This window comes from Peromyscus leucopus, chromosome 18 (genome assembly GCF_004664715.2).
Source record: "Peromyscus leucopus breed LL Stock chromosome 18, UCI_PerLeu_2.1, whole genome shotgun sequence".
Classification (NCBI taxonomy): Eukaryota; Metazoa; Chordata; class Mammalia; order Rodentia; family Cricetidae; genus Peromyscus; species Peromyscus leucopus.
In genome coordinates, this window is record NC_051078.1 from 14736025 (window position 1) to 14808113 (window position 72089).

Here is a 72089-nt window from a genome sequence, read left to right on the forward strand (position 1 = left end):
GTGATAGTATTATGGGTTTTATGCCACCATGTCCAATTTCAAAATAGTTGTTAAACAACACACTTCTAAATAACACATAGATCAGAGAAAAAAATCTTGATGGAATTTTAAAATGATAAAATAAAATAAAAACAAATATAAATAAAAAAGCACAACTAGTCGAATTGTGAGAAATACAGGAAAAGCAGCACTTATAAAATAATTTTGTCACTACATTTATATACTAAAAAAGAGGTGGTATCTGAAATGAATCATCAAAGTTTCTATCTTAGGGAACACGTTTTTATCTCAACAGCCAAATCCCAAAGACCTTTTGGCCAAAGCAACACTCTCTGATTCATCACTTGACGTTCATTATCTTCGTTCTCAGTGTCCATCACTTGTTTATCATTCTCCACCGCGATGAAACCAACACCAAGGCTAACAGCCACAGAACAAGGCATTGAGGCCTTTGTGTTAGGCCTATATCAGTGCTGACCAGATCTGTATTTCCAAATTTGGTAAAATAACTAATTGGAAAGCATTTACAAGTGGATAAGCTTAAGAGAAAAATCACACCAACCTGTTACCATTTACCAAAACCTGTCAGTACACCAGGAAGTAAGACAAGGTATAGAAAAGACCAATACCCAATACCGATTTCTCTTGGCCAAAAGACTTACCAAAAAACAATATCCACTCATCTCCATTTTATGCAATGAAAGTTCATTCTTTGTTTCTAGAGGACTATTTTAAAAAGTCAAACTAATGGGACAACTATCAAACATGGTAGTTAATAATATAGTATTTGGAACCAGAACTCTACATGTGTGATTGTATCAAAACATAGACTCCTCCCCAAATTGATTTCCAATTCCACTGTATTGCTGCGAACATTCTATGAGTAATATATTAAATACTGGACAGAGAGTTGTTTTTTTTTTTTATCTTAAAAGCCAAAATCTGGACAACCTTTCAGTGAACAAACAACAATTGTCTAGATCAATGGCTCTCAACCTTCCTGCTGCTGCGACCCTTTCATACCATTTCTCATGTTTTGGGGGTCCTCAACCATAAAAATATTTTTGTTGCTACTCCATAACTACAATTTTGCTACTGTTAGGAATCGTAACGTAAACATCTGCGTTTTTCGATGGTCTTGGTTGTGATCTACAGGCTGAGAACTGCTGAGCAAGTGCCTAGTAAGCTCTTCACATCAGCTACTCTTAGTATCCCTCATTTCACAGATGAAATTGATGATTACATCTCATTTTTGGGGTCATTCCACATCTAAAGTGCAGGGTCCACTCACTGCCACTCCAGTCTGTGGTAGAACTGTATGCCAGAGCCACTGGTGAGCACCCTGCATACTGCAGCTTAGAGGCAGACAGATATCTGCTTCCGTGTGTTCATCAGAGGGCTGGTTTCAACCAGAGCCAGACAGGAGATGAGCGAATTCTCCTCCAAGATGAAGTCTTCTGTTTTTAAAGAATCAAATTTCTAATACGTTACTCATGGAAGAAATAATTGTTATCTCTGCAGAGTCACCGTTAAGCTTTGTGCCTTTCGGTCCCAGTGGGTGACCGGCTTGTCTTTCTGTACACGTTTAAAGGACGGAGCTGTAAAACTAAAACGAAATAACAGTAAGAGTAAAATAAAGAAAAAGGGGGAAACTCCTGCCAGAGAGCGGAAAGAGCAGGAAAGTCATCAATTTAACATGTCAAAACTGGGAAATCAAAGGAAAAGCAGTACTGCTGAATATAATCCAGGCCCGAACGAGCATTGCAGGAAGGAGGAAAAGATAAACCCACAGGCAGGCTCAGAGCATGTGTTAGCCCTTACCTCGGGCTGATGTGTTTACAAGAAACGCACGAGTCTGCGTTAGTTCCTAATTAGGTTAGGATGGCTGCCAAAGCAAGTAGTCGTTTTTAAAATGCAAGGTTATGGTTACAAATGGATATCAAAGCCTTGACACTTAAGTGGCCACAGCAAAAGCTGCCAAACGAAGCTACGTAATTGGTCCCCTAAGATCGGAGCAGTGACTCGAGTTTCAGCTCTCTGGGGTTTCTTCCTTCACCTCACCGCGGCATGCAGAAAGTGGTACAGTGTCAACGCAAGAAATTGGTTGACACTGTTCATGTGGATTGGAATGAAGGCGAACCGTAATGTCTTAAAAGAATTATGGATATTACTGTGCTGTTTACTTCTAGCGCTTGCCTACTAAGAATGCCCTCTGAAATGAGTTCCTTTGCAAATCTCTGTTGTCTACCAAGGAGGAAAAGCAATTAACTATAATTGTACAGCGTGTAGACCATTTTTCCCCCACGCAAGCTACTCTGAGAAATGAAATTGTCGATTCAGTTCTCCATATCAAATTGTTCTTTCCGTGTTGTTTGTCCTGATCAACTGGGTGAGTAAATAATTATGGAACATTTGGTATTGTCATCAGTGACACTGTCCCCAGTGAATGGTACAGATGGAATTCTTACAGGTCACAAATCTAAAATCAATGTGTTTTGTAATCCAACAACTTGTCATCAAAAGGCTCAAAGAGTCCATTTTTACACCACGCTGCCAAGGGGAAAACAAAAAAGATTCAACTCGTCTGGAAAATAGAAAAATTCACTTGAAACTTTCTGACCAATTAGCACATTAATTTTATGCGAGTATCATCTTTCTAACATTTCATTTTCCTAGCACCGTGCATTTTATTTAATGATCTCCAAGAATATTTGTTGAAAACGCCATTTATTCTTCATGAAAATTCCTTCTCAGCTGCAGAATTCTGGATTAAACATAGCAAGTGGATTAGCACACAAACGCAGATCCCTGAATTCTCTCATGGAACCACCTCACTTCACCTGTTTCCGACAGGTACCTTGTCGACTGTGTAAAAACATTAACCTTGTGTCTAAGGAACACATCTGTTTAAATTATATCAAGATCCAGCCAGAACCAAGGGCATTTCTCTGAATTCCATTTCACAGTTCCCAGGAAAAGATAAAGGGAACTATGTAGTGTTGGGACTGAAGAAAATGACTTACAGTCGTTTTTCTTCTAGAATGCTGCTGAACAGTGCACAGCCCGGCCCACCATCACCTCAAAGGAAGGCGCAACAACAAAAATAAAAATAATCTGGTCCAATGCGTGAGTAACAGACACAGACACGGTGAGAAACATCGTCAAACTGAAGCTGCGGAAGAGGAGAACCCAGTGGTTTTCCATTTCATACATATCTCTACTGCCATCCAAATCTCTGAAGCCTTAGCCTCGCTCTCACAATGAAGTAGTTCACATGTGCCAAGAAGGTCTTTATACGGCCTCTTACCCCGAGCATTTCCTATACACCTCTTCGTCACCCAGAACTCCAACCAGGAAGAAACTGCGTCATCCCTTCAGAGTTTGGAACACTGACACACAGGAAGGTCGGGACACAGACACACAGAAAGTGGGGTGCAAACCTGATTCATCAAACGTTAGAATTAAACCCATAATACACCTCGTCTCCCAATTTGTGACACTGAGTAAAGCTGAGGAGAAAATCCAGATGCCTGAAGAGGAGGACATGATTTTTCAATGCTCTAGAAGAAAGGAGTATTTTCCCTCAGTGTTTCCTAGTTGAATTGGCCTCTGTGGGGTCATAGCTAGTCTGGGTCCTCAGGAACAGACTGGCCTCTTTTGTCCTTGAGCACATATTATAACTAGGACCAACCCAAGGAGCCCAACGTCTAGCTCTAAATAGCTCTCTACATTTCTCTAGCCTCATTTTACAGTTCAAAAAAATCTACTTTTAAATTAATTCAGAACTCACTTGTGTCTATAAACATAACTCATATTTTCCATACAATCCAGAAACGAGGGCTTTTGGGGTCCGATTGATGCTGAGTGGGTGGGGCAGACAGAAACGAACCTGTTTCTCCGATCACATGGCTTTGTGTGAGGGACCAGATCAGAAGGATTCTAAACAAGCTTGGGCAGTGTGACCCGGCATAGGCTGGACGGGACATCAGGGTGGGGTGACCGCACTAGCATTTAAGAAACACACACAAACATGACTGTGATTTGAAATGAACACAGAGCTAATTGTTGCCATCTGGGACTGAAGTACCTTTAGACATGGTTCTGAGGCAGAATTGAGGGAGTGGGAAACTGCGGATAATATATGGAGAGAGAAAAGAGTCAGGGCCAGAGAAATGGCTCAGCCGTTAAAAACACATACTGTTCTTGCAGAGGTCCTGAGTTCCGTTCCCAGAGCCCACACCAGGCCACTTAAAACCACCTGTAACTCCAGCTCCAGAGGACCTGACCTCCTCTACGGGCATGCGTGCACGCGAGCATGTGCACACACACACACACACACACACACACACACACACACACATACATACACACACACACCCATACACATACACATACACACACACACACACACACACACACACACACACACACACAAATAATTAAAAATGACATGGGCTCTTTTTAAAGGGGTAAAAAATATTTTTCATGGAGAAGCAGTACAGCGAGCTCCTGAGCAAGCTGGTAAAAGCATCCATAAGAGATAAAGGATAAACAGTCCTATACCATAGCATGGCCTGCTTTTTAATGTGTTTTTTTTTTAATAAAAAAAAGACACAATGGTGGTAAATTTTGGTGTTACGTAAGAGTGATGTACAAAAGACTTCTAAGATTGGAAATACGTGAGAGAAGTGTTTCTAAAGTATGAAGGTCTGCCTGTGTCCAAACTGATTCACAGCCTTCCGTGGTTATTTCACGAAGTCATGGCCCCTCCATGGTCCCTCATGCATTCTTCTAGGACAGCCTACATCACACAGCAGTACTTTTGTCTCTTCATTGGTTAGCCTTCTTCATTAGCGTCTGAATCCCTTGAGAGCATGCTAGACCATGCTCACATTTTTATCCCCGGGTCATAATGTGGCATTTGATACATAACAGGTGCCCCAGAGAATAAAAAAACAAAACAAAAAAAAGTGGCCTGATGTCCTGTTGAAAGGATGTTCAAGGAAATACACACCTATTACTTCTGTTACTTCAAAATTGTTTAGCAATGTCTTAAATGGCGGTATATAAGGCTTGGTAGTATTTTTTTAATGGCACAAAGATAAAAATGCTAACCCAATATATTGCATAACAACTAAAAATTTAAAAATACTGTCTCTGTTGGGCCAAAACTGACAAGAGTCAATTCATCAGAAAGAAATATAAAATGCTTCACTTAGGTCCAAACACTCAGTTGCCCAAAATGCGCCAAATTTATCTTAGGTTGGTAGTATTTCATGTGATAAAACTTGAGAGATTTTACTGACAGAAAATTTCATAGGAGCCGAGGTTATGGTTTGGCTGCTAGAAAAGCTAACGCAGTCTTAAGCTACCTTAGCCGGAGTTTCTGATGATATACTACCTACCTAATTAGAAAATGATTTGAGCTGGTGATCAAATACTTGAGGTGACAGTGGGGGACCTGACGCAGTCCACAGCACTATGCCACATCTGTACCTGGTGCTCATCTCTGGATACTGTGTTTTAAGATAGATATTAAGAAACTGGAGTGTCTGAGCAAGATGTCTGCCCTCTGGAAAAGGCTCCAGAAACCAAATACTGTGTTCCTATGCTGACCAGATGAAAACCCTAGGGATAGAGACAGAAGAAGAAGAAAAGACCCCCCTTTGAATATTTTGATAACTGAATGAGAAAAATGTTCACATCTTGCCTCAAAATCTCCATGCCTAGGACCACTTGGCCACTATTTTTATTTAATCACCAAATAGTTCCAATATCTACTCTTTGGAGCCATGATTCCTGTCCCCCAACTAAGAGAAAGGACCCTGATTTAGTAACTCAGTTGTATTGGTGACCTCACACTGGCGTTGGGTACAGACATTCCTGTGACTACCCACTCCCGATTTCATCATGTCTTTGTTCCCGGTGCTCTGTTCCTCTCCTTTATGATGTTATCATCTACCTGGCCTCTGACCTAGATGCCTGTGTGTGTGAGTCCTTTACAGGTTCCTTGTCATCATCCCAGGACAAACATCACTTTGAGGACCTCCTCCATGGGTCACTGTGCATCATCCAGACTGTGTTTCAGCTTGCCCTGGTTTCTAAGCTCTCATCCTCCCTCAGTCCGTTTCTTATTGTCTTCCTACACTGGGGATTGTGTGAGTCAGAGAGCTTGAGAGACAGCGCAGTCAGCAAAATGCTTGTCACGTAAGCATGAGGCCTTGACTTCGATCCACAGCACTCATGTCAAAACTCCAGGCATAGAGGTGGATATATGCCTGCAATCCCAAAACTTGGGGCGGGGAGGGGGGGGTGTCAAGACAGGCTGACCCCTGATGCTAGCCAGATTGGTAACCTTCATATCTCAGTTTAGAAAGAGAGATAGAGAAAGAGACAGAGACAGAGACAAAGAGACAGAGACAGAGAAGAGGAGGAGGAAGAGGAGGAAGAGGAGGAGGAGGGACAAAGAATCTTGAAAATTAAAGTAAAGAAGCAGTATAGGAAAACATCACATCAGCCCCAGGGTTACACACACACACACACACACACACACACACACACACACACACACACACAGGCATGCATCCACAAACATACCACACACACACACACACACACACACACAGGCACGCATCCACAAACACCACACACACACACACACACACACACACACACACACATAATTAGATAAAGATCATTTTGTCACTCGGCTACAGGGAATATGTTTCTAATCATCTAAATTTTAGAAAGTAAAAAGGCAATAAACTGCCTTATGATAAGAGACATTCACCATCACCAGTAACTCACACAGAGCCTGGAAAAAAACTGTTCTGAAATGATGTGGGGGGAGGGGGGAACAACCCTGTTCCTAGTGCTCCAGCCTGAGAGGATTCTGAGGTAGTTTTGAGAGACGAGAGGTTGACCAGGGACCATGACAAGGTAATAAGATGGCCGGCTGCTTCTTCACCCTCCTGACCTGGAATGAGCCTGGCAGCTGAAAACAAAGACCTTTTTTCTCCTGCCAACAGGCAGGCGCCCTGCTTCTGGACCGGCTCAACAAGTTCAAGGCTGGATCAGGACAGGTTACACAACAGTTGTGGGCCATCTTCTCTGTCTTCAAACTGACCGACCCTAAATTAAGGGATAAAAACTCTTCAGAGATTTAAAAAAAAAAAAAAAAACAAACAAACACAAAACACTCTTGAGAAGAGCCTGGATTTTCAGCTTCCCGAGTATCCTGCTCCGCCTTGCAGAGGGTCTTTTTCCCTCTATGTCTGCCGAGGGTGCCTCCTCACCCCTAATAAACACTGTTCTTCAACGGCTGAGTCCATCTGCTGTTGTGAGCCGTGTTCAAAAATCTCTCCACAGCTACCTGGTATGTTTGAGAGATGTTCCCCCTACCTTTTAATTCTTTCATTGGCAGAGAAAACAAAGCCGGTCAAGATCCCTAGACTGTATCGTTTTTTTTTTTTTAGTGTACCAACATTCAGCCAGGATGTGTGGGGAGCTAACTAAGGCTGGCAAAGGTCCACACTCAGAAAGTGGAAGGGTCAAACGTGAACACAGGTTCCTTCCTTCCTCTGTCACTGAACTAAGGCTCTTGCCATTCATTACTTCACAGTTATCTGCCCTGTGGCTAAAACCTAGAATGACTCACTGACCACATGGAAAATTTTTACTTATTCAAGTAAACACACATGATTTAGAAACAAAGGTAAAACAAGAAAGGAATGCAAGATGGAATCGCTCCTGTACGAAGTCTCTGCCACCCACAAAGACGGAGAGAGCCTAGCTCTTACTAAACATGTGTTTGTTGTCCCACAGCCACAGACTAAGAGACTTACCTCGAAACGGACATCTCAAGAAAGACGAAAACGAAACAACAACAATAAAACAAAACAAAAACAACTGTAAAAGCAACAGCGTGTTGAGGAAATGGCTTAAACATAAGGCACAATTTACTAAATCACCATAGAAGGCTTTGGAAACAGGCAGCCTTGTGTTTAAGACCTGTCCTCACTACTTCATGTCACTCCCCTTGACATCTCTGAAGTTCCTTTTTCTTTTTTCATCTATAAAACAGGGAGGCAGTATCTACCATAGAATGTGAAGATCAACATAACGCCACTTGAGCCCTAGCCCGTGATCTTCACCTGAAAAGACTTTCGGGGATAGCAGCTGAACTTCCAAAAGTGGCCGGCAGGGGCACACCATGTTCCTTTCAAGTGAGCAGGGGAATTTGTAAAGCCAGGTGCATTGGGGAAGGAAGTTCAGGATGCTGGTGCAGAGTAAAGAGAAAAGGTGACAACGGTGACATGCAGTTCACAAACTGTATAACAGCACTCTTCTTAGGATGGAATTTGCGTAGCTTATTATGGCTCTCTGTCAAATAAGATTCCTTTGTAAAAGTCCTTAGGATTTTGCTGTCTTAACGTTGTTCAATCTTTTCATGTAATAGCCTATATATAGAACAAAGAGCTTGTACACATCTCTGTCCCTCATACTGGATCAGTGTCCTCACTTAAGAACGGCTTTATTGAATATATCACTAGACAGATGAATAAATGAATCAATTAATGTCAGGAAGCACATTGTGGAAAATAATACATATGCAATTCTTCATTGAAAATAGACTAAAAGACTTCTCCAGTCCAGGGGTCAGAGAAAGCTTTCTGTAAAGGGATAGTAAATATTTTAGATTTGGAGAGGTAGTAGTTCTTGTATCTTAAACAGTCTTCCCACAAAATGGAAACAGCATATTTCCTGATAAATATTTATTTGCTGTGACATAGCCACAACCTAAGAGACTTACCTAAAAATTGACATCTCAGGAATAAATAAAACATGGCACTGTACGGAGGAATTTGGCTTTAAAGCCAGGACAAGACTATACATGCATAATATTACATCATATGCACATACATGTGTATGATGCATGCATGTGAACTCAACTTGGTCACTCTTGCAAAGGATCAGCCATGAATAGCAAGCACACACATGCATACACACGAGACTAGTGGATCACTGTGATCTGTGAATGGGGAGATTCAAAGTCCCTATCATTTTGATGTGTCCTAAGTATCCTTTTTGTATTTCTTTTAACCACTTAAAAAACATGAAAACCACTCTTAGCTCCTAATGCGTACATAACAGATAGGCTACAGATTACAAACAACTAAACTCCAGGCCACGCCGGTAGCCTTAGTAAGTGTTCCCATACAAAGCCACTTCCAATTACATCTGACTGTAGTGAATCGGAAGTCGAGCCCCTAGATTTCCGCAATCTCCTTTTATACAGGGCTAATTTCAATATATGGGGTAAAGAGCAACTTATTTTCGACCTCCCGTAGTGGTCCTGATAGGCCTGCAACATGATACTAGCACAAAAGACATTTTGCCAGCACGACAAGGAAAATGCACTCTGCATATGTATCTACTTCCTTACACATCGCATTTATTCCTCTAAGTGGTCTTTTACTTGAAAAAATCAATGTTTATTCCATAAATAGGAGTCATTATGCACCTACTTAGTACTTTCTTAAGAAAGACTGAACTGTAGAATACATTATTGTCCTTGTGACATTCGTGAACAGAACCAACATGAATTAACTTTACAGTTTTCAGAGCTCAGATAAGCCTATGAGTTGTTATCTATATTTACATCCTCTTAGCTTCGGCTCTGCTCCTATATAACTTCGGGGCAGGAATAAACAGCATAAGATTTTTGTGAGATGTAAATCTCTCTAATCTAGTCAGTTTATCCAAACTGAAAACAAAACTATAAGAATGAGAAAAATATTTAAGTATTTTTTTTTTAAAGCAAAGAAACAAACTCTTATCCCATGTTCATTTTAATTTTGAACACAGCATTGTTTCTGGCTTGCTGCGGGGAAAGGCACACTCACAAGGGCTAACCTTAGGAAAGCACACTCTCACAGGGGCTAACCTGGGGAAGGCATGCTCACAGGGGCTATGCTCAGTGCCTAAGATAAAGAAGAAGCAGACAGAGAGTCCCAGAAACAGGCTGTCTGCGGTCCATCTCTGCACCACCACTGACTCATCTGAACTTTGGCAAGTCAGAACTTCCTGGGCCAGCTTCCTCCATGCTAATGGCCCGTGAAAACTCCTCTTGGTCATGTGCCGGTGACTCGGGAAAGACTTCATTGCCGCATCTTTACGAGGACAGCATGCTGGATGAAAGCCAAGAAGAAAAACAAAAATCATCTCAGTGACCGGAAATGGTGTTGTTGACCTGGTTCGGTGCTTAAAATTGAGCAAAGATCAACCAAGCACCATAAAGACTGGCTTATGGGGGCAGATGCAATGCTGACGATCTGGTTATGTGTGAGATATCTGTTTTTTCAGACACTGCATTTCTAACGAAAGTACTAGGAAAAAGCAGAAACAAAGAAGAAAAAGAAAAATTATAATAAAGGACTTTTATCGGAAGTGTCAGAGCCTAGGGAACTGGCTGGGTAACGACCCAACTTTGAGTCCTAGGACCCATGTTCACACCTAGATGAACATTCGTATTCTTGGACTCCTATGGGGAGATGGAAAGTGGAGACCCAAGAACAGCCTGGAAGCTCGAGGACCAACTGAGCTGGGATGAGTACTATGTGACAGAAACATAAGACCCTGTTTCAAACCAAAGGAGAGAAGAACTGAGTTATCCTCAGACCGCTACAGTGCGCTATGGTGGTGTTCAAGCACACATGAACAGACACACCTTTTTTTAAATTTTTATTTTTTATTGAAAATAAAATTATTTTCATACAGTATATTCTGATTACAGCTTCTTCTCCTCCTTCATCTCCTTCCGGGTCCTCTCCCTCTCCCCACCCTTCCAACTCCATGCTTCCTTGGTGTCTCTCTTTCAAGATATAAACAGGCAAATAAAAAGGACTAACAAAGATATAACAAAATTTTAAAAACTAACAAAAAAAGATAAAGTAAGAAAGAGTACAAGAAAGGCATACATACAAAGATACACACAAACGAGATCCATAAACACTCCAAATCAGAAACCATGATACACAAGAAAAAGACCAGTGAAATTTAAAAAAAAAAAAAAAAAAAAAAAAAAAGCCAAAGCAAAGCAAATATGAGACCCAAACTCTCCAAAAATACCTTTGAGTTCATCGTGTTTTGTCCCTCTCCTCTTCGGCATGGGGCCTGCTCTGAAGTATGGTTTGTACACTCAGTGAGGCTTCCTTGGATAAAGTAGTAATTTTCATTTGTGGGTAGGTGTTAATTGGAGATAGCGTCTTGGTTGAGGGTGGGAGCACTTGTCTACTTTCTCCTCTGAGCTCTGGGATTCTTTCTCATCTTTGCAGGCCTTATGCATGCGGCCAGTCTCTGCCAGTTCCTGTGAACATCAGTCATGTTGCAGGACACACAATGTTTTTAAAAAGTTTTTAGCAGCATGTTTCATAGTAGACAACAACATACTGAAGTTATTCACACAAAAAGTAAAACGAAGAGCAAAATGTTCAGCTATTTCATCAATGAACAATATTTTGAAGTTTCTTTTAAAAATAATAAAATAAAAATAATATAAATATTAAAAGAGATAAATATCTTGATATACATGTAATACGACTCATTCAACTAAAAGTATTAGAGTTTAGGAAAGTAATATCTATCAGTATAAAAAATTAATTGCTATTCTTTTCATTAGCAATCAGATTGGAAGGAATGTGTTTAAGAAAAAGTTTCAGAATATTTAAAGATGAAGTTATGGGGGCTACTGAGTATTCCAAATAAATTGAGGCCTACTCTGTTCCAAAGCTGATAATATTACATAAGGAGAGCATCAGTCATCCAAACATAATTATATAATTAGTATACAATTATATACTATTTTTATATATAGTTATTTATATAGTTTTATATATAATTATATATATATACTATGTATAATATTCTATCAGAATTTTCATCTTTATTACAATTGTGTGTGTGTAGAAATTCACATTCCTATTAGGTGGTGTATTCATTTGTTCACACATTTTCATTGCTTTTAAACGGAAGTAACTTCATTATAAGGACAATCCAGGCCAGAAATTGCCATCCCACCATGCAGACCAGCCATGGACTTAACTACATTTTCCAGGATGAATCAGCTTGCAGCATTTTTTGAGAATCCGTCAACCCACTCTCCTACCCTGCTGCTTACTCTTTGACTTAGGCAGTCCCTGAAGATGCTTCGTTTCTCCATCTCTTGAATGGAGATAGTAATTTCTCTCCTGAGTGCAATTATTAAAATCAAGTAGGATCAAAGAGAACAAAGCATGCAAAACTGTGTAAACCGTTGAAAGGTATTTTAAACACATTCTTTTCCAGCATATGTACATCAAGATTTCACAATATGCTTAAAACTAAAAAATATCAACAAAACGAACAGTAGGTTTTCTCTGAGGCAGCCTAGAAAATAAAATGCACAGCCACTCCATGGTAAAGGTGAAACAGAATTAGCAGCATGGCTTCAAGAACTGTAAGACAATCTGCATTGGGTCCATTTGTTCCTCTAGATAGGCAGGAAATATAAAATATGTCCTTGTATTTCTGACTTCATAGTGTTTTTAACTCATTTTATAAAAAATTCCTCCAACCAGGATTTTGGGTGCTGTTGTTTTCAATTTTTTTTGGGGGGGGGTATTTTGTTTTGTTTTGTTTTTCATGGGTTTTTTTTGTTTTGTTTTACTTCATTTCATTCTATTCAAACTTAGTATCATCAAATACACCATTATCTAACAGGCTCTGCAAAATTCCGTGGCGCTTCTCTCGGCTTCCCTACATGTTTTTGTGGTTAGGTTTGTGTCTACATCAGCACTTCTTTATACATTTGTACTTTAGGAGTTTCAAGCTCATCCATAAAAATTAACTAAGGCTGAAACTTGGCAGGCAGCTCACAAGCACATTTTGTTTTTACCAACCTTCAAGAAATTCCATATGGCTATTTCTAAATCCCTGTATACCAAGCCTAACTAAGAAAAATCCTGGCCAACATGAGACACTTATTTAAGCTAATTCCATTCAAACACAGGGACTTTGTTTAAGTTTGACAGCATTATTCCATGACCGGCCCTCATCTCTCCTCCAAGTCTCTCAGCCGCCTTTGGGTGGACGCCTGGTCACTCTGATGGCTGGCCTGGCTGACACCAGCAGCCTGATGCTTCTGACTGTGAGGCGCACACCTAATGTTTCATGCCGTCACTGGACTGTGGGTGCTCTAGGAGCTGTCCACGGAATCTTCACCCTGGAGGCCTCCAAGGCTCGGCCACACTCTTTCTCTGCCCAACCTGACAACACGACCTTTTTAGTTTAGCGGTCACGTCCCCAAGGACCAGAAGGTGAAGCCTGGAAAAAACAATCACTTCTCACCTGTGTAAGCAGAGCTGTCTCCATTCCAAAGTCTCAGGCTACTGCTTCGAACTGTTGGAAATGAATGTTCCATGGGCGGTTCATGTTCCTGCACATCCTACACTAAAATAATAATTGCTCCTTTTCCAAACTTCCTCTTGTATAGTTAACAGCCTTAGAAGACGAGGATGGCGGCGGAGCCTGATGGGAGCAGGTGCCCCCATCAGGCATAATCTCCCTTCTAAACAAAGAATGGAGTGCTTACTGCCTGTGTTAAAGACAAGTTCCTAACCGCAAAGTTTCCATCCCATATACAAATTCATCATCTGGCCCCTTCACACTCACACAGCGGGAATTTGTCTGTGCAGTGGCCGTTCTTGCGAATAAACTACCCTTCATCTATAACGCAGGGAGGGCTCTTGACTCTCACAGGGGCATTCATAATGCCATGGCAGGCTCTGCAAGCAGGTGAAATGCCAACCTCCACAGCTCCTGTCGTGAATGCAGGGAGAATGTCAACTCTTTGAAAGCAGATACTCTCTACTTCCTCATTTTTCTGCCTTATTCAACACTTGCTCCCATTCCCCCCCCTCCAGAACAGACCACTGTCCACTAAAGGATGCCCAATCAACATTCTTAAAGAAGTATGGGGCACAAACATAAATTCAGGGCAGGAAAAAGCAGTTTCAGAGGGCTCCCCGAGGATACGGATAAAGGAAGGAAGTGAGATGTAAGCTGAACTCGTATCATAGTCCCCTGTAACCAGTCCGCCTTCCACTTTGCTGTGGGAATCTGAAAATATCATTCACAGACAAAGCCTCTCCAAAGATTGGCGGTGGAACCACACTGCGTGTCTTTACCGCTTTCTGTAAACATATGGAGGGTGGAAGAATGTGGCCACAGAGAGCCTGTGGCCTCTAAATTGGAACGCGTGTGGGATTTTCCTTTTTCTGACAATCCTCACTCACTTCGCAAATGTGTCTTCTTTCCGCATGAGGGATCAAAAGAGGGGCTGATCGCTTACACCTCACCTGAAAACCCTGTCATGTCATGTCATAGTCTTTAAAATACTGAAAAATATGCTTCCTGAGCTACTTCCCGATTTACCCTGACTCTACGGCCTGATTTCATGACAACATGTGATTTTTAGCACAGGACTTCAGAGGAAGACTGAAAATTCCTACAGAGAATTTAGGAGTTTTTGAGGCTAATTTGGAGGCCCTTTTAAGATGAAACGGGCCATGTGCTGGGTTCAAGAGCTGTGGCCAAATTGGTCAGAGGCACGAGAGAATGAGGGAGTTGATGGTAGCCAAGGGAGAGAGGCCCAGCCTGGGCTTGAGCAGGGCTCGTGGTACCCGACAGCAGTAGCAAAACCCATGTGGAAACGATCTGTTTCAGATCTCCAACAGCGCTAGGTCCAGGAGTTTGGAAGCATTAATGATGTAGAAAGATCAGAACTTGTCAACATGTTTCAAGCCTCCCTTCCACGCTCAGAGGGAAAATCTTAAACGCTCACACCTCACTTCAAACCTACAACAGAGATGACATTAAATATACAAGCACCTGGGTTCCCGAGAATACCCTCGAGAGATGAAAAAAAAAGCTTTTCACCAACGGACCCCAATCCAGCCCACAGTTGTCCGTACCAGTCAGGCACACATTTAAACCCTTGGCAGATTCTAACCTTTGAAGAGAAAATGTCTCCTGAGTTGGTGCTAAGTTAAAACAGAGAAGCCTCGAGGATTTAGTGTTCATGACAGAAGAATTAATCGTGCTTGGCCTGAAGGAAACACAGGTCCAGGCAGGTGCTGGGTACACACGTTCCCACAGAGCACACCTCAGCTAGGCCTGTCGGAAGAAACCAAGCTAAATGCTGTGGTGATGTTTCTAATGAGGCTGAGTAGGAACAAGAATGAACTGAGTCATTTTTTTTCCTCCTTGTGAACAAAGAAAATCTAAATTGTAAAGTCAGGTCTCCAGAGGCTAAAGGCTTTATGTATTTACCGGCTGCTGCCTCTCTGACCTTCACAGGGCCTCAGAGTGTGGCCATGCATGCACGAAGCACTGTTAAAAGTGATGCCAGGAGTTCCCTTGGAAATGGGTTTTCATTCTGGGCAGTGGAGCAATCTCCGGGTTATGAAGTCGTATGGGAGATTTAACAAGCTGTGGCTGATGGAACGGGACCACAGCATTTGTTTGGCTTCTTTTTAATGTCCTGCAGCCATATGGGTGCTCATTAAATGCTTCCTAAAAATATTATTGGGCATACATTCATGGTTTGGTCATGAAGGTTTAGAACCATTAAGAATGTCGATATAGACCGCTTCTTTTAAAAGCACGCGCATTCATCACGTGGAATTATTTCATTGTAATTAATATGAAGAAGCCTTTCTCTGTGTTCAAAAGCACAGTCATGCTCCAGAGAGCTACCCCTGGAGTTTCCAATGCCTTTAGGGGAGTCCATACCTCTCTCACACTGAGCCAAGGTTGCAGGTCTGTGTGTCGGGTTCCCTAAAGACATCGTTTGAAACCCTCTTCTGCAGGATGCTTCACCAATTAACTTCACAGATAAAAATATTAATGAGCATGCCACCATCCCCGTGAGGAGTCAAGAAACTCAAATATTGTCTTCTGGGGGTGTGAGCAGGGAACAAGGATGATCGACCTGAGTAATAAAATCAACGTGCTGCTTCACTGAGACCAAAACTTGACTCGAGAACATTCATAGTTACAGTTCCTGAGGCATCAGTCGAGATTTGACACGGTTGCTTATCATTCAAGGTCTCTTTCCAGAGCTATCTCAATCGCGGGCAAGAGATAAATGAAGAACAGAAGGAAGAATAATTAGGGAACGCTCGAGGAAGAGGGACCACACCAGGAAGTATCAAGAACCAGTTTCAGAACTGCCTGCATGTAACACACAGGTACCCGTGTTAAACCGGAAAAGCATGCTGTGAAGAAACGGAGCTATCTACCTGCTAGTGGCTAGATGTGCTCCCAACATCCTTTTGGTATTCACTTGCTACTTTAATGGTATTAATGGGACATCTGAGAAGTCATTGGGCCGGATGGCTACTGTCACAAAGAGTAAGCGTTACCCCTATTGCTTCTTGGTCTTCTATCCCCTGTCGCGTAAAGTGGAACCCTCATCTCTCTGCACGGTGCAGCCTTCAAGGCATTACCTTGGAATCAGTCGCCAGAGCTACCATGACCTTAGTATTGGCATCCCACCCCACCAATGACTAAATGAGCGATAGCATGGGAACACCAGAAATATGCTGAAGCTGTTACAGGCTCACCACAGACACAACCGTTCTCAGAAAATCGCTGTGGGGATCTGAGGGGGAAAGCTGGAAATCATGGATCTGGTGGAAAGAGAGCACCAGTGTAGATACAAATGCAGAAAGACCTTCCACTCTCCCTGTTTAGAGCCTCAAAGGCAGAAAGTATAACCCTGGCACACCAGACAGAAGGCTGTAGACTCCAGGGGAAGTTGGGTCTCACGTGGAATCTGCTCTCAATCAGAGAGGACATACTGATCTCATAAGGATTACTGGGAGAAGCAGACCTCTCTGTCTGTAAAACAACAACAGAGAGAGAGAGAGAGAGAGAGAGAGAGAGAGAGAGAGAGAGAAACACTCATCCAAACTAATAACAAATAGCAAGTCATGTGTTTTGTTTTGCTACTTTCCTGTTTTATTTACACTTTTGTGTTTCAGTTGTTCAGTAGTTTTATTTTAGCCGGAATCTCACTGACTAGATAGATGGTTTTGACTATTCTCTCTTTTTCTGGTGCAGCTTCTATGGAAGTCAGTGAGGAGGCCTCTGAGTCAACATACCACAGAGATACGTGCACACCTGTGTTTATTGGTGGCCTATTCACAACAGCTAAGAAAGGAAGCCAGCTGAGAGGTCCACCAGCCGGTGATTAGATAAAGAAAATGCAGTCCATGTGCACAACAGAATTCCATTCAGCTGATAAGAAAAAAAAATGACTGTCTCGAAAAACCAAAAAAAAAAAAAAAAAAAAAATGAACTAGACATCATTACCGTTAGGTGAAAGAAATCAGACTCAGAAATAAATACTTTAATTGGAGGAGGTAGGGTGTTTTGAGACAGGGTTTCTCTCTGTGTGCCTGGCTGTCCTGAAACTCACTCTGTAGACCAGGCTAGCCTCAAACTCAGAGATCTGCCTGCCTCTACCTCCTGAGTGCTGGGATTAAAGGTGTATGCCACCACTCCTGGCCTAAATACTACATTTTTTTTTGGTCATATTCAGAACCTAGATTTTTTGATCCTGTGTGATGACGTTGATGATGATGATGATGATGATGATGAAATTAGAAAGGGAACCCTGAGAGTGGAGAAAGAGAACATAAGAAGGAAAGGAAAAGGACATGATGGAATATGTAGGCAATGAAAGGTGAAGGAGAACTGGGCTTGGGGGCGGGGAGACCAGTAGGAAGGTGGCCCATGGCTGTGTAGAAGGGCAGAAGGCAAGGAGACCCATTAGAACTATGATACAGGCATGAATACTTCACAATGAATCCTATGATTCTGCATGCTAACATGAAAATACTGAATAAAAAAAAACATAGTACACACACACACAAAAGAATTTTTAGAGAAGAATGAAATGGTGGGTTTTCCAAAAAAAAAAATGGATAAAACTGGAAATCATTATGTTATGCAAACTAAGCCAGACTCAGAAACATAAACACAACATTTTTCTCTCACATGCAGACTCTTTGCTCGTAGCTAGTTTCAAGCACTGATCAGGAAGGAATGTAAGGATGTATGGGAGGGTATAAAGATAATCAAGGAAAGGGCAGGAAATGAATGAGAAGCAGAATAAAGCATAATAAACACAAATTAATTACAAAGCGACAACTAAATGAATAAGCGCATTGTTGGATGCAGAGTGGGTAACACCACAAAGCCAGACCCAGGAACAACGGTCCAATGATGGTTTTTTTCTGATGCAGAAAGATTCCAAATGTGATGCAAGAACCCAGACGAGGTCTCAGCTATTTTCATAATACCTTTTAATTATTATGTTTATTCTTTTAGTTCACTTTGTCATCTTCATGCAATAGAGTTTTATAGAGGTTACCTGATATGAAAAATATCTCAACAGATCACATACAGAAACATAAGTGATAATCTGCTCTCATGTATTAATTAATTCATAAATTCTGATAAAGAGTTTTCAAAAAACTGCAGAATAGTGCCAATCTTCTACCACTGAAATTTTTTAAAATTGATTTTCAACAATAACTTGTTTTGATTTTTAAGTGAGCTAATAGGAAAATGTATAATGTTTCAAGTTTAAATTTTAAAATGATAAATGGTGATGAATTAGGAAAAAAGATCTTTAGGATCTTCAATAGCTTCTAAGGATATTGAAGTTTCATCAGTAAGAAGGTGAAATAAGATACTCCAGTCCATGCATCCACCTAGAAACACTAATTTTGGTAACCACCCGTGGGCAAGAGAATCCTGGAAGTCTAGATAAGTGGTCCTAACAATTCAGTAGAGGGAGGAAATCCTAGAGTGTTCACTCCAAAGATGGCAGCGCATATTTGCTCATCCTAAGGCAACAGGGCTTAGTGCTAAGAGACATTCCCTTGGCCCAAAGCTAGTGCCTAGTTTCCTTAGCCTTGGAAGACACTGACTAATGGGCCCATTCTGTGGCCTCACCCAGAACCCTAAGGAGATGAGAACATCAGAAATGTCTAGATGTGGGGAAGAGGAGGAAGAGGAGGCAGGAGGACGCAGCGACTGGGATATCATTCTCCGTATCCAGCGACACATCCTACTAAGTAGCTCACGGAGCTCAAAAGGCCACTCAATGAAGAAAAATTCAAATTGTGTTTAACTAGGTTTGGTAAATGCACAGTTGGAACCCCAGGAGGCTGCGACAGAAGGATCAGAAGCTCAAGGTTAGACTAGGCTACATAGCGAGACCCTCCGAGAAACCAAAAAAATTAGAAGTTCAAAAAAGAAAAGGCAACCTATGAGAAGTGATAAAATATTTGTAGATTATGTATTTAGGAATGGGGGCCTTAATATATAAGAAATTCAAAATAATCTTTTTTAAAAAAGCCAACAAATAACCCAATTTAGACAACCATGGAGGCACTGAATGAACATTTCTCCCAAAAGATGTGCAGGGGCTGGAAGGATGCTTGGTCAGTAAGGGCTGCCGTGCATGCACAAGGACCCTAGAACCCATGCAAAAACCTGGCCATGGTACTTCATGCCGTTAGTTCCAGCCTTATGGCAAGGGTATGCTGAGACAGATAGGGACCAAAAGCTCATTGGCTAGTGAAATGCCCTCTCTCAAAAATAACAAAGATGGAGAACCACTGAGGAGAGACATATGCTGTCCACTGTTGGCCTCTCTATATACACCCACATGTGCACATGTACACACCACACATCTGCACAACAACACATACACAGGGACACACAAACCAAAGAACATGTGGCCCATAAGGTACATGAAAAGGTACTTGGGATTACTAATCATCTGGAAAGATGAAATCAAAACCATCTGGAACATCACTTCACATATGTCAAGATGTCTGTAATCAAAAAGAAAAGATGCTGTCTGGATATGGAGAAAAGGGACCACTTGTATTTCTTTGGTAGAAAATACACTGGTACTGATCTTGGAAAACAGTAAGAAGGTTATTCTGAAATATTCAAAATGAATCTGCCATTGACCTAGCAATCCCAACTTGGGGTACTATAGACAAAACAATTCAATCAGCATCATAAGGTGATATCTACATTCCCACATCAGTTGCAGCATTATTCACAAGAGCCAAGATATGGAAATGAACTGAATGTCCATGGGTAGATGAATGGGTAAATAAATTCTGAAATATGCAAACAATGGAATATTATTCAGCCATTCAGCAACATGGATGGACCTGAAGGTTATGGTGGGAAATGAAACACGCCAACTGAAGAAAAATAGCATTGAATGACTTTATTAGAGTCACATTCACAGTTACAGAAAGTAGGAGGCTGGGTGTGAGGGCTGAAGGAGGGGAAATGAGGTGGGATTGTAGTTTCAACCATGCAAAATAGGTTTCAGAAACTTGCTGTCTACATCGTGATTATGATTAACAATGCTGTGTTACCCGCTGGGAATCTGCTCAGAGGGCAGCTGCTGTGATAAGTACTTTTACGAGAAAGGAAAGCAAAACTAACAGTAATAATAAAAGGTCTAAAGGGGAACTCTAAGAAGGATGGATATGTTATCATTGATTTGGATGGTGCCAGGCTATCCTTGTCTGCAAACGCACCTATACGTATACACTGTATATGGACAGCCACTTTTGTGTGTCACATCTCCACAGAGCAAATCAAAAAGTAACAACTGCAATTTCAAGAGATCCTGTGACCACAAAGGTTCGTCTGAACAACAGGTGAGATGGGAGAAAAGAAAAACTGCTTTCCTGTGTGTTTGTGGAAGAAAAGAAAAACTGCTTTCCTGTGTATTTGCAGGAGAAAAGAAAAACTGCTTTCCTGTGTATTTGCATCTAGGTAGCTTTTGCTGGCTCCAGGTGCACACATCATTTTTATAACAGACATTTTTAAATGCATGTACAAACAGGCATCAAAGGACATTGCAATTTAGATAAGAAGACATCGAAACAGTCACTACCAAAGACAGAAAGACAGCTAGAATGTTCAGGAGTGAAAGCAATTTTCGCAGGAAAGACCACCGCATGTGCACTCAGCCAGCAGGTCTTGCCAGTGGAGGGCCTTTCCTGAAGTCAGATAAACAAACCAAATAAGCTGAACAAGCTGCATCCTTTGATGCCAAGACTGGCAGGGTTTAGCCAGGCAACCTTGTGAATTCCCTGGAAGCTCCAAGATACAGTGTTCTTCTGAGTGCAAACTCATATCCCAAACATCATCAATATCATCTTGAATTCTAGAATCCTTTAGAGAATACTGATGATACCACATAAACTGATAGGCATGATGTGTGTGTGTGTGTGTGTGTGTGTGTGTGTGTGTGTGTGTGTGTGTAACACCAGCTTGCCTTCGTGAAGCTCTAACTGCCTTGTAAACATCAACTCATTCCAATTTCTTACTCAAAAATTACATTCACTCAGAGGCACAACATAGTCTTCTTCATCTTCCTCTCTCCCCTTCTCTCCCTCTCCCTCCCTTCCCTGTCCTTCCCTCTCTCCTTTTCTTTCTCTCTTCTCCTTCTCCCTAGAAACTGCTTCTCTTGAAAATGTCCAAATATCCTGAGTAAGATCTATTACATCACTCATTGCCAAAATTAATTTGCAGTTTTACCTTTAGCTTTAAGACAACCATAAAGTCAGTGTCATGTTTTAGAAATCTAAAATAATTTAGCTTTAAATAATTGGTCAAAAAGAAGTAAAAGGGCTGGTCATGCTGTGCACACCTTTAAACCCAGCACTTGGGAGGCAAATGCAAGCAGACAGATTTCTGTGAGTTCGAGGCCAGCCTGGTCTATATAACAAGTTCCAGAACAGCCAGGGCTATACCGTAGGACTGTGTCTCAAACAAACAAACAAACAAAAACAAGAGAATAAAAGGAACAATATTGGTGGCTCTAGTATCTTATTTTTGGAATCCACCTCAGAACACAATTGTTTTGTTTGCATTTAATTAGCAAGGATTACTGGTGCCATGACGGATGTTCGTACTTTGTCTTGCTCTTATGAAAGACCATGGGCAAAAGGCTGGAGAAACAGTAGACATAATGAGAGATTAGGGCACTGAAGTTCAGGTCTATCGTGAGACATAAATATTCTGTTTCCAAAGACATGTAGGAGCCAGTAGCTTACTCTCTAGCTAGTATCTGATATGAGTAAGTATTAGGATTCGACCCAACTGTTGAAGACTTACAGTAACAAAAACAATAATAGCAGTTTTCCTTAAAAACCTAATATAAGTCAGACATTGAGTTAAGCATTGTGCACTCATGTGCCACAAATTATCAAAGCCAGCTCTGGTATTTCTCAGGTATGAAGTATTATTATATTCCAATCCCTGAACAAGCTTAATAACTTACTCAGGTTTTCACATTGGAGTATATGGCAATGTTGGAACGTAAGCTTGTGTCTATGAGATTCCATAGCCTATGCTTGAACATGAATAACACAAGTGGCCTCCTGTGAAGACCACTAGAGTAACGTTTTTTTTTTTTTTAATTTTACATCCTGACTGCAATTTCCCCTCCCCCACATCTCCTCTAACTGCCCCACCCCCCTAATCTATTCCTCCTCTGTTTTTGTTCAAAAAGGGGCAGGCCTCCCATGGATGTCGACAAAACATGGCATATCAAGCTGCAGTAAGAGTAAGCACCTCCCCTTGTGTTTGGGATGGACAAGGCAACCATGTATGAGGACTAGGTTCCCAAAAGCCAGCCAAAGAGTTAAGACAGTCCCTGCTCCTGCTGTTAGGAATTCTGCAAGAAGACCAAGCTACCCAGCTGTCACATATGGTCAATCCCACGCTAGCTTCCTGGTTCAGTTCGGTCTCTGTGAGCTCCTATGAGCCCAGGTTAGTTGATAGGTCCTCTTATGATGTCTGTGACCCCTTTGGCTCCTACAGTCCTTCCTCTTCCCAGCAGGATTCCCTGAGGCTGGCCTAATGCTTGGCTGTGGGTCTGCATCTGTTTCCATCAGCAACTGGATTGAAGCCTCTCTGATGACAACTGGGGTAGGCACCAATCTATGAGTATAGCTAACGGTGTGCCACTGATTACTTAGAATTACAACTTTACTCGGAGCCAAAGACATGCAATATGATATCATTTCAAGGAATATGTGTTGTCTCCTGTTGGAAAGACACTGTAGGAGGTGGAAGCTGTGGACAGGAAGTCAGTTCATCAGATCGGTGTTTGTAGTCTAGAAAAAGCAAAGCCATTCTAACACAAAGTGGAGTTAAAGAAATGGAGAAAGAACCATGAGCTATTGCAGTCAAGAGGGACTCCATAGCAAACATTAAGATTGGAACACAATATGTTCTTAACTCTGATTTGAGTTAAGGCCCACTCCATGAGCTCGAGCCCACCCATACCCAATGCATGGGTGGCCAAGAACCTGAAACTAGATGGCCCAGGGTGTTATGGGAAAACCAAATACTATATTCTGCTAAGGGAACATGGCCATCAAATGACTCCTAACAACACTCCACTACATCATAGATCAGTGCATTGCTCAGGCATCATTAGAAAAACATCTTCCTACACCAGCTGAAAACAAATATAGAGACTCACAGCCAGACACTATGCAGAGAGTGAGAGACCTTGGAACACTCAGCCCTAAATAAAATTTCTCCATCAAATCCCTCCCCTCGGGGCTCAAGCAACCCCACAGAAGAGGAAGTGGAAAGAGTGTCAGAGCCATAAGGGATGAAGGACACCAAGAAAAACAAAAGGCACTCTAAACACAAGAATGCTGATATACACATGAACTCACAAAGACTGTGGCCACATGCCCAGGGCCTGCACTGGTCTGCACCAGATGGGACCCTAAAGGGAAGAGAAGAAATGAACATACCCCATTCCCTAGCCCAGAGGCTATCTCCAATTGATAGCCACTTGCAAATGAAAGCTTAGTTTTCTCCAAGGGAGTCTCACTCGGAAGACCTACTGCCCTGTGCAGCAGAGCAGTAGACGGCAACACAAAATGAACTCAGTGACATCTGTGGACGTTCTTTGTCTCATAATGTTAAGTCAGGGTGGGTAGTTTTCGCTGCCTTACAGGTCTTTTGCATGTCTATTATAGCTTCTGGTTTGGGGGTTTTAATGGAATTCCTGAGTGTGGGATCATGTGTGTTTCTGTATCTACGTGGGTTTCTTGTGCTTTTTCTTTGGCACTTTTATTTGGTTGTTTTTGTTTTATTTGTTTTGTTATTATTCCTTTGTTATTATTTGTTATTATGCTTGTTTGTTGTCTAAGGAGAGGAAGGGGATAAACCTAGATGGGAGGGTAGGTGGGGAGGAACTGGGAAGAGTTAGGGGGGTAACCCACAATCAGAATATATTGTATAAAAATATCCATTTAGCCGGGCGGTGGTGGCGCACGCCTTTAATCCCAGCACTCGGGAGGCAGAGCCAGGCGGATCTCTGCGAGTTCAAGGCCAGTCTGGGCTACCAAGTGAGTCCCAGGAAAGGCGCAAAGCTACACAGAGAAACCCTGTCTCGAAAAACCAAATATATATATATATATATATATATATATATATATATATATATCCATTTAAAAAAAACTGGGACTCAAATGGTGAGTGGGGTTTATTTCTAGGAAGACTCAAGAACGTCTCATACAAAGAAAGCAGAGTCTGATTCCAGAAACAGGAGAGAGGGGTAGGGGGAGAATCCATTGAGAAAAAAACGGTCTAATGGGGAAGGGTGGAGAAATACAAACTAAAGAGAGAAAAGTAGAGAGTCCACTGAGAAAAAAATGGTCTAATGGGGAAGGGTGGAGAAATACAAACTAAAGAGAGAAAAGTAGAGAGTCCATTGAGAAAAAAGGAGACTGGGCCCGGGCATTGAGACACAGACACAGGAAAGAGAGGTCCAGAAAGCGTACATTCAGAGACAAGGTGTGGGTGCGGCTGAATATAAAGAGAGAGGGCAATGAGCTACCAAGATGCTTGGGGGTTAGATCTCAGAACTTTCATACCTTCAAAGAAAATTAGAAATTTCTTCAGGTGAGAAAAAAAAAATAAGGTATTTCCAGTAGACAGAAACGAGTCAATATGATCGCAGAAAGAAGCCGCTCCAGTTTTTCCAGCAGCCAACATGGAAAATGATGAAAGTCTGAATTAGCAGGGATTGAAAGGATAGAAAGGAACCAGAAGGCAGCCTGTAAGGTATAGAATATAAAGCAAAGGCTAACTCTTTAGGTGGCCAGAAACCAAAATGAGTAAAGACAGTAGGAGGAACGATAGAATTGCCTTAGTTTGAGGCATGACATTTCTGAAGTGCTGACGGAAGGTGCATGCTAAAAAGCCTACTAACCCTTCGGGACTCGGGACTTGGAAACTGGGAGAAAGGTCAGTATTGAAAGCAGGTGCTAAAACATCACCATAAGCACAAAGACGAAGGCAGGCCAGCAGTGTCGAAGATGAGTAAGAACAAGGCCAAGGGTAGAATTCTAAGCAACTTTAATTTCTAAGGGTGTGGCCAAAAAAGAAGAGCCAGCAAAGGAAACAGTAACAAGCAAGCGGCAAGAGATGCCTTTGAAGAACAAGATAGTGGAACAGTCTCAAGAATTAGTGTCAGCTGAGCCGTATGCTTTTAGAAGATTAAAGTGGGATTTAAAAAAATTAAAAAAAAAAAAAAAAGACTTTTAGTCACGATGCCTGTAGCTAGAGTTTTCCTGCCTTGCTCACAGTCAGGACAAATCTCTGTCACTCACCAGTCCCACAGCCACTCAGACCCAACCAAGTAAACACAGAGACTTATATTGCGTACAAACTGTATGGCCATAGCAGGCTTCTTGCTAACTGTTCTTATATCTTAAATTAATCCATTTCCATAAATCTATACCTTGCCACATGACTCGTGGCTTACCAGCATCTTCACATGCTGCTTGTCATGGCGGTGGCTGGCATTGACTCCTTCTGCCTTCCTGTTCTCTCCATTCTCCTCTGTTAGTTCCGCCTATACTTCCTGCCTGGCCACTGGCCAATCAGTGTTTTATTTATTGACCAATCAGAGCAATTTGACATACAGATCATCCCACAGCAGATGCCCCCACAACTTTTATGAATTTTCTCATGCCCATCACCACCTGCAGGGACGACCTAATGCTTTGGTACTTGCATGTATCCTCAAAAGAGAGGTAGCGTTTCACTGCATAGTAGACACGTGTGCACATGGTGATGAGGATAATGTTGATTCGTAAAAAGACAGCACCAGCCTGTTTCTGACCGATGTCTTCGTTTAGGATGGGACTTGCCTTTCTTATCATTTGGGCCTTTGTTCCCATAGAATTCACCATCAAACGTCTCTTGTAAGCAATTTGCAATTTCTCACTTGACATTGGCATATATTTGAATGAGAAGTAGATTTTGGGGGGGGGTTGCTTTTCACTTAAATAATAAATAACTCCTTATAACACAAATCCTATATAATAGCCTGTTTTCTTTCCTCTGATTTCTGTTGTCCATTCACCACCAGGCCTGTGTCAAATACCCGGTGTGTATGAAACTGGAACGCTGCCATAAACTGGGAAAATTCCTCTACCTGGGATTACAGTCTAGAGATGAGGGTAAATAAAACACGAATGGATAAAAGCCCGCGGTGAATCTCAGACCTGTGTGGTGAGCACTCTGCTGTAAACACCGAAGCAGACAATGTGATCTTTAATAATAAAAAAGAAAAAGATACAGGTAAATTAAAAAAAATGACATCTCTCAGAGGAAAAGACATCTGAGCTGGGGCTGGAAGGAAAGAAGCCGGTCCGGGGTTGGGGAAAGGAATAATCTGGGCAGAAAGAACTGCAAACGCAGACCCTCCTGGGAGGCTTAGCACAGGATCTTGGCACTTTCCAAGAACAGCGAGTTCTCCCTTAACTTCAAAGATAAGCCGGGAAGTCGTGAAGATGTCAGGACGCAGTCACAAAGCACAGCAGCAACACCACCACCACCACCTCCCCCATTAGTGTCTGGGAACGTCACAGGGAGGTCCACTTCCTCCGATTCTCTTCCTCCGGAGAAATTCTGAAAACTTGGGATGCTTCAGAGCCTTGTATTGGATTCCTCTGCTGAATGAAGTATAACAAAAGATGGAGGGTTCTCCCCTGCGAGCCATGGGGACCTCTTATTTCCTTTGCTTCAGTATTAAAGCCTAGTATAAAACTGATACTGTTACCACTGCCTTGGAACAGTATGCCAGAGAAAACACCGTCATTAGGAGGGGCAATATTTCTACATTGCCTCTTGAGAGCCTCAGCCTGCATTTGCCTATCTCTAAAATCTGATGTCTCTGGCACTGAACATTTGGTCATGGGCACTTAGCTACCCGCATTCCATGTTCACGGCTGTCTAAACACTAGCTAACCATTGACAATTGGACTTCCTGGGTGGTTCCATTTGAAAAACTGAGGACAGAAGGGAATGAATACTTTAGCACACGTGATTGAGATGCAATTTGATAGAAATAAACTCAGAAGATGTACTGCTTCTGAGCAAAGATAATATGTGATTTCCACTGCTCAGAGTGTAGGCAATGTGCTATTCATTCTTTAGGGCTATTCAGAAGGCTACTAACCATTTTAAAAAATAAAATGACCGAGAAGCAAAATCTTAAGAACAATGGTTAGAAATTAAAATTCACTTTCCCTGATTTCCCTGTCGTTATCTGAGAAGAAAACCCATAAATTTGCTCTTTCAAAGTTAAAAGTATTTTTTGCATAGCTTTCAGGTATTAATTTTAAAGAACAAGTGAACTATTTAAGTAGAAAAACAAGGCTTATCCACTTCAGCTCTGTTGCACAAAACTAATTCTTTGGAAGTGTGAAAGATGGACCACTCCACCAGTGTTTAGGAACTTGGGTCTTCTCCTAAGACTGCTCATGCAAGTTCAAAGTCTCCAGGAATCCAATAGGTGTTCTTGCTCCATGTAATATATTCTGCTAGAACAAATGATAAGACAAGCAATGTTCGGCTAGTCTGAGCTCTTGGGGCTTTGGATTACAGCCTCTCATGAGAGGAAGCAAGTCATTTCCAAGAGAAAGCCAATACACATCATGCCTGTTTTACAAGCCGCAGCCCTGGGAAAATAAAAAGGAGTAAGAAGTGTTGACAAGATATTTATTTTTCAAGGCATGTAAAACCTGGGCTTTGGATCCTCAGCAAAAGCTTGCATAGGGAACTTCAAAATCACTCTTCTCGAATTCACAGCAAAGTGGAAACATGTTTAGTGACCCCTAGACGTAAACGTCACAACACAGAACGCAAGCCAATGGAAAACAAACCGTTTTAAAATGCATTTGTCCTGTGCTGTTTACGAGGGATCAGCTCCAGAATCCTTCAGAGATACTGACTCCTACAGATGCTCGTGTCCCATCATAGTATCTCCATATAGACAACACACATTCTCTTGCATGCTTTAAGTCTTCTCTGTGTTGTTTATAATACCTAATACGATGGGAGTATTATGTAAATAGTTGTTATGATATACTGCTTAGAAAATGAAAACTGTACATGCTCATTACAGACATGAATGTTTTTATATATTTTTACTCCAAAGCTGGCTAATTGGTTAATTATACAGACACAGAACCCTGGGATATGAAAGGCCAAATGTATCCCTTTATGAGATTCTTGGTATGTAATGTGTTCAGTCTTACTGAACTAAGGCTGTTTGGAGGCTACAATAAATTCTATGATTTAGATATAGTGTAATCTACTATTATCCTAAATAAACGGGTTATCTTTAAAGCCATTATCTTTTTGTTTTGTTTCATTTTGTTTTTGTTTTTGTTGCTGTTGTTGTTGTTTTGTTTTTCAAGACAGAGTTTCTCTGTATAGTTTTGGTGCCTGTCCTGGATCTCGCGCTGTAGACCAGGCAGGCCTTGAACTTACAGAGATCCTCCTGGCTCTGTCTCCCCAGTGCTAGGATTAAAGGTGTGTGCCACCACTACCCAGCAAGCCATTATCTTTTAAAAGAAAGGTCAATAACTAAATAATCAATCTTTCAATCAACAAACTCAGCCCTAACTGCTAGAACCATTAAGCTCTTCTAGATACATGTATTTAATAAATTATGGTGTTGCTGAGCTAGGCATTTTCCATGCAATTTTAGTATATCTTATTGAGCCAAGAGTATGACCAACTGTTCCAAACCCTTAATACTAGGCAAATAGGGGTGGATGTTTACCTACAGCTAAAAATCTATACTGTAGACTCCCTACATGATCTATGCAATCACTTCTATCATACTCTGTAAGACACAGTTAAGGACTGCAGTGTTCTCCTGGCAAGTAAGTAGTCTAGAGGTGTGGCTGAATAACACACTAATCTACGTTGACGATAGTGAAAGGTAAACTTGGAGAGCATGAAGACAGGGAATGAACACAAAGGAAAACAATGTCCACAGCAGGATTCTTTCCATCAGCATTCATGAACTATATTTTAAACTAAGAGAACATTAGCCCCCAGATTCTCTAGTTCAGGAATCACTAGCTTTAATAGTATGCAAAGACTAACGAAAGCATGGAAATTTCCAGAGAAATATCAGAGTTTCCTGCATTATATTGATTTATTGAGATGCTTAACAATGGACTTCTAAAATCTATTCTAACCACAGGCTAGTCCCTAAAGGGAATTATTAGAGATCAAGGTTATCCATTTTAAGTGAATTTGACAATAATAAACTGTTTAGTAGTTTTATGGTTAACATAGAAAATAATTTCCAGAGAATTTTTGGACCCTATGCTAAGAAGCATAGCCAATTTTTTTTTGAGAAATCTAAATAATGAGCAACCCCTTCAGTACCTGATGCCAGCAAATCTATTATTTTTCAGTTTAAAGTCTTTTCAGTATCTGTTTTTCATTTAAGCTCAGGCAAAAACATTTTGTTTCTGGAATAGTTTCTTGGAAAAGGAAATCAGTCCTTTGACCATTCAGAGCATGACCAAAATCAGAGAACGTCCCTCCCTCTTAGCTGCGGCACCACGTATTGCTACCTGGAAACAAACAAACACACACACACACACACACACACACACACAGCCTTGTCATTTGACAATAAAAGTATTCGATCCAGCTGTGACGAAAGATAAATGTTTGAAAGAAAGCCATTTATTTGATTTTATAATTAATATTTAAAGAGAGGTCAAATAAACTCAAACATGTACATATATATATAATTTATTGTATATTATATGTTATATATTATGATATATTCTATATTATTGTGTATAAATATTTATTTATTGTACATTAGATAATATATAATGTTTATAAATAAATATATGGATATATTATATACTATGTGAAATATCAGCACTCAGGACATATTCTATTCAAGTACTTTTCCAGATGAGAATGTTGTAGGGTATCTACCAGAGAAGACTACTCAGACACAGGTTTAAGCCAATAGAAAGTCTTCATTAGCCAGCCAGAAACTACACTCAATATTTGGGATCCCAATATAACTCCAAGACTTTCTGAGGGTGAATTTTTAAGCACAAAAGCCATATCCTTGATTGACATACTTCAGTTAACAAGACAAGTTAGCCAGAAGTAGAACTATAGAAGCCACAAAAGCAAGGATAGTACATTTAGAGATCTCCCAGAACTATAACTTTTGATGAATTCGGTCTTTTTTTTTTTTTTTTTTTTTTTTTCAGTTTAGCAGGAGGTGCTGTCTACACATTGAATTTTATCGCCTGAGTGGTACTTCCATCATGGAGTCAGTCATGCTAAGTCTGTTGATTATCTACTAAAGTGTGGGGGCCTATTCTAAGATGTTTATGCCCATGGAAGTTAGGGACCCTTTCTTGTATACAATGGAGAAAACCAAGATTAATGTAAAAGACACTAATCTGGTTTTGATGATCAATATATTGCTCATTCTAAGACAAACAGCCATGACAAAATTTAGAAAGGATGGAAAGAAGATTTCCAAGTTTTAATTCTGTTTTCATGGTTAATTAAAAATTCTATTAAGCATTTCCTGGTGCTTCTGCAGCTCCTTATATTTTTCTTTCAAATACTTAATGAACTTCTTTCCATGTGGCTATTTGGGGGAGCTAAGCAAGGATATCGACATAAAGTTCATTGAATTTCGGCTTCTTGCTTTCCAAGTAGAAGCAGCATGTGATTCGGTTTCATCCCCTCTATGGAATATAAAGTCTATACCCAAACCCAAAAACAAGGGAAATAAATATTTTACATATAGTCTACTAGCTATAAATGTGACCAAAGACAAAAATCCCAAGCTTAATTAAAATAGTATGAGATTTTTCTTTAGTGTTCTTCTTTTTCAGCTCTTGCATGGCTGTCAAGTACGAACTTCATGGGTGAAAACATTATATCTTAATAGCAAAAGGTTGGGCTAGAAGGAATGGATGACATCTAATTGAGTTATTGGCCAAAGGAGTCCCACAGAAACACCCAAACAATGCAGGCTGTTGCCACGGCTATTGGTTGCTCCATAAAAACTGATGGTAAGGCCCTGTTGTTGAAAGCAATACCTACTACACATCTCATTGAACACAGAGCAGTCAGGCAAGTGTCTACCTAGAGCCTTCACTCTTACTGACAAGTGTTCAGAGTACCAGAAGAAAGAGGTAAGCAACCACTCAGTTATAAAGCCTCTAGTCTACAATGGCGATCATAAAGTGATTGCTAATAACATTCTGCTGTACCCTTAGATCAGTGTCTCACTCAGCCAGCATTCGAGAAGCTTCCCCCTGCTGTAGATACATTTAATACAGAGGCCACAACTGGACAATGGGCAGATAGTGAGCCACCTTGGAGCACTCAGTCCAAGACAGGGATGTCTTCATCAAATCTCTCCTCTCAGGACTCAGGGGACTGTGCAGAAAAAGAGGCAGAAAAATATGATAAGAGCCAGTGGAGACGGAACACGCCAAGGAACAGTGTCTTCCAGACACAACAGAACTGATGAACTGTGAACTCACAGAGACAATGGCAGCATGCCTAGGATGTGTATAGGTTTGAGCTGGATGGGTCCTAGCACTGAAAGGGAATGTGGACAGGAGCTCCCATCACTAACCTAGAAGAGTAGGAGGGGGCTAGGGTAGAGTTGAGGTTCTGCACACACGGCACTCAAGTATGAAATTCTCAAAATAAAATAAATGTAAAAAATAAAAGCAAAATATATAAATACCAATTACATTGAGCTTTACTGAGAGAAGAAAAAAATTATAAAGGTCTACTAGACCTTTAAAGAAGAGCTAATACTAGTGTTCCTCAAATTATTCCATAAAACAGGAAAAGAATGGATGTTACCAGACTCAGTCTTAGGTCAGAATTACACAGCTACTAAAAGCAGATAAAAAATCATAAGTGAATAATATTATAGACTAATTTTCCTAATGAATATAGATGCAAAAATCTCAACAAAAGTGTTTGCCAAAAAGGAAATCAGCCCTACATTAGAGAAATAAATCTAATTTCAATCCAGAGATGCAAGAATGGTTTGACATACATAAAGCCATAAATGTAATATAGCACATAAATAGATTCAGGGCACTAATCACATGATCATCAGAAGGGATTCAGAAAAGCATTTTCACAAGTTCAACATTCCTTCATGATAAAAGTCCTCAAGAAACTAGGAAGAGAAGAAACATGCCTCAACATAATAATGATCATATACGTCAAAACTGTAGCCCAGACCATACTACATGGGGGGCAAGCTGAGAGTATGTCTATAAAATCATGACTGAAAAGGGGTGATGCCTCTCTCTACTCAATCAGGGCTTGAAGCCTTAACCCTAGCAATAAGGCAAGAGAAAAAAAAAAAAAACAAGAACTCAAATAGAAAAAGAAATTAAATTATCTCTATTTGCAGATAATGCGTTCATTGACTTGATTTACCCAAATACTCCAAAAGGAAAATCTTCAGTCTGATGAACTAGTTTGACAAAGTAGCAGGATTAAAAAAAAAATTCACCATACAGAAATCACACGAACAATGAGCATATGGAGGGGAAAAAAAAGTCAAGAAAATGATGGTATTCACAATAGCCTCAAAAAAAAAAAAAAAAAAAGTAATGCCTAAAAGTATACCAAGCCAACAAGTAAAAGATGTCTACAATGAAAATTTTAAAACACTGAAGAAAAACCTGAAGGAGGAGCTGGAAGATCGAAAGCACCGCATGTTTCGGTAGACTTAATATTGTGAAAAAAGACTGTTATCAAAAGTGATCTACAGTATAATCTGTTTCAAAATAACGACGGCCTTCTTTACAGAAGGAGGGGGGAAAAAAGATGACAGCCAAGCAACTGTCTTAGCATTTCTATTTCTGTGATCAAGTAAGCTGAGGAAGAAGGGATGTTTTACCTTACACTTCTTAATGACAGCAAATTGCTGAGGGAGAGGTCGGGGCAGAAAACCTGGAGGCAGAAACTGAACCGGAAACCATGAAGAAGTGCTGTTTACTGTTTTGCTCCCCATGGCTTGCTCAGCTTGATTTCTTGTACCATCCAGGACCAGGTGACTGGGAATAGCACCACCCACAGTGGGAGGGACCCTCCTACATCAATCTTTAAACAAGAAAATCCCTACAGGCCAACCTGGTGGGGGCCATCGACTGAGGTTCCTTCATCTCAAATGATTCTAGAGTGTATTAAGTTGACATAAAACTAGCCAGCAGAGCAATCTTGGACAAAAAAAGCCAAACTGGAAGTATCTTCAGAGCTGATTTCAAATAATGCTACAGAGTTATAGAAACAAAATGGGAGGGTACGAAAATAAACATAAAAACAAATGGAACAATAGAGGATACTCCCCACCCCCAGAAAAAGCTTATGTAACTACAATCTATTTTTGACAAAAGTGGCAAAATGTATATTAAAAAAGACAGTTTCAGGAAAATCTAGGTATTCGCATGTAAAATACCAGAACTCATTTCTTATGTCTCATGCTGTATGAACATCAAAGTGGACCAAACACCCTACATAACATAAAACATAAAGCTCCAAAACTTCTAGACTCTGAGAAAAACATAGGAATAACACTATAAGATACAGGCATAGCCAATAGCTTTCTTGATAAGACTCCAATAGCCCAGTAAATGTTTGCAAGAGTTAATAAATGAGAATGTATAAAATTCAAAATCTTCAGCTCAGCAAAAGAAACAATTAACAGAGTCAATAGACAGCCTACAGAATGGGGAAAATAAAACCTTCACCAGGTACCTTTCCAATAGGAAATTAATGTCTAGATGCAAAGAACATAAACTTAAATACCAAAATATACCACTAATAAATGGACAAGTAAGTTGGGGAGAGAGTTCTAAAAAGAAATACAAGTGATCGGTAAACACATGAAAAACGCTTAGCATTCTGATCCTTAAAGGAAATGCAAACCAAACTTTTGTTGACTGTCTCATGGCCATCAGAATGACTGTCACCAAGGAAACGAACAACAAATGCTGGCAATAATGCAAGAGAGGAAAGTCAGGCCTCATATACTGTTTGAGAGAATGAACATCAGGGCAGCCACTGTGGAAATCATTACTTAGGTTTCCCAGAAGCTCAAGATCGAACTGCTATATGATCCAGCTATATCATTTCTGGAGAATATATATATATACACACACATACACTCACAGGAAGGGAATCCAGATCAGAATTTAACACAGATACCTGTACATCCATGTTCATTGCAGCTGTGCACACAGCTGTATTAATGGGTCAACCCTGATGCCTGTCAGCAGTAGATAAAGAAAATGTGTGTGCTTACTAGAGTATACCAGATATAGGAATGAAATCATGTCATTTGCAAGAAAATGGATAGAACTGAAGATCATCCTATTAAACAGAATAAGGCAGGGCAGAAAGACAAACATGTTTTCTCTCTCATATAGAATCTAGGGTTTTTTTTTAAAGACATGAACATAGAAGGGGTACTAGAGGAAAAGAAGGGAACCAATAGAAGAGGAGTGGAGAGGAGAGAATAGTGCAGCTAAATATAATCAGAGGGTAACAAATGATATACATGTTTGAAAATGCCATAATGACTCCCATTGTCTTGAACAATGAATATATATTAATAAGAAAACAATATGGCCCTATATAAAATATGACATCTTAACATAGAAAAGGTTCAATGTATTCAAGTGTCATTGAGCACTATCATAACCACATATGACAGTTTCATGGGATTCATAGTGAATGCTGGCATCAGCTTTGACATCTATCAAGAAATTTGCTAAACTATTTCCTAACACATAGAAAATATTCAATGTCTTTAAAAGTGTCATGGAGCACTATCATAACCACATATGACAGTTTCATGGGACTCATAGTGAATACTGGATACAGCTTTGTCATCTATCAAGAAATTTGCTCAACTATTTCCCACACTTCTTTCACAATACTTTTCTTCACTCTAACACTGTTAATACTAAGAAATGCTAGTTTAAAAGACAGATTTTTAGAATTATAATGATAAAGTTTGCCTCTCAATTCTACCAGCATATTAAAGATAACAGAATGTAAATACAACACCTTAGTCATAAATTTTCAATATGTTTATCTTTTGTGAACAGTCAATTAACAGACTAGATGTGAAGGATAAAAAGTAACTCTATTCTACACAGTTGTTTGTGCACCCAATTGGAGGCCAGTCACCTCCATCATGCAGTTCCCAGGATTTTCCTGCATATTAGTATCCAGCTGGCACACTTGGGAAAATAAAAGTAGAAAAAATCCAGTGCTCTTTATGGATCCAGTGACCCATTTGCATTCCTTTGTCCAGAATTTTGTCTTATGTCAAATCTAATTATAAGGAAAAGTGGACAATGCTGGCCCATCCATGCCCAGAATGAATAAGAAGTTGATTTTCTCAGTAATTAACCATCAAATGTCATAACCAGTCTTTAGTTGAGTAACCTACAAGAAACAAATTAAATTCTACAGTTGCCTGCATAAAATTGAAATGCTATCTTTCATTGCATCAAAAAAATCAATTTTGGGGCCACGCTGTTATTTTGGGTACCACTAAGAAAGGAAATAGTATAGCCAATTAAATTTAATGCAATGCAACATCAATTGCAAGAGACGTGTTAGTTTAGCAATGTTAGAATATGTATTGGGAGAAGGATGTGACTTTGATTTTATGAACTATGGTGGTATGAACTATGCCCTCTCATATTTAAGACTAAATAAAGTAATGTGCTAAATAGATCATACTGCAGCATCCTCAAAACAGACAACTACAAAGTAGTTATATACCAACTGAAACTATATGACACCCCACTACACACACATAGAAATAGATAGATACATAGAGAGAGAGGGGGTAGATAGGTAGATAGTAGATAGATAGATAGATAGATAGATAGATAGATAGATAGATAGATAGATAGATAGATAAGATAGATAGATAGATGATAGGTAGGTAGGTAGAGATAGATAGATAGACAGACAGACAGACAGACAGACAGACAGATAGATAGATAGAGTCTTGCTTTGGAAATGCAAAGCAGGTATTGAGACATTTTTGTATCATTCAAGTAGATGACTGTATCAGACAGCAATTCTTCCTAATGATGACTGCAGAGAGACTCCTTGGTACTGACAGGGATCTTCCAAAGTCCTGCTATGATGCTGGCCAGCAACTCTGCTTGCTAATGCAATGTTGGCACTATTGAATGTAGAACAAATATTTGAGGATGTGTTCTATGAAACCATTACCCAAACCGAATTGCAAGTCCTCCACAATATTGGACTTCCCTAATTCCCATCTTCACTCATGGAACAAAGACAGTGGTGGAACTCATCTCTGGGTGTTGTTGGAAAGGTTAAAGGAGACAATGCATGAGAGAGCTCGGTGGATACAGCGGTTATTAGGGTCAGTGTTTTCCACCCTATTCTCCCGTGCCTTTTGGTTCTGTGATGTGAGTCACTGACCAGCAGGAATCACATCGGCTTGCAAAGAGCCACACAAAACAAAGCCTTCCCAAGAACTTTCCTTCACACCTTCTATCTGAATCCAGTAACCAGAACCCAGTTCATGGTGGTATCGGATCTACCACAGCCTTTTCCCTAGATGTTTAGGAAAGAGATTGTCTTAGTCAGTGTTCTATTGTTGTGAAGACACACCATGACCATGGACTCTTTCTTATACAAGAAAGCATTTAATTAGGGCTTGCTTACAGGTTCAGAGGTTCAGTTCATTGTCATCATGGCAAGAAGCATGGCAGCATGCAGGCAGGTGCTGGAGAAGTAGGTGAGAGTTCAACATCTGGACCCATGGGCAGCAGAAAGGGAGAGAGACACTGGACCTGACTTGAGCTTTTGAAACCTCAAAGCCCACTCCCAGGGACACACTTTCTCCAACAAGGCCACACCTACTCCATCCAACCAAGCCACAACTCCTAATCCCTCTCAAATAGTGCCATTCTTTAATGCCCATGCACTAAAATACGTGAGCTCATGGGAGCCATTCCTATTCAAACCACCACAGAGATCTTATGTTTCTTTTTTCTCTCCCTCATTTATATTCTAAGAAGTCATTCCTTAGCCCAAAATAAAGGCCACAGGTAAAAACATAAAAATGGGGTTATGGGTCAATCAGTAAAATTGTATGGTTTTTCTACTTTGAAACTATCATTAACACCATTCATAAACAGGAGAAACAGATACATAAACACATAAACTTGGATATCATACAAGGACACCACCGAGTTGGAAGTCATCACTCAACCTAAGAAGACCATCATCCACCAACTAAAACCATGCACATATGTACATTTTTTACATAGGAGAAACAAATAGGAATCTACTGATCACCAGGTGGAATTTAGGAGGAAGGAATTCATAGAAGCGTTAGTTCTGTTGACCAATATTATCAAACACAAACCCTCAGAGAATACAAATAATTCCTGTATGAATTCCCTGAGTAGACAAATTCTACACCTGAGGATACTGACTAATCTATTGATGTCTTCTGTGTAGTTAGCCTCACAAATAATGTCAACCTCTCCTTAATCCATTAGTGGTGTGAATCTCCCTTCAGGTAAAAGGAAACATGACCAAAAATCTCTTGATCAGTGCTAATTCATATTTATTTAATTACTGTGCAATAGACCCAAGTTTGACCTTATGGCACAACCAATATAATGCTACAAAGGTATTTTCATCTGAAGTGGACTACCTGAGTATCTTCTCTCCATAAACAAGTTTACAAAAGGCTGCCAGTAGTTCATTAAAAGTGAACCTACCACCAAAGAAGTATTTCTTCAAAGCACAGTAGTGTTCTATTACAAGCATTCTATCTCAATTTTCTGATGATTAAAGGGGATTTTAATTATATGATCAATGAGAAAATAGATAGAAACCATCTGGACATTCCACAGCTTTCTGCCAAAGAGTTTTCTTTTGTTTTACATATCAATGACTTAAGCTAACAAAGGAATCTCAGTGCCAGTCATTTGTCCTTGGCAGAACTGGAGCCTTTTATGTTATGAAAGATCTTTTAAATTTACTGATTGAGAGTCAAATTATCCCACATGGTCAGAGAACTAACCTCAACATTTTCCTACACATAAAAGTAAGAACAAAGGGTATTTTTAATTACTTGATCTTTAAAGAATACAAAATTTAAGTCCTTTTGTGCTGTAATGTTTTTACTAATCAGGGTGGTCAAAACTCAAAAACACTTTCTCTTTTTGAAGTACTGATGGAAAATGCCTAACTAGTGAGATACTAAAAGGAAACCAAGAAAGATTTCTAGGTGTTAGAAGTCATATTATTACTACATCTTGGGAAGCTAGTCTGTTTGAATTAAGCCTTTAGAAACCTCCCACAGAGAAAGATCTCTGGAAATAACTGCCCTGAGTGGAGAGCATGGTGATTTGCTCAGGAAAGCAAATTCAATGTTAGGACCCAAACCAATGGTCAGAAACCAATCTTTACTTCTATTAATTACCAATGGAAGAAACATGAGTCATAGACTTTGCCTACAATGATGTCACACTTCTCTGCTGAGCATCACAAGCTAGACTTTAATAAGTGGGTTTGTTTCTCATACCCTTCTTTATAAGGAATGTGAACTAGAGAAAGTGTCTCTTTCCAGAAAGGTAAAGATTTGCAAGAAGGCTCTTCAGCATTTCATAGATGGTTCCATCAGCAGGATTCATTGACTTAACAGATGAATTTGGAAATTTAGCAGCCAAAGAATACTAATTAAAAATGAGATTATCTTTTACCAATTTAAAAAAAACTCATTTGATTTTTAAAAGTTTGTTTAAATGCAATATGTTTTTAATTTTTTGATGAACTTCCATGCTGATTTCCATATTAGCTGGATGAATGTATGGATTCTTAAGGTACTGAATAATCTTTTCTCCCCAATCTTATCCTTCCAGGATTTGTTGCCTGTTTTCTTGATGTTAGACATTCTGGCTAGGGAAAGATACAACTCATTCAACTTCCGGTTAGAGGAGGATGTAAGTTGTTTGTTTTTCTTGTTTTTGAGAAAGGCTCTCACATAGTCCCTACCAGCTTTAAACACATTATGGAGCCAGACATGTCCTTAAATTCTTGATCCTCCTGTCTTCACCTGGTAGTACAGGCATGTGTTATCATGTCCAGTTCCTCAATATTAATTTTGATTTTTATTTCCCCACTGGTTTAAAGATGGTGAACACTTTTTTGCGTATTTAATGGCAATTTGTTTTTCTTCACTTGAAAAGTGTCCTTTCATTATCAATACTCATTTCTCAGCAGATGAATTGATAAAGAAAATGTATTGCATATGTATGACGCAGTTTTATAGACATAAATAAGAAGGAAAGGACACCATCTGCAGGTAAAGGGATGGCCCTGGAGACCGCCATGCGGAGTGAAACGGGCCAGTCCCACAAAAGCAAGCAGTACCCCTTACTCTCCTGAGTAGAAGCTATGAAAGCGGAAGAAGAAAGGGCAAGAAGAATGAGGTGCGGATGCACCTTAAGGCTAAAGAGGCAACAGAAGAGCGACAGCTAGAGGTATGGAAGGGGGAGGGGCCAGGGAGAGACGGACGATGAGCAACAGAGAGGATAAAAATGACTAAAGCGCATCACATGCATATATAGAAATACTGTCGTGAAACCCCAGATTCTATGAGGTGTGTGTGCACGTGTGTCCATGCGCGCGCATGAGTATGTGTGCATGCGTCTGTGTCTGTGTGTGGGTAACTTATGAGACTAAACCATAAAAGGGTTTCAAAGTTAGTAGAGGTTTAAAAAAAAATCATTGAACTGCTACCAACTCTGTAGGATACAGAAAACGATTTTGACCAAGAAACATTTCTTCCCTTTGGCACCCATATCAGTGCTAATTCATATTTATTTAATTACTGTGCAATAGACCCAAGTTTGACCTTATGGCACAACTAATATAATCAATATGTATCAATATATATAGATGGTCCTTTTTAGGAACAACTGAAATCACAGAAGAATAAAAGACCAAGGAAAGAAACTACTTTCTGTTACTAAGTAGAGATGACCTTATTAGCCTTGAAGAAAACACGCCCCAATTTGCTGTAATCATGAAATGTATTATTATATTATTTCTTTAAAAAATCCTTAAGTTAATATTAAAAGTACAAAAAGGGAACTAAACTTAACTCTTTATGTGAGGTCCTAAGAAACTGGCCCCTACTCAAGGACATATTTTTATTATATTATAAAGCGTTTTGATGAAGAGATCCTAAATTAAATTAAGGGGTCCCTGATGCACATGATGAAATGATTTTGTCTTCACCTTAATATACAGATCCTTGATGATTGCCAGATTTTAGTCGTACAGCTGCGTACAAAATTGAACAACATATATTAAAGAGCTTTTAAAATAAAATAAACACATGACCAAACAGCTAGATGATGAGTCATATTTTACAAATGCATACTGAAAGAATACTATAAATGGTAATGTTGTTAGAAACTAAAGAGAAAAGATTCAAGGGGGCAGTGAGGGATGGAGCACCGGGTGAGAGGCCGTAGTTTTCTGGCCTGACCATATCATCTTAAAGTTGTTCCATAAGTCTCAGTCTCCTTTTCCTGAAGACTAAATGGGATGGTATGGGTGATGTACCTGCCACAGTGCCGAGCACATAATTGATACTTGGTAAATGAGAGTCCTCAGTGCCCTGCCTTGAGCTGTGAGCAGAAGAAATGAAGGAAATGAATGGTGGAAGATGCAAGGGAATATGGATGTTTAACTTTACGTAATGCTGTGAAGTTTCTTCGCCCAGAGCCCCACTTCACGCCCACAGAGACCAACAGTTGCCTGCTAACGGTCCAGAGATGAATGCCTCTTGGGAACAGCTCTTGGCAAAGTGAACGTATCTCTCCCAAAGTGAATGCAGAATGTATCTTTCTCTCTCAAAGTGAACATATCTCTCTCAAAGTGAATGCATCTCTCCCAAAGTGAATGTATCTCTCTCAAATGAATGTATTTCTTTCAAAGTCATATTTCCCTTCAAGAAGGTTCTGTGATTCTGGCCTTCCACACATCACAGTCATAAGCTCAGAAAGACTCATGGGACCAACTGAGACTCAGCTGATGAATGCCTAGCAAGTCATTTTCTCCTGCTGCCTAGACTGCTTCCTTTCTACTTCACAGGTGTTAAGAACACTCCTCCACAGTCGGCACAAGGTAAAAAAGCATGTCATCTCAACACTTGGGAAGTAGAGTAAGGGAGATAAGCAGTTCAAGGCCATCCTGGGCTATACAGTGATCTTGAGGTCAGCCCAAGCTACATAAGTCTCTGTATCAAAAAAACAAACAAACAAGCAAGCAAGCACAATAGAACAGCTCCCAGAAACAGAGAACTATGCCTGTGATTGTACTGTTCAGAGACTGAGGTATAAGAATCACCATGAGACTGGACAGCGATGGTGGTGCATGCCTTTAATCCCTATACTTTGGAGGCAGAGGCAGGTGGATCTCTGTGAGTTTGAGGCAGTTTGGTCTACAGAACAAGAAGGACAGCCAAGTCTGCACAAAGACCCTGTCTCAAAAAAATAAAGAATCACCATGAGCTCAAGTCCTGTCTGGACTACATAGTGGGTCCCAGGTGAGGCTGTCCTATATAAAGATAATCTGTCTAAAACAACAACAAAAACCCTCTCCAGAAACTATGGAGATGATGTAATTTCTGTCTCAGGAGAAGAAGAGCACAGGATGGGAAGTAAGTGTAAAAAGCAAGGGGAAATTGCAAAACTATAAATAACGTTATAGCTGCACTAACTTGTTTGCGTAATTTGGCCTTTTTCTTCCATGTGAGGTTATCTCCACGGGCCAGATGAACAGAGTAGGTGATTTCCTTACTCTTATGGAGCCTGCCATTGCAAAGCAGAGATTCCCAGCCAAAATAATTCATTGCTGAAGCCTGAGGTTTTCCAAAACTCGGTAGTTTATCTTGACCTCAAGAACACCATGTCAAGACACAGTAGTGAGAAAGGTAAAAGGCCCAGGTTTATCACAACTCAGTAACTTATCTTGACCTTGAAGGAATACCATGTCAAGACGCAGCTGTAAGAAAGAGCAAAGACACAGGGGCTCTGACTCTTCTCTGAAGAGTTTTCCTGTGTCCTGCCCAGTCCACAGCTGCTCAGACCCAAGGAAACACACAGAGGCTTGTATTAATTAAAACTGCTCAGCCATTAGCTCAGGCTTACTACTGACTAGCTCCTACACTTAAACTCAGTCCATTTCTGTTAATCTATATGTTGCCACATGTTCCATGGCTTTACCTGTGCGCCATTACATGCTGCTCCCTGGACAGTGGGCTGGCATCTCCTCACTCAGCCTTCCTCTTCCCATAATTCTCCTTATTTGCTTATCCCACCTATACTTCCTGCCTGGCTACTGGCCAATCTGTGTTTTATTAAACCAGTGTACAAAAGCATTATCCCACAGCATTTCCCCTTTTCTGTCTAATTAAAAAAAGGTTTTAACTTTAACATAGTAAAATTACATATAACAAACAGTTATCAAGCAAAAATTACAGTTACAATATATAGTCTACTTGTATTTGGCAAAATTAAAGAAAATATTCTATCTATCCTCCTGTTTAAACTTTGGTTAATGAGACCCAGCTTGCACTTTCTTGTGCCATGAGCTTTGTGGATTTTTAACTCAAAGCTGGTGCTTGTTTCCATAACACCATTCTTTGGAATTGCTTCTATACGCTCCTTTCTATTTGTCTAAATATCATATTTTAGAAGCAGAGAATATCTAATGATTAAAAATACAATAACTTGGGTGTGACAATCCCAACCACTTGGGAGGCTGGGGCAGGAGGATTTGCGAGTTTGAGACCAGGCTTCACAAGCTGGCAAGACCCTGATATGAAGGGCTGAAGTTGTAAATCAGTGGCAGAGCACTTTTACGTGGTCTGCAAGGCTCTGGGTTCAATATCTATCACCATAAAAAAAGAAATGAAAAGACATAGGCTTTTGAGTTTGCAAGCTGCATTTTAACACAAGCCCTACCATTTTCCTGCTTTATGGTCTCATAAAAAGCTTCCGGACTTCTTGTAGCCTCTATTTAATCATCTGACCTGAAGCATCATACATCTCATACAGCTGTTGTTAAGGTCATTCGGGATTAACCTACTCAGAAAGCACATAGTATACTGAGCAGTCACACATGCTCAACTGTGTCCTCCTTCTTTATAGAAAGCTCTATGGGGTTACTACTCCACTGTCACCAAGTCAAACTCTAATACTATGCAAATAATTTGCCTTCCCTGCCCCCCATCAGGATCCCCTTTAATATTCCCACTCCAATTCACAAGATACATGTGCCTATAGCAATCCCCAGCTTCTCCAAGTCTTCTCTTCATGCCTCATAACTGGGTCCTGGGTGTACACAGCATTATATCATCCAAGCCACACTCCCCTTTCCTAAGGACAAAGTGGCCCATCATACCCAGGACACTTCTCACTCCAGAAACAGGCTAGATCCAGAATTAAATACTTAGACTCTCATACTGAGATTTAAGCTCATGAGTCTAATTTTCAGCAGGAGGCAAGTTCCTTCCAACCATCATCACTTTACTACCTGTGGGGCTTTGAATTCTGATGCTCAATATTTACTTAGTACTGAATGGGGAATGCTCTGTCAAGTGCTTTACCTGCATTTTAATTCTCATGAGAAACCTAGTTAAGTGTTATAATAATCTCTGCGCTCTCTCGCTCTCTCGCTCTGTGTGTGTGTGTGTGTGTGTGTGTGTGTGTGTGTGTGTGTGCGCGCGCGCATGCGCGCGCGCGTATTTATGAGAAATAGTTCCACAGAAAGATCCTTGCACCTGATTCTGGGACAGATACAAAATCAGGGCTGTGCCAGCTGTCTACTCAATCAACAGAGAGCTGATGGATGGCAGATCTGAAGGAACCAATAAGGATAAGTTTCTAAAAAGGGGCAAGTGATCTTTCTATGTCTACCTGCAACCTACATTTGTACTTCACGGCTCTTATGCAAACCCAGTATTAGCACTGAGCTACTGTCAGAGAAAGCAACTGAATTTTTTCCAAATCCTGGTTGCTTTTTCAAGTGAAGAAAAAACAGAAATTCCAACTACACTTTAGCCAGCCAGGATACTTGGTTTTTCTTAAAAAGACAAAAAGTTCTAAAACGAAGGTGAACATTTCTTGAGATGAAGTGAAGTCAAGGTCCTAGAGAGATGATCAATGCAGCCAAAAAAAGTACTGAAACCAGAGACCTGCCTAATCCACTCAAGTCTCTCATTTTCTAATAAATTCTCTCTGCTGGGATGTTATTTCTCTCTTCGGAGTATTGACTTTATTTTTCCTGGATCAAATGAAGTTATTTGCTTGAATTGGTCACCCCTATTCCAGACAATTTATGTTTCACCAAGTTCGATATCTTCAATCCTACTATGAACAAGTGAAACTGATTTAATTAAAGAAATGAGGTCACGCATCTTTTAAGGATTTAATGAAATTAAAGTTGCTCATTTTCTCATTTTTTTTTCTTTCAATACAAAGTATTCTCACTGAAGCCGTTTTCCCCAGCAGCTTAAAAACTAGTTGAAAGAAACCTTTCACACACAGTTAGCTTAGCACCATCTATGGCAAGAATAGTACATTCATGTCTTTGGAGGTACTTGAACATGATTTCAAAAGGTTAGCCGCCTTCTTGATGTCCTTCCCGACATAGTCAGGTAGGCTGGTAGCGTGGAAAGGTTGCAGATATATCTATTATAACTAAGCAGACTGTAAATTCACCTGAAGTCCCACATTGTCCCCAGTGATCCCTTTACTTGACAGCCCAAAATTAGACACTAGGCCTCTCCAAGTAGCTCAGAGTTACAAAGGCAATGCTGGAGCTTCTTAAATTGGAAATTTACTAACACAGGGAAAGTGTTATGCCTTCTGCCCCTGAATTCTATCTCACCAGATAAGCATCTCCATTTCTCCCAGCTAACTAGTTTCTGAGGGGATAGTGGTCTGGCTGTGATAGCCATCAGACTCCTTAGCCAGAAAAAAATTAGAGATTCTGCCAGGCTGGCAAAAGTCTTTCTCTTATCTGTAGTTCTTCTTTTCCAACATTGATTTCTTGGTCTAACCCCCCAAAAGATGCTCTGATCCCATCATTTGGAAGTCATATGCTTCATTATTTAGTCTGTCATGTTGATTAAGACATGATTAAGACACTCTCTCTCAACCTGTCCCCCAAATAAACACCTTAAAATTGTCTTTTATCAAGCACATACCCTGGGAATTATTAAGATAACTAAGATGCTTTAAAACGATTGGAGCAGACACTGAATTTTGTTAGTGTCTGAGCCAGCTGTTCGGGTGTCTTTCCCATTCCCATCTCAGATTTACTGCTTCAGAATGAAACTAGACCAAAACCGGTTGTCTTAGTTCGGGTTTCCATTGCTGTGAAAAGACACATGACCGTGGCAATTCTTACAAAAGAAAACATTTCATTGAGGTGGCTCGCTTACAGTTCAGAGGGTCAGTCCATTACCATCGTGGTGGGACATGGAGGCATGCAGACAGACATAGGAAGCAAAAAGAGCTGAGAGCTGTACATCTCGAGCAGGCAATAGGAAGTTGGTCTGAGTCACTGGGTGGGGCTTGAGTCCTCCTCCACAGTGACACACTTCCTCCGACAAGACCACGCCTACTCCAACAAGACCACGCCTCCTAGCAGTGCCACTCCTTTTGGGGGCCATTTTCATTCAAACTACCACTTCCGAGGTTTTGTTTCTGCCAAGGATCAAGTCATAAGTATTTTTAAGCTTTCAGAATGTGCTCGTCACTCTTCATTGTCCACCTGATGGGTTTAGAATCAGCAGGACACAGAGCTGGACCTGGCTGTGGAGATTTCTCAGAGAGTATCAACAGAGGCATGAACACCCACCCTGAATGTGGGCAGCACTATCCCCGAAGGCTCAGGCTGGGTTCAGGTTGAATTAAAGGAGCAGGAGAGAGAAAGTCAGGTCAATGCCAGCATTCATCGCTCTCTGCTTCCTGACCTGCCCAGAGTAAGCAAGCTGGCTCCCGCTTTTGCCACCACCACGGAGCTGGCTGCTCCCACGCATTCTCCACCATGACGAACTGGCACCCCTCAAACCCTGAGCTGCAATAAAGACTTCCTCTCTTCAGTTACTTCCTTCAGGTTGTTTCTCATAATCACGAAAAAGGTCAGTAACACAGAGCCATGAAATCGTTGTCACGACTCTACCATTGTATGGGAAAAAGCCACCCTAGGTAATAAAATAACACACCGGAATGGCTATGTCCTTATGAAACTTCATTGATTAAAAAAAAAATAGACCATGAGCTAGATTTGGCCCGTGAACCCCAGTTGGGTGACCTCTGACCTCAATGAAAAGGCGAATAAAGTCAGGAAAATTATCTGTTCTGGTGATCCTCTGGCACACAGTGGGTGTTCAAATCTGTTGACTGAAAATGAGTAGACATACATTTTCAAAGAGCTTAGACACTATCCCACACCAGTCATATAGTAAATGAATGACGCCCCACATCTGTTGGGTGTGTGTCATGACCTGGCGTCTCGGTAGCGACGCACCTGCACACTAACTGGAACAAATTTATTTCATACACCAAGCTCAATACCTTTTATTCATGATTTATCTCTAGATTACCTTTGGGGAGTTTATTATAGCTACAAAACGTCACTAAAAGGTTCAGCTGTGGTGCTGTGGGTGATTGTTCTGGTAGAAAACACTCCAGGCGGAAGCAGGGACATGGAGGAGCTTCATCTTTGGGAGTGTTCCCACTTGCATCTTGTTTTAATCTCTCATTTTCATCAAGGAAGGTGGGTGCCATCTGGGTTATCCTTGACAGCTCTTGTTGGTTTTAGCTAAGATTTCAGCGGTAAATTTTTTTTTATGAAGGCAACCAACATTTTCACAAAACGTGACCCTGTTTCCCTAGAGAAATTATTGACTCATTAGAGCTTACTTTCAAACTATTCCAGAAAGGATTCATAACCCCTCCCCCTTTCAGGAATTCTCCTGTTCTCTTTCAGTGAACTACCGCAGCAGGTAGCTGATAGCAAAAAGGGTTTGGCTTTGTTTTCTTTCTAACTCTCGATATAAAATAACAGCTCAGGTTGCAAATGAAGTGAAAAGCACACTGTTAAAGATGCTTTCGTTGCAATCTCTTTAATAAAAAAGATACACCGTTGATAAGACAAAGGAAATCAAAACGATAATCACCCAATATTGCCTTTCCTCTAGCTCAAAAGAAAAAAAGTTGGTTTTTAAAGGATCATTGCCAAAACATGCCCTAATGAGACCAGAAGTGACTATTAGAAACAATAGTCTCATCTGGAAGGACTTGGGGGAGGGGGAGAATATAATCAAAATATATTTAAATTTAAAATTTGTTGTAAATGATAGAATAAAAAAGTCTCTTATGTAGTCTCTTAGCCATACAAAAGACCAGAGAAGAAGAGACACCTGCGTTAAGCTCCTCTCAATAACACATCTTTTCAACATTATTTCCTGTGAGGTCTACAATGTTCTCAACCTGCCAAGGCCCTTGAATACAATCCCTCATGGTGTGGTGACCCCACCCCCAACATAAAATGCTTCTTCATAATTGTAATTTCTCTATTGTTATGAATCGTAATGGAAACATCTGACATGTGACCCCCAAAGGGGTTGCGACCCACAGGTTGAGAATTACTGATCTAGACTCACCTAGGTATCAAACTTCTGGGCGTTTCTATGAGGGATTTTCTAGATTACGTTCACCGGGGTGGGAAGGCTCACTCTAGGTGTGTGCAGTGACATTCCATGAGCTGGGGTCCTGAGGCATACAGAAACAAGATGAATTACCACACTCTTTCCTGACTATGGATCACATTTGACCAATGGCCTCACTAGCCTGCCCTCAACCCCATGGTGGAGCGCATCCTTGAACTATGGGCCAAAATAATAAGCCTTTTTTCCTCATGTGGATTTTGTCAGGTATTTAACCAATACATTCCTATAATGTGTTTCCTTTACAAATATTTTATCCAGAGGCTTCAAAAGGAAAAGTGTGACTATCCTGAAAATAAAAGACTTTCAGCTACCTTATCCTGCATTTGAGCTTTGATGGACTTTTGGAATCACCTCATCCACTTAAAGGCTACACATGGCTAAGCCAGTAACAGGGTCAGGCTAGAAGTCTGTGTGGCTGGGGAGGGAATGAACTCTGGGTGTCCCTGTGGCGTTTCAGATTTTGGAACCCTTGAACTAGATGTCTCTTTTCTCAGAAAAACATCCTGTCAGACACTTTAATGACTTTAATCACACGGACTCCAAATTCCTTTTCTCAGCAGTGCACACACTCTCTTTCCACCCTTTTGATCTTCATCAAAAAATGAGGTGCCAGCCACAGCATCCTATTTACTTCTGCCATAAGCCTAGCAGCTGTTCCGGGAACCACGGGCATTTCCAAGCTTTGGGAAACAGAGTCTGATGTTCACACACAGAAGTGCACTTCTCACAAAGCCACAAAATAAAGAGACTGTTTCTGGTTTTGAAGTAAGGAAAAGCCATGTGTCAGTTAAGCATCACACGCCTCATTACACACATCAGAATGTGAAAGCATTTCTAGACTGTGAGTGACATTCACCGTAACAATGTGTGGGTCCATGGCACCACCGACATCCTGCTGGACAAGCACTACTGATTAAAATGAGATGTGTTTACTGAGCATCTGTGTGCACTAGGCAAAGAGGAGATAAACAAAACCTTTTATTTCTTAAATAGAATTTTCATAATTTCAGTACCACTTGCCCATCCAATTTCCTAACAAGTAGATAGGTTCTCCCAAGGAAGAAATACTTAGCAAACCAACATGTAATAAAGATCAATTTCCCTTTTCCACACTGCAGAAATTTTAAAGATTTCCTTCTCAATCTTGCAGATTCACCAACACCGTAATGTGTTTTGTTGTACATAGAGGATCTAAGAAGCTTTGGATAGTTAAATTGAGTCTCTAACAAAGACATCTTTTCTCTCTGGAAGTTTATGACCATGTGCTCTGCTTTCTCTACGTTTCCAGACATGGTATATGGAAACGCTTCCATCCACAAGGATCAAAGCATGCATGAATCTTTCTTGGAGTGGTGGACTGAGGCTGCAAGGCTATCTGCAGCAGTGAGGAGGGGTAGGGAGTTGGAAAAGAAAAGCAGGAAGAGACTTCCCGAAATTTCTTCCTATTGGCAGTCTGGAGAGTTTGCGATGCTCTATCTGTAGGAAATGTGTAAGAACAGTTTGGGTAACAGAGACTCCCATCATAGGCACTATCTCAGGCTCAGATGCTGTAACTAGAGTTACATGAGTAACTAGACAGGAAAAAGAAGAAAATAACACCCGTTTGAAGTCACAAAAGTCCTCAATACAGTGGTTACTGTCGATTTCTTTTATGTTTATTTTTCTTTTGAGAGCGTCATGCATGAGCACTGTATTTACATCACTTCCACTCCACATTCTCCTACCTCTAGCTCCTCCCACCGCCTCTCCAACTCCTCTCAACTTCATGTCCTCTTCTTCTTTAATTATGTTGCTACACACATGTTATGCACATATGAATATATAAATACAACCTGCTGAGTCTATTTGGTGTTACTGAGATGTATATGTGTTTGGGGCTGACCACTTAATGAATGATTTTTCAGGAGTAAAGGTAAATGCAAGGTATGCGGCAGCATTCCTACAGATGACCTACCTACTGAGTATTTACCAGTAAAGCTCCAGAAGAACTATGCCGATGCCCATGTCAGAGGGGCAGCAGGTGGCAGTTGACTTCAGGGTGTCGGCCCACCAGGAGGTGAATCCCTGATGGGTGAATATTGGACAGGCAAGGCCCTGAGACCACAGATTCCAGAGTGTCTTTTGCTTCTGCTGTGCCTTTACATGTCGGCTGCTGCCATCTTTCTCTGGTATCTGCCATGGTGTGGATGGGTGTGGGGAGATCCCCACTACCTATAGTGTAGTGTGTTTATCTCATGGAGACCTTCTGTTCTACGGCGCACTTTTACCTGTGGATTATTATGAAGATGATTTATTCCTAAGCTGTTCTGTCTAATTGATATTAATAATGTTAGTTTAGATAGAGTGTTTATGATAAAAAAATAAAACAAGGAGGTGTCACACAGCTAGAACACATGGGTTTCTATTGAAGAGCCACATAGACTGTGGCTTAGCTTAATAATTAAGAAAAACAGTTGAGCCCCAGTAGCACAGCTAGTCTAAAATCTTCTAATCTTAATGTTGGGAGATGTGTTCACAGGTTTCAGAGTGCATCATAGCTGAAACAAAGCTGTGAAAATAACTTAAAATTAGACTTAGATGTTTTGTTACATACCTTTGAGGTGAAAAACCCAAGAAGACAATCTAAGTTTTAGAAAGGTACATAGTTAAGTGAGGAACTCTTTAAGGTCAGAGAACAAGAACAAAGCAGCCCAATTATCATTAGCTGACGTGTGCCTTTCTTGCTAGAGATGAACAAAGGTGATGATTAATTCCTTGTACCCATTTCTGCTGTCAATCTCCTGATATAAGAAACTACTGGGGTTGGGGATTTAGCTCAGTGGTAGAGCACTTGCCTAGCAAGCATAAGGCCCTGGGTTCAATCCTCAGCTCAAAAAAAGAAAAAAAAAAGAAAAAGAAAAAGAAAAAAGTTACTACTAATGGGTATGTACCTTAAAGATTTAAAGTAGAGATGATTGATTCCTTTTCAAAAATAAAAGTTTAGGTTTGTGATTCCTTTAAGATTCCTTATACGATTACCTTTCAAGATAATTAATAAAGGTCCTTTCTTTGTAACCACAAAATGCAGCCTGCCAGTATAAGAATTGCTTGCTTACACTGTTAATCTGTAACAAGCCGCCTAGATATGAATGTATGTGGGTTCTTGAGAATAATTTATTTTTCACCTGTAATACGTAAAATGTTTAATAATGTAAGGGATATGGAAAACATGCTATTTTTTACTTGTATTCATTGTAATCATTCACCTGAAAAAACAGAATGTAGCCACATTGTAATTTTTATATTGCCTGAAAGATTTTGTTAGGATATATATACTGTAAGGGAAAGAATAAAGATAGAGTTAAAATAATAAAGAGTTAAGATGAGTTAGAAGGAAAACATCAAGAATGAGAGAATTAGGAGAACATCAAGAAAGTTAGAAGGAGAAGAAAAGCATCAAGAGAGACAGAAGGAACATTTCTAGATAGAGATAATAAAAGAAAATACAGAACACAGAAAGAAGAATAGAGAATAAAGAAGGAAATCACCAAGTGAGTGTGTGAGGGCCTTTCTCCCTTAACCCCCTCAGATTAAAAAAAAAAAAAAAAAAGTCATAGTAAGTGCTAAGGAGATTCCCTTTGAGCCCTGAACTGCTGGAGCCTGGCCCTCCAGACAACGAAACAACCAGTTGCTTCAAATCATAGGCTTTGTTTTTGTCATTGTATGTCTGGCTTATTTGGGGATTCTTGTCTTGTTGATTTGATTTGGTTTGAAACAGTATCTCCCTATGTAGCCCTGGCTTATTTGGAACTTGCTATGTAGACAAGAATGATTTTTGAACTTGCAGCGATTCCTCTGCCTCTGCTTCCCAGGTCCTGGAACTACAGATATGCACTGCCATGCCTCGGTAGGCATTTCTACAGTTCCACTTCAAGGTTCTGCAAGTGACTGAATGTTTCCTTTGTTCTCAACTGGGTATCTTAGTGCTTCTGGGCTCAGGGGGAGGTCTGGTCTTGTTAGCTTTGCTGATCTCCGCCGAGTAAAGAATTGGTTTGCAACCACTGTGCACACTTAGTACTGCTGCTGTTCCTCAGCCTCCAACGGGCTCTTTCAAGGCAGTGAAAAGTTGAGTGAGAGAATGTGAAAGCCAAGTATTCTTTGAGGCTGGGCACAGCTTTACTTTCAGACACTTTGAATCAGCGGTCCATGGAGTTTTTGAGCTGAATAGGACATTAGTGGCTATGTTCTCACATCCTTTCACTCAACATAACCTAAAGCAGAAACGGGATAGATAAGATCACAGTTTTTCTCCAAGCTGGGCTCGGTGGCGCACACCTTTCATCCTAGCACTTGGGGGAAGAGGCTGGCCCCAAACTCCTGGAAATCCACCTGCCTGAAGACCAAAGGTTGCTCACATTCTTCTATTATGAAGAGCCACTGGGGGAGCTGGGAACCTGACCCACCTCCTCCCTAAACCATAGAAATAGTTGTTATGCATCTTTAGTTCTCTAGAAACATTATGGCGGTTCCTCTCACTTCACTGTTATAGCACCCAGGAACCTGAACCTCTGGGGAGGTACCTCATAGCTACAGCTGCATGTCTTCAACAGAGTGACTAACACACTTGAAAGAATCAGGAGAGTTCCTCCGGCTGTACCCATCTTCATGCTCTGACGGCTTTCTCACCCTCAGCACACTTGGGAAACTAGGCTGACTGAAGCCCTCAGTCACCTCTCAAGGATGACCTTGGGGAACCTGCCCAGCCCACAGACTGCAAATCTATGTATAACCAGCAGAGGCTCCTGGTGCTCAGAAAAGGAAAACTGCCACTGGGAATACAGCCGGATGGGCATGGGATCCTTGTCCAGCGCAGACTTGTCAGCATGTAAACCATAGGAAGGAGGAGCCAACCCACACCCACTCCTGCTCATCCTTGGCTTTCTATTTTCAATGACCCCCAAAGGGTCTGTGCCAATGCGTCCTTTTGGTTCCCATGTGTGTACAGGGTTTGTGCTTTATTGTACGTTTACGGTGTCATTTGTTATTCCCTTCACAAATTCATCTAACTCCGTTTATGCTTCCTTTCGAATTTAGGGAAAGTATTTTTTTTCTTTTCCCTTGTTAGTTTTTCTTTTACTCATCTTTCATTGAATTCAGTATTTCTTCCTTGCCCATACAGTTAATAGCATTTTCAGTTTATCATGTTTTTCTTCCATACTCTGACTTTTTATGTTGTATTCCTTTTCTTACATTCATCTAATTTTGGTTTTTAACTTTTCCATTATCTGGAAATGGAGGGGATTTTTTTCTGCTCTTTTTCTCTTTTCCCCTTTCATCTACTGCACCCTTCTTCACCCCACAACTCTTTCTCCTTCCACTTATTTAACCTTAATTCTTCACTATCCCTTAATTCTTCACTATCCCTTAATTCTTCACTATCCCTTAATTCTTCACTATTCCCTGCCCCCTTTCCTGTTCCCTTCATTTATCTCATTCATCTGCTACTTCCACGCTATCCCTAAATAATTTCTAACTCCATAGAGCCTTCTCCAGTTACTTTGCAACTTTTGCTTTTAAGGTCCTTTGGTGATGCATTAGTGGACTCTAATTGATTTTAAATGAATCTCTGTGGTCTTGTGTGGTTGATACTGCTGCTGCTTTGATACAGCAGTTTGTTTTCTCCTGGCTGAGTGGTCCTGGGAATGGGGATTGAGCTTCTAAGTACAATGCTCAATAAGAAACCAACCCCCAGCCGGGTGGTGGTGGCGCATACCTTTAATCCCAGCACTCCAGAGGCAGAGGCATGCAGATCTCTGTGAGTTCAAGGCCAGCCTGGTTTACAGAGAGAGTTCCAGGAAAGGTGCCAAAGCTACACAGAGAAACCCTGTCTCAGAAAAAAAAGGGGGAGGGACCAACCCCCCAAAGAAAAACAGAGATAGATGATAAAATCGAGTCTTATCAGCTATAAGATTGAAGCAGACTTTTGTATCTTGGCAGATTATAGTGCACAAAAACTAGAAGACAATGGGAAGAAAAGGCACAGGCACAATACAAACACATAGAGAATAAGCGATACACTGTTGATACTGAAGAAAGCAAGAAGGAAATTTATAATTCCCTAGATTCAAATGGAAGCACTACTTAGCAAAACTTTTGGAATACAATTAAGGCAATTCTAAGAGGAAAGTTTATGTCTATGAGTGTTTACACTAAAAGTATAAAAAAATCTCAATTTAGTAATACACTTCAATATCCTAGAAAAGCAAGAACAGTCCAGTTAAAAAAGAATCAGACAGCAAGTAATACAAACGATCAGGGAAGGAATTAATGAAATGGAGACTAAAAGATAATACACAAAAGTGATCAAAGAGTTGGTTCTTTGAAAACAATAAGCAGGATTGACAAACTCTAGCCAAACTAACCAAAGAAAGAGAAAACCCAAATTAATAAAGTTAGACATTAAAGTGTGGACATTATTACATATTCCAATGAAATCTAGAGAATCATTTATTCAAAAGAAGAAGAAAGGAAGGAAGAAAGAGAGAAAGAAAGAAAATCTAGAAGAGACAGATAATTCCTAGGCACATCTGACCTACCAAAATTAAATCAAAGAGATATAAACAAGTTAAACTTATTCATAACAATCAGGAAGATTAAGGCAGTAATGAAAGTCTGCCAGCAAAAAAACAGAACCAGATGAATTCACTGCCAAATCCCGCCAAACCCTGGAAGAGCTAACGCCAACACTCCTCAAACTGTTCCATAAAATAGAAGGGGACAGAACACTGCCACACTTGTTATGTGAAACAAGCACCACCCTGATGGCAAAACCAGATAAAGACACAGCAAAAAACTCGAGACCAACTTCCCTGGGGAACATAGATGCAAACTTTTTCATTAAGAATTTCTTCTAAAATCCGGAAAGAAGCAAAGGTGCCGTTTCCTGCTCTTATTCAATGCAGTGCTCAAAAGCTTAGCTAGAAATAAGAAGGATGCACATAGGAAAGGAAAAGATTAACATCTCTACATCTGCAGATGACAAGACCCTGTACTTACAAGATCCTACAAATTCCAGCAAAGAACTCTTAGAACTTATAGAAAATTTTCAACAAAATAACATGATGGGAAAATTAGCATACAGCTAATATATATATATATATATATATATATATATCAGCTCGTCTAGTCTATATATCTATATAGAACTTGAAATTTAAAAAAAAGAAATCAGGAGAAAATAATCTCATTTAATATTCGACAAGAATAAACTTAAAAGCAAATCTAATTAGAAGAGAGAAAGTGGGTGATTTCATACCGACTAAGGAAACAATCCATCAAGGGGACGTTTTCAATCTAAATATATACACACTAAACACACGGGCTCACACTGCTTAATAAAAACAAATATGATTAGATAGAGAGGCACAGATTAATTACAACACAGTAATCACTGACGACTCTAGTACACACTTTCACAGAGCAAACGAAAAATAAACAGAGAAACACTGGAATTAAATGACGCCACGGATCAAATGGACCTAACAAACATCTACAGAACACCCCACCCAAACACTCTAAGATGTGCACTCTTCTCAGAAGCTCATGACCCTGTCTCTAAAGTAGATCACATTCTAGGAGACAAAGCAAGGCTCAACAAGTACAGGAAAATTGAAATAACTCCCTGTGTTGTTTCTGATCACAACAGAATAAATCAATAGCAAGAGAAATTAGAAAGCATATAAACTTATTATATTAACCATACACTATTGAGTGAGGAATAAGCTAATGACTACTTCAAGAAGGAAATTTAAAAATAAAACTACTAGACTTGAATGAAAGCAAAAACACAACACACCAAAAGGCAATGGGATGCAAAGAAGGCAGTTCTAAAACAGAAATTTATAGCTCTAGGTGCTACATAAAAAAAAAAAAAAAGACCCGTCTCAAAAAGGGCAACATAACCATTCACATGAGGCCTTAAGAAATCAGCATATGGGAATAAATAAATATGATCAGGGCAGAAACCAATGAAATGCAAATAAAAAATACAAAGAATCAATGAAACAAATATTTGTTCTTTGAAAAGATAAATGATATTGTATTGGCAAACCCTAAGCCCAGTTAATCAAAGAAAGGGAGATATGACCCACTTAAAAATATGTCAGAAACAATTCCATTCACAATAGCCTCAAAAGAAAACACACACACACACACACACACACACAGTTGAGGGTGGCCCTATCGAAGACTGGTAGCAATGAGAGATAAGTAGCCTGAACTGGCTACTTTGTAAGCAAGCAAGACTTCCAGTGGAGGGATTGGACACTAACCAAGCCACAAAACCTTCAACCTACAATTTGTCTTGCCTGCAAAATATGCTGGGGTAAAAGTGGTACAGAACTTGTGGGAGTGGCCAACCAATGACTGGTCCAACTTGAGAACCACGCCATGAGAGGGTTATGAACCAGAGTCTGGACATCCCAGAGACCTAAACTACAACCAAACATAACTAAAAAAAAAAAAAAAAAAAAAAAAAAAAAAGTCAATGAAATGATTCCTAATGATACCCTGCTATACTGGAGCCTAGAATGATACCCTGCTATACTTGTAGACTGGAGCCTAGCATAATCGTCATCAGAGAGCTTCATCCAGGAACTGGGTTGGGGGTGGGGGGCAGATGCAGAGTCAGAGCTCAGGGAATCCTGTAGGAGAAGGCAAGGAAGGATTATAGGAGCCAGGGGGGGCTAAGGATACTGCAAGAAAATGGCCCACAGAATCAACTAATCTGGGATCATAGGGTTTCACAGAGACTGAACTGACAATCAGGGAGCCTGGGTGGGTCTGACCTAGGTCCTCTGCATATACGTTATAGTTGTATAGCTTGGTCTCCTTGTGGGGCTCCTAACAGTGGAAGCAGGGCTAGCTCTGATTCTTATGCTTGCTCTTGGGACTGTTTTCCTCCTACCGGGTTGCCTTGTCCAGCCTGAATAATGAGGGTTTGTGGTAATATTGTGTTCCCCAAAATATTGTGCACCCTAATAAACTTATCTGGGGTCAGAGAACAGAACAGCCACTAGACATAGTGGCCAGAAAATGGTGGCACACCATTGATTATCATCAATAAAATGAATGACCACACATGCTGGTCCTCAAGGATGCAGGAAAGAGCAACCCTTCCTCACTACTGGCAATAATAATCTACACTTGTATAACCCTATAGAAATCAGTAATGACATTATTTGAAAGACAGAGGATTGCACTGTATCATCCAGCCACTCCAGGCAACACACCGCAAATGTACTTGCAGAACCGTGTTTATTGCTGCACTCTTCATAATACCCAGGAAACAGAACTCGCCTTGCTGTCCATTGACAGATAAATGGATAAGAAAATATACCGTGGAATTTTGGGCAACCTTAAAGAAAAATGAATTCATGATATTTGTAAGAAAATGGATGCAACTGGAAAACATTATCTTGAGCACAATGAGCCAAATTCAGACAGACAAATTTTGCGTGGTTTCTCTTATACATGGAACTCGATTTAAAACTATATATTTTGGGCTTATATGTGTGTACTTACATATGTCGGTGTGCAGGCCATGAAACAAGAAAGGGGATCATGAGAGGTGAAGAAGAGATATTAAAAAGGAGGAAACAGGAAAAGGTGACAGGAGCTGAGAGACAGCTCAGTCAATAACGCGCTTGTCTAAAAGTATGAGGTCGCAAGTTTGACTTCAGTACTCACGTTTAAAAAAACACAGACATGATGGCATGCATGTACTTGTAATCCCAATGTTGGAGAAGAGACAAGGAGATCCCTGGTGCTCCATGGACACCTAGCATAGGCTATTTGACAAGTTTCAGGCCAGTGAAAAATCCTGTCTTGGAAGACAAGATAGATGGCCCTGAGAAATGACACCCAAGGCTGTCTCCTGGACTCCAAATGCATGCACACACATGTGCCTATGCAAAAACACATAAACTGGAGCACACCTAGACATCCCTGTGCAAATTACAACACAATGAAAGCAGAATGGAGATTAACGAGGTGGAAACAGAGCCATCTGGAGGAGTGAAGGGCATGAGTGAGCACATGGGGGAGGGAAATGGACAAGAATAAAACGTAACAACAACGACCCAGGTACACAAAGCTGCCACCGTGAACCCTATCAATTCATGTGCTAACCTAAATGTTTTATTTAAACCTAAGCTCAGATGCTAAGGAGTAATTAACAGAACATATCAAAAGAAGTTGTTGTAGAGTTTTAGATTTGATACCCAAGACGTGAAAGTGTTTATACTGCCCAGCGTGGACAAGCATGAACTGCAACAGAAGCAAACAGGTTGCAGGGTGTAGGGCTGAATGCAGTGAATTAACTCTTCTGTACACTGTGAATATGCTTTATTACCATTGGTTAATAAAGAAGCTGCTCTGGCCCATAGCAAGGTAAGATAGAGCCAGGCAGGGAATCTAAGCAAAGGTCCACGGAGAAGAAGGGCGGGGTTGGGAGGAGATGCCAACAAGCCCCTGGAGCAGCAAGGCGTACTAGAAAACAGGTAACACCATGAAGCCATGTGGCAAAATATAGATGAATAGAAATTGGATACTTTAAGTTGAAAGAGCTAGTTAGTAATAAGCCTGAGCCATCGGCCAAACAGTCTGCAATTAATATTAAGCCTCTGAGTGATTATTTTAAAAGCAGCTGCAGGACTGGGTAGGACAGAAAAGCCTCTGTTTACAGTTGAAAAAAAAAACTGGGAATAAAGGAGATGGCTTCACAGCCATTCTGGATGTAGATATGACAATATCTTGTGATCAACACAATGACTCAAGAAGGTGAGATACATGGGTAATGGTGGCTTTAGTGGGACAAAAGGTGACTAGGAAAAGATGGGGATTTAGAGAAAGCATAATTTTTGTTTCTCATGTTTTGAGTTTGATATCACTAAATTCTATAGGAAAGTGACCTGTATGTAATAGACATCACAGGCAGTTAAACGTAGTTAAAGTCCAGGTCCTGCTTATTTTTTTAAGTCTGTTTTCTGACATGATTGTGCGGGACACAAAGGGAAACCACAAAAACAACAGGTTACAATAACTGACGTGGTCAGCTTTTTGTGATACCAGATGCGTTGAGAGTGATTCCTTTTCGGAGGTGCTGACTACGTGGTGCAAATTAAGACTATTTTAATAACAAAGTCACCTGACTTGGTCTCAGTTCATGTTTTGAAGCTGCATGAGACATTTTTTTTTTTCAACAGTGATTGAAAGGCATGTTGTCATTTTGGGACTTCATGCTCTTTAAAGCCAAAACAAACAAAATAAAGGTGTCGAGCTGAAGCAAGCCTGGCTTGGTTTTGGGTCTGATGTGTCCTATTTAGTCTCCTGGTGTCCACACACCAGTCTAATGAGAGATGATAGAGACTAGAAGAGATGCTATCTCATGGCTCTTTCCATCTCCCTTTCCCAGAGCCCCAAGGAGTTAGTGACTGTCTTTCAGAGAGAGGTCAAGAGAAGGGTGATGGCGTAGTCACCATGCTGGTGGTTCCACACTGGAGATAGACAGCTGTCTCCAATTCATAGAGAGATTCTAATTCAAACTAATTCGCCTAAGATAATGGGGTCAGAGTTGAAACCAAGCTCTGTTTTGAGCCCAACGTACAGGCTGAATACTCACAAGGGAAGAACACAGCTCTGATGTTTATCTGTGCATTTTGACAAACCAAAGCATTCCTCTGGAGGCGATGTGAGGGTTTTCTATGATGTTTTCTAGTTGACATCATATTGAGAAATAATGTTGAGGGAACAGTCATACGGTTTATTAACTGCCTATGTTGACCCAGAATTCATTTTGAGTGTATCTCAATGAGAACATAAGTACTTGATTGACATGTATTTTCATATTGAATATATTCCATTAAAATAGTTCAAGTAGCTTCAGGTATTATTATTTATATTATCTCCACATTAACATATAATGAGAAAGAGAAGAAATATTCTTAGGAAAACTAGATTGCAAATCATAAATATTTCAAACTATCAAAACAGGTCTGCATTTGGTTATTGTGAAAATAAATGGGTTAGTATGCTAAGAGTCATTACCACAGTGCTTGGCAGGTTACAGATGGCCAAAGAATAGTAAAGACTTTCACCATTAAAAAAAAAACCATAAAATTCAAATAATAAGAAAATTAAAAGCACCACTGACAACAAATTTGCTACTGAAAGTGTTTGTGTAATATTATAAGCAACTTAAAATGTAAGTTCTAACTATTTCATACTAATAGCAAAGTGATGCTTTTGCAACTAGGTTTACATGGAATCTTTTACATTTTATTGCCTATATCAATAAATAAGTACATGTCATTGATTAAGAAGATTCCAAAAAGTAATTGCCAATAATTGTTACTGATCTTGACAGAATAATATGACATAGTTTTCTATAGTAAAAAAATATACTTTCCAGAACTTGGAACACATCTTTATGCTGTCTCTTTTGTTCTCTGAGTCGCTAAGCTTACAGAAGATGCTGGTTAAAAAGTTGAAGCTCTAGACATGTTTGTAAGCAAGCAGTCTTGTAATGTGATCATTCAGATCCTAAGATCTCCAGTGACCACACACATCCATCAAAACCATAGTGGTTTGTGGGCTGTTTAAACCATTGTTGGAGAGAATAGAAGAAAACAAGATTCTGTTGCATTTGTGACCTCTAGAGGCCAACACGAATGTGATATATTTTCCTCTTTCAACACTGCCTCCAAATACAGTCTTTAGGGGGTTAGGATTTATAGACATTTGTTTAAAAAATGAGCAAATTTAACAGAAGAAAGAAGTTTCCATTTTAGGTGGATATGCTGCCTTTACTAACAACCACAAACCACAAATTGAAGTTTTAAATGATAATTTGAAAAGACCCAGACATTTGAAAAACCGTCATGGAAAATGAAAACCTTGCCTGCTTTGCAGTGGACATGTCCAGACTAATTACTTATGGTGAGAAATCTTCAAATTGAAGATGAACAGAGTGAAATGTACACTAGACCCTCGAGTCAAAAGCCACTACCAATGTTTTCTAGTTATGTGTATTCTGAAGTAAAAATATTCACCAATTTCAGCTACTATCCATCTGTGCACCTATAAGTTTAGTAGGCATGAGAAAAGCTACTTTACCATATTGATGGTAGGTTAAAAGAGATTAAAACATAATGTGAATGAAACAAATGATTGCATTTGTTCAGACATGTCTTTTTATCTATAAATTATATTCTTTTCAAGCACGTTGATAAAACGAAAAACAAACATTGATCCCATGAAGGCTTCTCTAAGTTAAAAGGAATTTTGAGGCAGGGTTTGTTACATTCTTCTTACTCTGTGCTTTTCCATATCAGCCCGAGTAACACTTTGAGTTACCTTTGAAGCTCTTTATCTTAAAGATTAGAATTGTGGCACAGTCTTTGAAATATTAGAGCATTTCTTCTGTTCTCAACATGTCCATAAATGATAGCCACCCACCTCCCACACAGCCATCTTCCAAAGTGACCCTCTTCTGCAGTAGAAGCTCAGTCTGTGTTGTTTCAAGTTGCCCATTAATACAACTCATCTATTGTATGATAAAGGGCTAAGAGAAAGTAGCTAGATTGTTGCTGCAAATCTCCCTTTTTCTTTCTCTATTCTCTGAAAGCAGAAGTTTAATCAGGCATGCATCTGATGTGCACCATAGAATATATCTGACTGCTATAATTACGTTGTCTGTAACCTCAATGCCACTGTCAAATCCTTGATTTCAGCACCTTCTCAATCCACACAATAACATGTTTGTTAAATCTTTGCTCTTCACCTCAAACCTATTCGAAGAGCTATTAAGAGCAATTCTGTTGTTCTCAATCTCTAATTCTACTCTTATTTTACAAAGAAAATCAACACCTTACAATAGGAACTCTACAACATTGTTTGCCAGAACATCTATGTCTGTAACCACTATTTCATTCTCACCTGTCTCAAGGGATTAGACTGTCTTTTGCAAGAACTGAATCTAAATTCCAAACTATGTCATATGTCCTAGCATCTACCTGTGTTTCCGACACAATTAAGTTTACATAAAGTGAAAGAAAACACAAAATGATAATGCCTGAAACAGAGTAGAAATTGCTTCTCATTTGCAAAAATCAAGAGCTTACATAATTAAATAGACTAATTTAATTAATACATAATGCTCGGATGCATGGCTCCTTCTCCACTGTCATTAACACGGGCTTCTGGTCCAAGATAATGAGTGATGCGACAGCCAGCATGTATGCATTCCAGTCAGCTCACTAGCCACCTGCTTTCCTTGCACTGATCCGAATCTGACAACATGGCCCACCAAGATGCAAAGAAAACATGCAGCTGTATCTTTACTGTGAGAAATCATAAGCCCAGCTAAGTATCAAGGGGTGAGTGGAAGAGTAGAAACTGAGAAGTAAGTAAGAACCTCACTATAACCCTCTCGCATCTTCTCATGATCTCTCTGTTTGTATTTTCTCTTCCCTATACTTCCTAATTCCAGTTCTGTAGGGGATTGTTCCCCAGTTTCTTCCAGCATCGTTCCAAACTCCATGTCGCAAACTACTGCTTTCTTACCCACTGAAGTTTTCAGATGATGCCCCTTTGTCATCTTCTCCGACCTGCGTTCGCTTTTCAGATCATTATCATTTGACTTAGCTTTTTGCTGTGGGTTAAACTGTATTATTTCCGAAAAATGTTAAAGGGTTAACTGCCCATATCTATGAATGTGGCCTTCTTCAGAAATAGTGTCTTTGCCAATGTGGTCAAGTGAAAAATGGGGTCATACTGGATTGCCCTAAATGGACAACTATATTCTTCATAACAGCGTGTGAAGAGACGGGGGAAAATACAGATATGGTCCTCTATGACAATGGAGGATGGATGGTTTCATAAGACAAAGAGAATCAAAAATTCCCAGAAAACACTAGGATGTAGGAAAGAGATGGAGCAGTCTCCTCCTCCAGAACCTTTGCTGAAAGCATACCCTAGTGCCTTATTCTTATACTTTTATCTCCTAGGACTGACTGCAAGAAAGCAAATTTTTCTTTACTTATTTGTCTTTGAATGATTGTTTTGAACTATTGAGTGTGTGGTTCTTTTTTATTGTGGCTCTAGGGAACTAATACAGCCCCAGCCACTACATTGAAGCTGCCCTTTCTAATGCCACATGGTCTCTTCATGGCTAACAGCAGGGCACTGGAAGACTTCTGTTCTCTCTACAGTGACAAAATCATTCACTCTCTGCTCTTAGCTTTTGGACATCACTCGGCTGGTTTCCTCACTCTCAGATGAGTTCATCTTGAAATTCTTTCTTAATCATCTCCTTTAGCTTACAACCTAAATATTCTTGTTACTGTCTTCCAAGCTAACATGTTAACTGAAGTAAGATAAGCCAATCTGTGTCCTCAGTGGAGTGCGAGGAAAGACACTCAATTTATGAAAATTCAACAATTTTGATGAGTACAAAGATCAGTCTGAAGCAGTGGGTAATCATTCCACTTAATGTAGACTTAGTGAAAGAAAAGAGAGGAAAGTTTACACAATGTCTTATCTGTGTTCTAAACAAGAACTGAAAATACACTTAATTCATGAAAGGACAACCATCTAAATTATAGGTGGCTCAGTGGGCAACAGCAAGCTCGAGGACCTGAGTTCAGGTCCTCAGAACCGATGCAAAATCTGGGTCTGTAACCCCAGTAGTGGAGAAGAGGGTCAGAGGCAGGAAGATACCCAGAGCTCACTGGTCAGCCAGCATAGCCAGCTGATGAACTCCAGATTCAGTGACAAATCCTATCTCAAAAACTGAAGGACAATAAAGACATCCACCACTGACCACTGGCCTCTACTTACATTTATACACATGCCCACACAGACACAAAGAAAGAGCTCTTTATTACTACAGAAAGCATCACATTTTATTTTATTTTTTTGTGTGTAATTTTTTTTATTTTATTTTACAATACTATTCAGTTCTACATAACAGCCACAGATTCCCTTGTTCTCCCCCTTCCTGCACCCCTCCCCTTCCCCCCAGCCCACCCCCCATTCCCATCTCCTCCAGAGCAAGGCCTCCCTCAAGGACTGAGATCAACCTGATAGACTCAGTCCAGGCAGGTCCAGTCCTCTCCTCCCAGATTGAGCCAAGCGTCCCTGCATAAGTCCCAGGTTTCAAACAGCTAACTCATGCAATGAGCCCAGGACCTGGTACCACTGCCTAGATGCCTCCCAAACAGATCAAGCCAATCAACTGTCTCACTTATTCAGAGGGCCTGATTCAGTTGGAGGCCCCTCAGCCTTTGGTTCATAGTTCATGTGTTTCCATTCATTTGGCTATTTGTCCCTGTGCTTTATCCAACCTTGGTTTCATCAATTCTTGCTCATATAAACCCTCCTCTTTCTCACTAATTAGACTCCTGGCGCTCCACCCGGGGCCTAGCCGTGGATGTCTGCATCCAGATTCCTCAGTCCTTGGATGGGGTTTCTGGCACAACTATTAGGGTATTTGGCCATCTCATCACCAGAGTAGGTCAGTCCCGGCTGTCTCTCGGCCATTGCCAGCAGTCTTTTGTGGAGGTATTTTTGTGGATTTCTGTGGGCCTCTTTAGCACTTTGTTTCTTCCTTTTCTAGCCAGAGCAATAAGACAACATAAGGAGATTAAGGGGATACAAATTGGAAAGGAAGAAGTCAAGCTTTCCCTATTTGCAGATGACATGATAGTATACTTGAATGACCCCAAAGATTCCACCCAGGAACTGAGGAAGCATCACATTTTATAATAGGCCACTATAAAAAAAAAAAAAAAAAAAAAAAAAAAAAAAAAAAAAAAAAAAAAAAAAAAAAAAAAACCTAAATTCTTGTATTTGCTCTTTAAATGATACAAAAATTAGATGGGTGAAGAATAAGTCAAGAAATATAATAGAAATTTTATATAGAAGTAGAACATTATAAAAATTAAGCAACCATCATTACAAATTTTAAATATACATCTTCACTGCGGTCTTGCTACTTTCATCCCAAATTGATCGATCAAAGGCAAGTTATACCGTGAAACAAACGGGCACTGAGAAAACTGCTGGATTTAAAACCTTAAACTAGAAAGAGGGATGGCAGCAGGCAGGACGGAGAAAGACAATGATGCACAGAGACACAAATGTTCCAAACAAAGCCCTTCTCTAAAACTTCACATGCTTCTGAGGCCAAAGGTTGTAGTACCGGGATTCTGAATTCATTTGAATTATCATTCACACGTAAGGGATGTTTAAAAATCTGCTAAAAAAAAAATGCCCAAGGTAGATATTTATGTAACATCCTTATCATAAGTTCTCTAACCAACAGATTTGAACCACAAGTTGAAAAATCAAACAAAAGGAAGAGGGAAGAGAGAGCAGGAGGAGGAAGAGGAAAAGCAGAAGGATGGGGAGGAAGAAGAGAGGGAAGAAGAGAAGGAGGAGGGAGAGGAAGAAGGAGAAAGAGGAGGAGGAAGAGAAGAGGAGGATGAGGGGAAGGACAGGGCAGGGTAGAAAGGCAGGGACAGACAGCGAAAACCTGTAACAGGTTCTGAAAGTGGCTGTACAATATCCCTTCTCACAAGCTCTTCAGCTCGATGTACTTGCCACTTTGTGGGGGCTCACAGAGGCTCCCTAGTAAGGCCTTACTCAGGGTCAGAAAGTCTGAGCTTGCTTTACCCAGAAGGGCTGCATAATAGGACGATTTGGCCAAAGGCGTGGTTACCAGAAGTTTTGAAGGGTCTACACTTGTTGATACTTTACACCTCGACCTTGAGAGGGGAAGATCTTTTACTCCTCCCCTTGCTGATATATAAAAGGCCCATCATGATTAAACTTAGGGTGACTGGGTATTGACCCAGGGCCCTCCCAAAGTTATCCTGTGTCTCTGTCTTTCTTGTCGTCTCCGTCTATATTTCTATATAATACTTCCTTATTCCTCACTCCTCCCCTGCAAGAACCCTTTGACGGGTCAGAGCTGGCCCCTGACACCACTTCCCAACAGAAAGTCCATTTCTCTATCCTCTTGGATTTGGTGAGACCTGGGATTGCTGTAACCAACAGAATCCGGTGGAAGTGGCATGCTTACGCCAGGCATAGCCGGCCACTGTGCAGGTACCTGCTGTTTCTCTTCTCTTGGAGCTCTGAGCTTCATTCCCAGAGGACAGAGGCCACATAGAGCGCATGAGGCTCCACCAACCAACCTGGGCCTTCTGATGAGCCCTGCCCCGGGCTCATTCAACTGAGAACACCAAAGACACCTGATGACTGCCCTAATGTGCCCAAAATGATGACAGAGGAAAAAGCTTGCTGTTTGATGACACTAAATTAAGGGCTCTTTCTTACATAACAATCAATCCCAAATCAGTAATTTAATGAAATATTTGCCTGATTACAATCAATATTGCAATAAGCTATCCAAATATTTTAAAGTATTGAGATACATGATGGAGGATCTTTAAAATGAATTAATAATATTCAGGTTCTAAAAACTCAGATTTTGACCACTCCAGAGTGAGTGGTAACAGAATTAGGAATTAAAAGTGTAATGTACACACTCCTCAATGTTTATGAGGATAAAAAAAAATCTTACTTTTTGTTTTGTTTTGATTTTGTAGCAAGATTTCTCATTAGACTTTCTTGGACTGCCAGCCTGCGAATAATGACACAGAGATTTACTATTAATTATGAAAGCTTGGTCTTCAGCTTAGACTTTTCCCCAACTAGCTCTTATAACTCAAATTAACCTGCTTCTATTAAGCTATGTTCTGCCATGTGGCTTTTACCTTTCTTCAGAATGGCATGTCCAGCTTGCTCGAGTCTGCTGGCAAAATCCCAGGCTTAGATTCCTCATCTTCCTCTCTTTCTCCCCGGAAATCCCACCTATTCTCTCCCATCTAGCTATTGGCCATTCAGCTCTTTATTAAACCAATCAGAAGGTGCCTTGGCAAAGACACATTTTTCACAATGTACAAAAAGGTTATCCCACATCAGCTTTTTGAGACATTAAGTATCTTATGGGGCTCAAACTGGCATTGAACTCATTAGTCGAAGATGGGCTCAAACTCTTGATGTCCCTGCCTGTGACTCCTGAGTTCTGGAATTACAAGTATACACAACTCCTGGCACTATTTCATTCTTGACGTTGAAAAAGTCATATTTGATTTATTTTCAAAAGGATAATTATTTTATGTTTCTTATTAAAGCTAGATAAATATTAATTATGAATTAATTACAGAAAGGAACAAAAAGCAAATGCCATTGGCAATCTCATCTCTGGGAACACTATCAATATTCATTCATTCTTAATTTGTGCAGCTCTGTTAACTAAGACCCTGCTTCACGTGGCATGAAATTGTATATTTTAAATGGCTCTACAGGAGTTGTTGGTGTGACCCCTTTGAGAATCACATATCATATATCCTGCATTTCAGATACTTACATTATGATTCATAAGAGTAGCAAAATTACAGTTATGAAGTGGCAGTAAAGTAATTTTATGGTTGAGGGTCACCACACCATGAGAAATATTAAAGGATCACAACATTAAGAAGGTGCAGAACCTCGACTCTACAGTAATGTTGAAAAGTTCCCAGTTTGATAGTTGTATTTCTATTTTTTGGTTGTGAGCCTAGCTTTTAACGGCTGAGCTATCCCTCCAGCCTGATAGGTGTATTTCTAAAGCATCTTCATCCATAACAAGGAATGTCCCTTTATTCTCTAGCAACTAAATGAGATCCTCATATAGCCAGACATAGCATATATAACCAGTAACTCTCCAACTATGATGACTCTCATTTGATATGGGTTAAATACAGCCCAGTTCTCCAGCACTTTTATGAAGAATATAGTATTTCTTACTAAACATGTCACATGATATCATAAGCTGTTTTTGTTTTTATTGTTTGTTGCGTGTGTGTGGCATATCCATATGTGTATGCCCCTTCACACCTTATGGGTGCCAGAGGTCAATGTGGTCTGTCGTCCTCTATTGGTTTCCGAGTTAATTCTTTTGAGATAGCATCTCTCACTGAACCTGGGGCTCACCATTGTGGCTACACTGGCTGGCCAGCAAACAAGGATCTCTGTGTCTCTGCCTCCTGGACTTAGAACTGTGTGAGTTCTGGTGATCCAAATTCTCACAGTCTGCTGTAAACATTTCGCCCACTGAGTCATCTCCCTAACCCCATTTTCAAAGTTTTTAATCGGCATTTAATAGTTGTACAAATGCACGGAATGTAGTATGGTATTGCAGTGCCTATATACTTTATGTTATATAGGTTAGACTCAATCATTCTCCACCTTATTGTTTAAGGCACGGTTTCTCACTGAAGGGTTCACTGATTATTCTAGTTTGATTTCTGTTGCTATAAGATATACTAGGGAACAAAGGGTTTTATTTCCACTTATATTTCTAGGTTATAGTCCACCATTTCCAACACCTAGTCACATCACATCAATAATCAAGAGCAGAGAAAAATGACTGTGTGCATGTTCATTTAACTGGTTGTACATATCTCCTTTCTTATACAATTTAGGACCCCTTGCATAGTGAATGATGTTGCTTACACTGGGCTAGCTCATCCCACATCAATTACCTTAAAACCGATCTCCCACCACAGGCATGCCCACAGGCCAACCCAATTTAGACAATCACTGATTGAGAGTCTCTTCACATGCAATTCTTGGCTTAGTTGAGAGTTAAAGCTAACGATAACATGACTGAGCTGGTCTGGCTGTCCAGTGAGCTCCAGGCATCTTCCTGTCTCCTCCTCTCTAGTGTGGGGATGACAGGCACACACCACCATCATGGCTTTTCATGTGGGTGCCAGAAATCTGAACTTGGGGTCCAGATGCTTGTGCAACAAGTGCTAAAGCAACGAAGCCACCCCACAAGTCCCACTTCATACCTTTTCTCATCTTATTCAAGACACCCATCCCTATCATATTGTTTAAGAGATATTCTTCACGATTCTTTTTCATAAGTCTTAGAGTTTTTGTCTTTTACTTTTAGATCTTTATTCCAATGGGGTATTATTTTAATATGTGAGTATAAAGCCTCTGTTTTATTTCTACAGGTGTTTTGTTAATTTTAACAATAAAGTTTATTGAATAATATACCTCTTCTTCAATGTTCTACCAACAATTCCTCAAGTTCTCATATAAACAGGGAATTGGGCTTTTTTTTTCCATTTTTCTTTATTAAGAAATTGTCTACTCGCTCCACATACCACCCACAGATCCCACCTCCTCCCTCCTCCCACCCCCCTAGTCCTCCCCCCCAAGCCACCCCACATCCCCACATCCCCACATCCCCCAAATCAAGTTCTCCCATGGAGAGTCAGCAGAGCCTGGCACACTGAGCCCAGGCAGGTCCAAGCCCCTTCCCACTGCACCAAGGCTGAGCAAGGCGTAACAGCACAGGCACCGGATTCCCAAAAGCCTAACCATGCACCAGGGAAGGATCCCAATCCCCCTGCCTGGGTGCCCCCCAAACAGTTCTTGTTTTAAATTTGATTCTATTTATACCCCTTTGTAACACCTGCTTGTTACGTTCAGTGCCTGTACCACACTGAGTCTCATAGCTTGGTAATATATTGATGGCAAACGCAGACACTGAGCTATCTGGGGAGATGTTTCCCCATTTTGGTCTTCATTTAAAGAATGGTCTTAGCTATCTATAGATTAACCTGTTCCCAGTGCACTTCTCTTGGACTTTTTGCTTTAATTATGTTGAACTTGTTTTTAAAATTTATAAATTACACATCTTTATAATGTTGAATCTTCCCTCAACGTGTTGAAATTTATCTCTCCTAATCAGGTCTTCTTTAGTGTCTTTAAGAACATTTTGAAATGTTCTCCACAGTACCTTCAGTACCTTTTGTAAATCCTACATATTGTATAGATTTTGTTTCTGCTCATTTTGCTATGGCCTATTATATATATATATATAATATATATATATATTATATATATATATATATATATATATATTATTAGCTACTGGTTTAAAATAATTCTATTGACTTTAATGTATCAATTTGTGCTCAGCAAGCAGACCAAACTCTTATTAGCTTTACTAGTTTGTCGGTTGGTTCTCTTGTATTTTCTGTGCAATAATTAGACCCTCTGGATACACTGACAGTTTTGTTTCTTCCTCAGACTTTTATTCCTCATTTCCTTTACATCTTACATGTCAACGACGTCATCATTCTGTCACCTGTCAATCAGAAGAGATTACTTCAGGCATCCTTGTCTGTTACTGACCTTAAAGAGAAGCTTCTAGAGTTTCTTCACTCAGGATGATGTTTGAACAGTTTTACCAGATCTACCTCTTAGACAGCTCAATGTCAAATGCTGTGTTTATTAACAAAGAAATTGAACACCTCAGTTTGAGAGTCAGAATTCCTTGCCAATACAGCGCTTGAGCTCCAAACTAAACTAAAACGCTGAACACATTTTCCTTGCTTAAAATATTTCTAATATTTTACCTCCTGGGTTGTCTCATTTCCTCTTGCAGGATTTTGGCCCAGGGAGTAGAATGTAACCATCCTGGTAGCCATCTGCAAAGAGAATTGCAAGAATTTACAGTTCCAGCTGCAGAGACACACATTGTACAGCAGGGGGCACAACAGGAAGAAAGCAGATAATCAGCAGAACTAGCTTGTGTTGTTACACACTGCTTCAGTTCAGCATTCCTTTCTAGAAAGAAGACTGGTGCTTGAATTCTATCTGCACTCAGGAACTCACTGGTTGGGTGACTTTAGACAGCTCTTGTTTAGTCTACTTTCTCTGCAGTGTGTATCGCCTCATGAGGTTACAGCAATGGACGTTTTGGTAGTTTGGATGTGATTGGCCCTCTAAGCTCATAGGAGTGGCACTATTAGGAGGTGTGGCTTTGCTAGAATAAGTATGGCCTTGTTGGAGGAAGTGTGTCGCTGTGGAGTTGGGCTTTAAGGTCTTATATATGCTCAAGCCACACCTGGTGTCTCAGTTCACTTCCTGTTGCCTTTGGACCAAGATGTAGAACTCTCAGCTCCTTCTCCAGCACCATGTCTGCCTGCACTCTGCCATGTCCCACCATGATGACAATGGACCAAACCTCTGAAATGTAAGCCACCCAATTAAATGTTTTTCCTTTATGAGAGTTGCCATGGTCATGGTGTGTCTTCACAGTAACAGAAACCCTAACTATGACAGGTGTGATACTCATACTAGCCTTCGATGGTTTGTGAGAATTATAAGATCTAGTGGTCACAACCGTTACAATAATACCTAACAAAAGATATCATGTTAGTATTTTACAAACTTTTTGGTCTTTTTTTTTTTCATGAATGTTGTTAACTGAAACTTATTTATTTATTTATTTATTTATTTATTTATTTATTTATTTCTGGTTTTTCGAGACAGGGTTTCTCTGTGTAGCTTTGCGCCTTTCCTGGAACTCGCTTTGGAGACCAGGCTGGCCTCGAACTCACAGAGATCCGCCTGTCTCTGCCTCCCAAGTGCTGGGATTAAAGGTGTGCGCCACCACCGCCTGGCTGTTAATTGAAACTTTAATACGTGCATGGTTTGCCCCCCAGCCACCCTCTGTTATCTTCCTCCCATTCCTGTCCATCAACAGTCCCTGCCATTACTAGTCCCTTTCCCATATTCACGGCTGCTCGTTTTAATTTATGATCCATTAGTTTAACCAGGACTGTTGGAGCCT